The sequence below is a fragment of the Medicago truncatula genome, chromosome 1 (assembly GCF_003473485.1).
Source record: "Medicago truncatula cultivar Jemalong A17 chromosome 1, MtrunA17r5.0-ANR, whole genome shotgun sequence".
In the NCBI taxonomy this organism is placed as follows: domain Eukaryota; kingdom Viridiplantae; phylum Streptophyta; class Magnoliopsida; order Fabales; family Fabaceae; genus Medicago; species Medicago truncatula.
The window spans coordinates 30897921-30967857 of record NC_053042.1 but is presented as its reverse complement, the minus strand read 5'-3'; the positions used below and the strand labels follow the sequence as shown (position 1 = coordinate 30967857).

Sequence of the window (69937 nt, the reverse complement as noted above, 5' to 3'; positions counted from 1 at the left end):
TGCATCATATTTTCTAGCCTTTTGATGTGAATACACAGTGATGGTACATTCAGCCTTTTCAATTTGATTGTGAATATGCAGTGATGATATTGATACATTCAGCCTTTTCAGTTTGATTGTGAATGGTGATATGGTAACATTTGGATAATGAAACATATAGGAGAACCAGGTTTTGTTGACTTTGAGAATCATGTCTCAAAGGGTAGAAAAATTAATTCTAGATATATGTATAATGTATGTATAGTATTAGGTACACAGCAATCTCAATATGTATGTCTAGTATTAGGTACATAATAATCTCAATTTTGGATATATACTTCTTGATGTATATTGTTAAAATTGTTGAATTCTGGAGACATGCTTTCAAAATTTAGTTAAGTTTAACTAGAACTAAACTCGTAGAAGCTACTAAAACCTTCGTAAAAAAGTAAATTTTATTTAAACATTTTCTGTTTTTAAAGTGATTGTATGAACTGTGTAGGTGACACCTACTGCACAACCTCCTCATGCATCCTCCTCATGAATCATTTTCTGTTTTTAAAACGGAGATCAAAATTACGGAATTAGAAATAGGAAAACCAAAATTACAGTTTTGCAAAAACATAGAGGACCAAAACCTCATTTGAGTTCCTTCAAAAAAAACCTCATTTGAGTCAAACAAATTATAACTTTTTAATTTAAATTTCACCCTTAATTAAAAATACCATTTAATATAATTAGAATGTATTATATTTAATTAAAATGATTAAATTTTTGAAGTTTATGTAAGTTCTATTTTTCTTGCCATTTTCATTTTTCACTCATCTTAAATATATAAATGTTAAACATTTCCGATAAGTTTTTCCTAATTAATCTCGCCTTTTTTTGGTGGATCTGAGTAATTTTTATGAAAAAAAAGAGTTTGCAAGGAATCAAACCAGGTACCATATACTTACTCTTTACAACTATAACCACTATGCCCTTCGATTTTATTTTGAAATATTGTTGCTTCCAAAAATGAAATACATGACTAAAACATTTTTTTAAAGCCCCAACCGCCCTAGTAGTTTCTTCTCTCATAAAGTTATTTTTTATTATTAGTTGTACCTTTGTTGATAGTAATTTTTTTTTTTTTTTTGTGTATGCTTGCTACGTTTTACGATATTAAAGTTTCATCTTTAAAATTGTAGATAATTTGACTGATCCTGATGATAATTTTATCATTAGAAACTTCACCTTTTTCTATAATTTGGTCGGCCTCTTTGTTTTCCCTATAATAAATTATTTGAAGTTGTTTATTCTGACTTTTTATTTTCAAAATTCGCTACAGTAGACTATAACATTACTTTGTTTTGGCAAAGTAATGACTTTGATTCCATATTCATTTTTGTTTATGCAAACTAAATGTTGTTAATTTGCTTCTTTGAGATTGTGCATGTCGATCACTTTCAATTGTCACTTAGTTTGATTGTTTTTGAGTTTAAATGTAACTCTACACGTAATAATATAGCCAATTTGATATTTTATATATGAAACTCTCCAAAACCCGTGCATCGCAAGGGTTAAAGTCTAGTTTATAATAATAAATATATAGTGACTATTTCATTTCACTCCATCATCATTTAATTTAGGGGTAGAAAGCTGTAAGCCTCAAAACATATGAAACTAGAAATCACGCGGGAACTGGATACCAGCCACATCCGCTTTAAAACCTACATGAGTATAATCATGATCGAATTCAAATTTTCTAGAATTAACCAATAGAATGAGTATGTGACAAAAAGAAAACCAATAGACCGAAACACAATTTAGCAGTCCCCCGTATGCTTCGCTCAGTTGGTAAGAACAATGCATAATATATGCAAGGTTCGGGTTCAAACCTCAGACACCACATACAAAATTTAGCAAACCCATCAACTTCTTGGTTACTCTAAAAAAATGAGATATCGGGAATTCATCCTTCTTGTACCAAATTCCTCTAATCTCATCCACCAAGTTAAAACAACTATGAGAAGAAGATCCACCTTGACTAATGAGAAGACAACAAATTGAGAGTCAATTTTTATATCTATATTTCATGCAAAAATAACGGCATGGAGGATAGCCTAAAGTTAAGCCACATTGATACAACAAGCTCCAAATTTGTAATATATCCGAACATTCTCCTCTATCATATTTCATCAATCCACAAACTAGTATAAATCTATTATTTGAAAAATTGTGTTCTTGACGTTAAAACATTTTCAAACACCTTGATGTTAATTTCCACAATACATTTTAGAATCATACATGTAGACATCGATGAATTAATTTATGACATTTAATATAAGTTTGAAAAATATGTGCTATGAAACTTGACTTTTATATAAATAAAAGACTACCAAAATCTAACGCAAATAGTTGGTGGTGCGAGCAGAACGTGTGAGTAAATTCTAAACATCAAGTTTGATTCCAATAACACAATAAACTTTATTTTTTGACAGATCACAAAAAAAAAAAAAGGTATTTTGGCAAAAAATAAATTAATTTCATCAGAGGGGGGATATTAGTAGACTAACGTGGTGAAAAAAGTAACCTATAACAAATCCGTTATCATTTTTGGACTTCGGTCCATTTATCTTTTCCCGACGGAAAATAAAAAAAATAAAAAAAATGTGAATTATCATCTCCGGTGATGTTGAATCTCCGGTCGTTCATTGGCACCGTCGCCGTCATTCTCCAACCGTGTTCTCCGCCGCAGGTTCGTTACTTTTGCGTCGACTTTCACTTCGAATTTTGAAATTGTTTCTTCAATTTGGTAGTGAAAAATCATTCTCCATCGCAAATACTATCTAGGGTTGAATTCTTGTAGTTTTTATGGTTTTTATGTATTCTGAATTATATTGTTATTTTAGGTTTTTCTTTTTCTGAGAGTAAGGAATTGAGAAGAATAGAATGGGTAGGAAAGAAAGAAGGAGAAGGAAATCGGATGATTCTGCATCCGAGTCAACTTCTTCGCAATCCAATGATTCCGATAGAAGCCGGAGAAGCGGTCACCGTAGTGATCGGCAGTCACGTCGGAGACGGAGCCGACATGAATCAGACTCGGATAATTCTACTTCTGATGATAATAGTAGTGATAGGGATGGGAGGAAGAGAAAGTCCTCAAGGAAAATTACTGAAGAGGAAATAGCTCAGTATTTGGCGAAAAAGGCGCAGAGAAAGGTTTGAATTTGAGTTTGCTTCTTTGCCCATATTTGATTAGAGTTTAACCTTGGAAAAGTTTTTACATTGTCGGCGAATCACAATTAATCATATGTGCGACTTTAAAAGTAGTTGTTATGATTGAAGTCAAACTTCTTTTTTTAATGATCTTGAGGTGTATATGAATGAAACCGGTTGTGTTTTCATGAATTGAATTGGTTTAAAGGGTGTGCTTGGTGTTGAATTGTTCTTTGGTTGTGTTTAGGCGTTGAAAGTTGCTAAGAAATTGAAAGCTCATACTGTGTCTGGATATTCAAATGACTCGAATCCATTTGGTGATTCCAATCTTAATGAGAAGTAAGTCCCTCTCTTCTCCCTAATTTTTTTCTGTCTTGTGTAGTAATACTTCAACTTAGTTCATGTTGTTTACCCGAAGAAATAAAATTTTCAGATATGTATTGGTAACTCATGCAGTATGCATGCCTATACTATGTAGTTCAAAGAAACTTTATTTTTGTGGAGAGGGTAGTGGTAGGCACTACCGCACTAGGTAGTTATGGAGTTTAAATGTGAGTATATGTGTAAATATAAATATAGTACTTCTGAAAAACAAGTTAATTAATGGTTGAGATTCCTCCCTATTGTTGGTTGCTGAATAAGTTTATTTCGGTGGACTGTTGACCAAGAAAAAAATTGAATAACCTTGGAATGAGTATTAATCATTGAAATTTTTGATGATTGGTTACTACTAAGCTTTTAGTTTTTTCGTTTGGAGGGTGGGATTAATATTTAGCTTTAGCAGCAGTTGTTCTTAGATAATGTCCTTTTCATTTTTTTCTGTTTTATTTGGTTCCGCTAAGCTTGCAAATTTATTGACATTGTTATTTTCTAGAAGCGGTGACAAGCTTGTCTGTATAGAAATTAATGTATTATTGTATTAGTAGTTGAGTGATGCTTACCTTCGTCATCTTATTTACGAACATGCTATTTGTAGGTTTGTTTGGCGTAAGAAGATTGAGCGTGATGTTGTTCAAGGTGTGCCTATTGATGAGTTTTCAGTTAAAGCTGAGAAAAAGAGACAGAGAGAAAGGATGGTATGCAATTTTCTCCAAAAAATGTTTTTGGATGTTAGGGACATATGCATATAGACTGTTGACTACATTATGATTTTACAACATTTTGGATGTTGCCAACTTGCCACTACTAACTAGTTGTTTTGTTGGCGTGACTGGAATATTCACTTGCTTCTTGTAGCAATATCCTTCATACACCCCAGCCCCCGGGTTATTGATTATGATGATGTTGTCAAACTAAACAATCAAACTTCCCATCTACCATTTGACTAATTTCTTGTTAAAATTATAATGCAGGCGGAAATTGAAAAGGTGAAAAAACGAAGAGAAGAGAGGGCACTTGAGAAAGCACGACATGAGGAAGAAATGGTAAGTCCATTCTTATAACTTATTATTGGTTGTCTTTTTTTATGCTAGAAGCGAAATTACATTCTGGGTACCACCTGCCTGTCTTGGCTATATTCTTTTATGATTTGCCAGTTATTCCCAAACCTTGGTGCATAAACTATTTTTTTATTTTGAATTTATACACATTGTCTCTCACAGGCATTGTTAGCTAGAGAACGTGCTCGAGCTGAGTTCCAGGACTGGGAAAAAAGAGAAGTGGAGGTATGGCTGCTTGAATGGCTTCCATTTGTTGTTATATGAAATAAAATGGTATTGGTTATCTGATGATTAAAACAATTTTGTATGCAGTTTCATTTTGATCAAAGCAAGTTTAGGTCTGAAATTAGATTGCGTGAAGGACGTGCCAAGCCAATTGATATCCTTACCAAACATCTTGATGGCTCTGATGATTTGGATATAGAAATAAATGAACCATACATGGTCTTCAAGGTTAATATTTGGCTTCATGATACCAATATTATAAGAATAAAGAACATGCACTGACAGTGTAAACCTAACTTTAGAGTGTCATCCAATCAAATTGCATCCTTTAGCCATGTCATAAAGAATTAATTATACATAAATAAAAAATAATACCATTTCAACTTTTCTACTCAGATCATGGTTTCTATTCCTCCCATGTCTTCGACCCACGACTGCATCAATCCATCTTCTCCATGCAATATCCTTTTATCTAATACTTTTTAACTTTAATATGATTCTATCATCTTCAATTGATCCTTTTGCATGAGCTTCTTATTTCTAATAATTTGTTCATACAATATTGGGTGAATGCATCTGCTTTTTCTGGAAAGTTTAAGTACTCCTCTAACATCAACAACCATGAAGGCAGCGTATGGCAACTGCTTTTGTCAGCATCGATACAAACATTTCCTTCATCGCACCAAAATCCACAACTGCCATGACCACAATTTCTGTCACTCAGCGATGCTATCGCTCATACTAAACGCTCTCTGCGGTAACACCGTTGTCGTCACAGTGCTGCTGTACTACCACCTCACCCGTTTTCTTCACTGCTTTCCAACTGCAGTGATGGACCGAGTGAGTTAACGATAGAAAGTTGCAGCAGATGGTGTTCAATCTGGTTTGTAGAGAGAGGGGGAATGGAAACCGAAAACTATTATTTAATAAATGACATGGCAAAATTATGAAATTTGATTGGATGACAGTGTAAAACAACTTTACACTGTCAGTGCACTACCTTTAAACTCATGTTTCTTTTCCTTTAACTGTTGTAAATTATAACTATAATGTAACACAGTTCTCAAAAACTTATCAAACCCTTTCATTAGCATGACTAAATATTTCTAGTTTTAAACGTCAATATTGGTGGACAAGTTACAGAATGATTTGATATTTATGGACTATGGTGCAGGGTTTGACAGTGAACGAAATGGAAGAGCTCCGTGATGATATCAAAATGCATTTGGACTTTGACAGGGCCACGCCAACCCATGTAGAATATTGGGAGGTATTTTCCTTTTTCCATGGCTTGTTTAGTTACATCATACCTCAATAGTAAGATTATGGAAATTGTCTAAAGATTAAGAGGAAATATCATGCATTTGTTCTTATATATTGTTGTATACTCTTGGAATTTGGGCTTTAGGCCTAATTCAACCCTACAAAACCAACTTCTAAGGTGAGGACTGCTTAGGCCTTATTTGCTCTAATCTATAGTCGATGTCTCAGGTGGGAACATCTAATACGTGGATTAATGTGGGTGGAATACATGGATCTCAACACGCCCATGTCTGGACATCTATAGCGTGAACATTTGCGCATGGTATAACTAAGATCGAGGCCCAATAACAAACCTGTGATCTAGGATGGACTCTAATACCATCTTAGAATTAGAGCTTTAGGCCCAACTCAACCTCGCAAAACCGGTTTATTCAACAAAGAAAAACCTCACAAAGCTGGCTTGTAAGGTGAGGGTTGTCCAAGGCCAAGCCTTGTAAGTTGTAAGCACTAGTCTCTAGTTGATGTTGAACTCTCAAATCTCGACACCCGCCTCAGGCTTAGGATTAGACACCTGAAGCATGGGCTAAGGCAGGTGGAATAATAGGGATCTCAACATATACAATCATGCTAAATAATTGATATAGTTTTGAATTTAAGCACTTTGGGAATAGCATTGGATAATACCTTTTAATCATTTAGTTTTAATTTTTAAAAGTGCACCAGTACAATATCATCTATGCATTTCTTAGTGCCATTAAATTGAAAAAACTATTTGTGATGCTATGACCTCATACAAAGTATTTAAAATTGGTTTTTGCATGAAAAAATTATTCCTTTTTTTATTTGATGCGGTGAAGCGAAGTCTAATGTAGATATTGGAGAAATCAAAAGGACTTGTTCATGATTTTCATTGATTTTGAAAAGGCATACAGTGGTTTTCTTTAAAAGGTTAAAATTGTTTAGATTGTTTATGCTAGAGTACTCTGAGATATATGTGAGGGGGTCACGGTTAATGCTACGAAACCATATGGGGCTACAAAAGATTTTCTCGTAACTAAAGATTTATCAGTTTATCTTGGTTTTAGGTCTTTTACCGCTTGTCGTTTTATCCTTGTTTTGCATATCCTATGATTTGGTCATGGTAAAAAAAGTCAAGAAAATAAATAAATGGAAAGATAGAGACATGAATACAAAACCATGGAAATGTATGGTTTTAACTTAAGTATAAGTAAAACATAGTATGTGTACCAACACTTAGTAGTAGGCTCACAGAGATCAGAGACAGAAATTGGAAAACATATCTTACCTCAAATATCATGATTTGGGTACCTTAGGTTCATCATAAAAAATAATGGGGAGATAGGGAGATGTAAACTGTAGGATACAACTAGGAGGGCGAGTTAATCGGAGAGTTGGTTTGGGTGTGTGATTTGTGATAGAGAAAATAAATAAATGGAAAGATAGAGACATGAATACAAACCATGGAAATGTATGGTTTTACCTTAAGTATAAGTAAAACATAGTATGTGTACCAACACTTAGTAGTAGGCTCACAGAGATCAGAGACAGAAATTGAAAAACATATCTTACCTCAAATATCATGATTTGGGTACCTTAGGTTCATCATAAAAAATAATGGGGAGATAGGGAGATGTAAACTGTAGGATACAACTAGGAGGGCGAGTTAATTGGAGAGTTGGTTTGGGTGTGTGATTTGTGATAGAGAAATGTTACTCAAGTTTTTTTTTTTTTTTTTGCCCTGTAAAGCATAAGACCAGCCGTGCTATATAGGGTTGAATGTTGGGTGATAAACAGCGAATAAGAAGTACGGTCAATGTTGTGGAGGAGGTGCAAATATTAGAGTGGACAAATGATCATTTATGTATGTTTTGTCTCTCATGCAACTATGTATGTGTTATTATGCAACTATTGTGGTCGTCATTATGCATCTTATGCACTGAAGCCCCAATGAATTAGTTGTCTTCTTAATATTCTCCTCTTTTGTTTCAGTTAACTTATATGGCCATTGTGGGTTGCTTCCTTAACATGTAATGTTATGCATCTTGGCACTTAATTAGTCATTTCATAATTCATGTTCAGAGTTGAAAATCTCTTGGTCAATATCTTCATGCAGGCACTCCTTCTGGTGAGTGATTGGGAGTTAGCTGAAGCTAGAAAAAAAGATGCAATTGATCGAGCTAGGGTGCGTGGAGAAGAACCTCCAGCTGAGGTGCTTGCTGAACAGAGAGGTCTGCATAACAGTGTTGAACCAGATGTGAAGAAGCTTTTGCAGGGGAAGACACATGCAGAATTGGAAGCTTTGCAGGCGCATATTGAGTCAGAAATGCGTACTGGTGCAGCAAAGCTTGTTGAGTACTGGGAGACTGTTTTAAAGTACCTCCGCATATATAAAGCCAAGGTAATCTCTCTAACATTTTTTTTTTGTATTTTATGTTACATGCCATAACTTAATGGATTGTTCGCTCCATTATTTGCTGCAATACAGGCTTGTTTAAAGGAAATCCATGCCAAAATGTTACGCAAGCATTTGCTACGCCTTAAGAAACCATTAGAGGGTGAAGATAAATTGGAAGATGCTCATGTTATGAAATCTGAGGAGGATATTGAGGATTATGTTAAATGTATAACTTTCTTGTCATTATTTAATTATTTGTAAAATATTGACTCTTTTGGACACTTCCTATATCCAAAACTTCATTTTGATTTTCCTGATATTTTTTGTGCAGTCCAATATGCAAATAGATCACTTTCTCCCGAACCCATTAAAGCAGAGGGTCAAGAAGGTGAAGAAGTAGAAGATGAGGCTGGGTCCTTGTCACCAGAACTGTTTCATGGTGATGAAAATGAGGAAGCTATTGACCCTGAAGAGGACAGAGCTCTACTGGTAAATCTTATTTCACACTTAATCTAATGATCTTATTTCACACTTAAGTATATAGGCTAACTTGTCCACAATGGTACATTCACAGGAACAAAAACGTTTGGCTGTAAAGGAAGAGCAGCAGAGACGAATTCAGGAAGCAATGGCATCCAAGCCTGCTCCATCTGAAGATAATTTTGAGATGAAAGCCATGAATGCTATGGGAGCTATTGAAGAAGGAGATGTAATGTTTGGCTCTGGTGCAGAAGTAAATCTGGATTCACAGGTATCTTGTCTTGGTCATTTGTATGATTTTCACACTTGGTAATAGGATCAAATGCTTGTTATTTTCCATTATTCTAGTTTTAATGTTAATTATTATTAGATGGAAAATATATAGTTGAGAAAAAAAATTAGTTCGGAGTACAAAGTTCAGAGATTTTGGAATACTATTATAAAGGAGGTGGGGGATTACCGACTTAAAATCTGAAAGTTTTCTGCATCACGTTAAATATTGTGTTATCATATCAACATGCTTGCTAACTATAAGTATACTTCTGATGATATATTGTTATTTTAGGGTGAAATAAAATGCTTGCTAACTATATGCTCTTTAAAGTTTCTTATGTAAGTGATAAATGTTGGCGCAGGTCTATTGGTGGCATGACAAATACAGGCCCAGGAAACCAAAGTATTTCAACCGTGTTCATACTGGATATGAGTGGAACAAATATAATCAGACTCACTATGATCATGACAATCCACCTCCAAAGGTTGTACAAGGGTATAAATTTAATATATTCTACCCAGACCTTGTAGACAAGACAAAAGCTCCAACTTACACTATTGAGAAGGACGGCAGCAATGGCGAGACTTGCATCATAAGATTCCATGCAGGGCCACCATACGAAGACATTGTAAGTCTATCGTTCATGATGGTTTTAAGTCTTTCTTTCTTTTCAACCAAATTACTTATTTCATGTATTTGACAGGCTTTCCGCATTGTAAACAAAGAATGGGAATATTCTCACAAGAAAGGTTTTAAGTGCACATTTGAACGTGGAATTCTACATGTATACTTCAATTTCAAACGCCACCGCTACCGCAGATAATTTCTGGCACTCTGCTCACTTTGTGGTGAGATTCTCCTGCAAGCTTGATGAAAGCTACAAGACTACCACTTTGCGGAGGTGCTGCTAGTCTGCTAATGCCTAATAGTTTCTTTTAAGATATTTGGAAGAACTATTGTTACTTCTGGCATTTGTTTACTATTCACAGTACATAGACATGAAATTCAAGTTGGAAGAATCAGTGGTGGTATACAAAACCATCATGAACATGTGTAGAACAATTGTGAGTCACTGTTTTTGCTTGGAAAAAATTGACTTGGTGCAACAACACAAAAAATGAAAACACCTTTTTAATTGTTTATATTTTTGTGCATCTCCTGTATTGAAATATTGAATACAAATAATCAATTTTTTAGCAATGTTTATACTCTTTCGCTGTTTCTTATTTGTCAGTCTAGAAACAGGTAAATTCTAGATTCATTCACATCAAGAGTGAATTAAGAGCCATCTGGTAGGGCTGCTCTTCTAGGGCGGATATTATCTTCTCATAATTTGCTTAACATAGCACTCTGAATATTAAACCATTGCATTAGCCTTCAACAATCTTCACGGCAGTCCTGCAGAATCCAAAATCATTGAAATTAACTACAAGAGTGTTTTAGTATAAGAATTACTAACTTTTCTGAAACCATTACTTACCCAAATGGACTTTGTTTTATGGCAAGCAGTTCAATATCCATCTGCAGTCCGAAAGTTACAAAGGTGAAAATGTTTATTGAATGAAATGAAGTTTAATGTATACTAGTACTAGTATATAAGATACAGAATTAGGCAAAGCCATAATAATAAATGTAGGTCACAAACCTTTTCCTGCCAACATGAGTTCAGATGTACATAACAGGCAAAAAAAGAACTAATTTTATGCAGTCATAAACGAAGAGAAACTACAAAACATTCATCACAAACATTCAAGAATGAATAATTCTTTTGATGGAGTCTTTTCTTTCTGATAGAATCAGCTATGTGAATCCTGCCTTCAGTTAAACTGATTGAACCTTGGTGTCCAAAAGAGACAAATTCACCTTGCTAACTCAGAAATGGAAATGGAAATTAAGCCTAAGGAATTTGATCAATTAGAGTGGTTGTGGTGTTAATGGAACTCAGAAATTGAATTATTCAATCTAGATTAATATTCAATTTATGTAGACACATAAGCATATAGCATGAGTCTTGTGATATGGAGCTAAAATGGTAGATGTAGCATCAAATTACAGGAAAAGATCATAGTAATTCACCTCAATTGTTGCATTTGGAGGGATTTCTTGGACTCCCCTGCTTCCATAGGCAAGTTCAGGAGGAACAATTAACAACCGCTGCAGAAAATTAACTAAATTACTGTTTATAAAGCATCTGATCCAACTTAAAAAACTAAACAATTTTTACCCATTTTACTCAAAAACATGCGGATGCATAATAGTGTGCTAAAATAATTTAGTGAGATGCCAAAAATCCCTCCCAATTTCCTTGTAAATTTTGCATCTTTAAAGGTCTAACTGTCTAGGGACTGAATAATTTTTTTTGATAAAATGCTTGAATTAACTAGACAAAGATGAAGTAAAATCTTGAGTAAGTTAAATTCCAATTCAATGTAGTTGTTCATTAGTATCGCGAGTGAAGCTTCCGTTTACTGATATTTATGATTTCAATGAAATTTGTAACAGAACACGGAGATCTGCTTGCTGTGAGAGTCACTTCTCACCTGGCCTCCAACTCGCATGCCCTCTACTCCTACATCCAAACCTTTTAAGACATTTCCTCTCGCAGATTCGCCTACATCAAATCCGTAGGGCTGCAATAATTTAAGCATGTTCTCATTAATCAATCAACAAGAAAATTTTGCATAAAAAATACACCTTAGAAGATTTATACATCGTGTTATTCAAGAAAGTATTATCTTCTAGTGTTTTTATGTAACAATGAAGAACATGCCTAGTTTATACATCGAAAAACCTGTTAACTCAGAACAATCAATTAAAGGATAATTAGATTTTAGCCGAGTTACTTGGATCATACCGTTCCTCCTCCAACACCCATTCCTTGCCTACTAGTCATGAAGGTGATTCCCCTCCATTTAGCAACATAGTGAATCTACAATATGGTAATCTGATTATTTCTAAATTCTGATTTAAAAGTTAGTCGCTAATAATAAATTGCATTTGGAAATGAAACTCCGAGCTATATGAGTCAGGTCTGTATCTAAACATGCAAAAGCACTAATGAGCGAAACATATTTAACTGAATCACAACCGTACTGCGACACGCGATCCTTTCACAGCTTCAGCTCCATCGCCAACCTTCAAATCATAGTACCTGAACATATCAGAGTTTTATCACACACTGCCCCCTAACTAGCTTTATATATCTTAAAAAATGAAATCAACATGAAAAGCGGGTGAAAGTTTCAACATTACATAATGCAAAAAAACCTAACTAAATACTAGTGTACTAATGAAACAATAGTGATAGGTTCTGTTTCTTCTCTAGGTTGAGATAAATGTATTTCTAGGTAAGACTATTCTTCTATAATCATATCTATTTCAAGGAATATAAGTTTAACACAATTTTAAGTTTAGAAGTCATTACTCATTAGTCATTTGAGTCAGTTACCACTTACCAAAGCAATTTCAGATGTAATCACTAATCAATATATACTTACTTGAGACCATTGGGCAAAGTTTTGAAATCACTTTCAGGAATTTTGGCTCCTCTTAGCTGCAGAAAACCAAAAACAAGAAAAGCATAATTAAAATTAGAAGTCATATTTTCAGAACAGAAATGTTATTTGAACATCAATTTAACAACATTTTAAATGGGCGACGCAGTTCACACATGTGGTTAACGCAACCTAATGAGTATATCATGATTGGATAACTCATTCAGCATCAACCGAACTTTATTAACCACAATGTTAGGTATTTCAACTACAAGTAGATGTTTAATCAATTGCGACGCCTATTATATCTATTAATCAAATCTAAAACTTCATAAACCACACGTGAACTGCATTAACCATATTTAAAATGTTGTCGAAGTTAGGCATCCCAAATTGATATTCAAATAACATTTCTATTTTCAGAATCATCATTTTTCTTTTTTATATATGATGTGGACAGTGGACACATACAGCTCTTCTACTAGTGCTAACAGCTTCAGCCACATCACATGCATAAACTCCAGCAACTGATCACATAAAATAAATAACATTCAATAAACGTAAGAATCTTATAATTCTAACATATTAAATATCATATATAAAGAGAATCATCTAATATAACTAACTAACTAACTAACTAACATGTTGTGAGGAGAGAAGTGAGTAATGCTCTCCTTCCTTCAATTTGTAAAGACATAGAGATTGGTTCTACAACAGTTTTATGGGAGGAAGAATGTGAACAGCTGCATGATGGTATTAACCTATTTGAACTTTTTTTGTAAAGTCTTTTGTGTGTTCCTGTGGAGTTAGATAATTCAATTGTTTATATTAGAAAAAGAGAGTAAAAGTTAAGAAATTGTTGAGTTGAGAGAAGTTACTTACTTGTCAAGAGATTGGATGTGAGAGTGCAATGAAGAAGTGAAGGATGGTGATGATGGTTGAGAAGAGAGAGTTCCATGATATTGGTTTGTTCTTTGTTAATTAATAATCTAGAGTTTATAATTAGCTTTTCATACATATTTATTTTTCTTTACTTTGGTTTGAGAGGAAAGAGAATATAGAGAGAGAGGATAACGTAGTTGATTCTATCCACAATTTTTATTTTTTGAAGCATTTAAGAAATCATAGAACTTTACTCACTCCAGGACTTTAAGTTTTGGGTTGGATATGTCACGAACAAAACCATCAATATTATGTTTTATAATCTTAATAGGTTCTGTATTTTAAAATAATAATAAAAATTTATTAGGATAATGGGAAATTGGACACATGTCAAAGTTTTTAAATTGTGCATATTATGTATTTGGACATTCTCGTTTCATGGATGAGGTTTAAGTGCATTTTAAAATGGTATTAGAGTCAAATTATGCAGATCATATGAAAATTGAATCCAGACGCACGTTAGACGTGGGTAGATTTTGTAGTTAAATTGAATTTTCATATTGTCAATATTTGTGAATTGTGTAACAATGTATATACGTGCTTGGATGATCTCATATTATGAACTACAGTAATTTTGAGAGTGAAATTCAATCACATTTAACAATTTCCGCACCACTTTTGCAAACAGGTGATTAATGTGCTCAATCTAAAAGACGCACTATACATGTATCTAAGTTTGATCTCTGATAATGAAGTAATTTGCGTTCATGTTTTACTTATATTTGATCGTTCACATATTAATTTAGAGTCTCTTTCATCGGGATATCGTCTAAAAAAAAATTTATGAGTTCCATTTTCTAGTTTTATGAGTCAAAGCATGTCTTTTATTTATTTTATTTTTTTACAGGAAAATTAGTCTCTTAAACTTGGTAGAATTCCGTTATGTGGGTTCATCTGTGCATTTTATTTAATCAAATTTATAGAAAGTGTCTTTAAATAAAACAAGTATAAAAGTCGTGTGAATATTTCTTGATGCAAATATTATTTTTCCTTTTTCTATTCATTAAGACTTAAGAGGATATCATGACATAAATCTTTCCACTAAGAGGATTTAAACACACAGACATCAAAATATATATTATTTACTTACGTAAAAAATACACATTGTTTAATTTATTTTTCTTTTACTTTTTTCACTCATGTGTGTGTTTAAATCTTTTTTATTTGAGCTTGTGGCTAAATAAATATTGCTCACTCTAGATAGTCTAGAGTAAAAAATCTTAATTAGAATGAGTAAGAAAATAAATTCCAATGTTGCCTAAATTCACATCCATAATATGTTTCTGACCTTATGAACCATGTCCTGATGACGTAAATAGTGACGATGCTAAAAAAAAAAAAGTTGACAATGCTAAAAAATTATAAAAAGAGAGGAAATGGTTGACATTATAATTAAGATTGTTAATTCATTCAATTAAACTAGCTCTAAAAGCTCTCCTTCAAGTAAGCCAAATCCAACAAACAAAAAAAAACTAGTTTGTACATGTTTGGTCTCATGGTTTTTACTCTCACACTGTAATTGTATGTTTAATTTCTGGTTTAGGACTAATTCTAGACCATATAGCACCTTTCACTCATTCTAAAATCTAAAATTTGTAACAGACAGTTATGTAACTAAGGAAAACAACACAAGAAATAAAGTCATCAGATATATCTTGTTGCATAAATATACAAATCAAAGTCTAAATCAAATTTAAAATTAGATGACATAATCTGATAATCATTTATTTGCCACAATACATTATATATCATTCCTTATACATCACCATCAAATTCTCTTACATTTATAATATAGATAGTATCATCAATAACTACATAGAGATAATGACTTGTTCTCATGATTATGTTTTGACTTTTTACTAAGGAATAGATGATATGACATTTTGACTAAGCACTAGAGCAAAACCTTGGAGTAGCTGGAGCAGAATTCATACCAAAGCACTTAATTTCATTACTGCTTTTACCTTCTGGTTTCACTCTAACCTTTTCACTGCCATCCACCCAATTTTTCAGCTTTTTAATCAACTTTCCCTTTTTGGAACTAGAAGGGTCACCATGAAAAGTAGAAGAACCAATGCAAGACACATTTTGATGATCCAAAAAGGAACAATGCAATTCATGTTTCATTAACTCTTGCCTTAAACAAACATTAATCTTCCTCAAGTAAATAAGTTCTTCAATTTCATTTTCATGTTCCTTCTTAACTTGCTCCAATTCATTCAGAACCTTGTTGTAATCTTCCTCCATAACATCCTTTGATTCAATCTGCAAATAATATTTCAAAGGTTTTTTATGTAACTCTTCTTTACATCCATATTCTTCTGATGTCTCAAGCTTCTTCACAAGTTCATTCTTCTCATCTTGAAAATCATCCAAAATCCTTTTCATCTCTCTAATTTCATCTTCTAACTTATGAATCATACTAGCCCTTTTTTTCAATTCATCATAGTTTCTCAAGATTTCTTCTTCTCCTTCTTTGATCATCAAAGTTTGCTCCTTAATCAAATGAGATTGAGCCTTTGATTTCTTAAGTAGCTTCTGAACTTTCTTATGAAGCAACCTATTCTCTGATTTCCAATATTCAAGCTTTTCAATAATCTTAAGGTATTGGATTACAAAATTCTCTAACCTCATAGTTTCTTTTTCTATGAATGAAATCTCTCTATCGAAGAACTCGACGCGAGATGTTTCGAGTGATAACATGTTTTTCATTTCTCTAAGCATAGATTCTTTTTCTTTCATTTCACAATATTTGTCAAACTGTAAAGTTAAGGCTAATTCTCTCATTTGCATACCTTCAATCTTGCTTCTTAAGCAAGTAATCTCTTGTTCCAAACCAAAGCTCCCAGAAACAACACTACTATCTATAGAGTTAGTATATTCTTCTTTTCCTTCATCTTCCATAGAAGAAAAGTTATCAAAACTTTCTTCATGTTGAGTTACATCATGAGAATTTATTTCAGGGGTATGAGAGTCACTTTCTGAAAAGGAAGAGACTTTTGATAAGCTTTTCTTTGTTATGATCCATGCATAGATCAAACCAGCAAAAGAAACAGCTATAGGAACACCAGCTTTGAGGATAATAGGCTTTAGATTTTCTGCTTTAAGTGTTGAGTTTTCCATCTAAAAAGAATATGAGAAATTTCAGCTATTTGGTTAGATTTTTGTGTTTATGATCAGAATTCAAGTTAAAATTGAACAAGGTGTTTGTTTCTTATGCTATAAAAGGTTTAAAGATGTTGCATTGAAAAAGTTTGTATACAAAGTTTTCCTTTCTTTAGAGGAACATTGATATGTGACTTTTTGACTACTCTAAAAGTCTTTCCACGCTACCATCCTCATGTTCTAAGGAATCTGATTCCTTTCTGTATTAATCAATTGAACTAGGAAATTTATATTTGTCATGATGGGCTTCTTTGCTTCCATGGGGTACGTGTGATCATATTAGTCATACAATATATTCTCTAAATAATCAAGTATGGTCTCAATTTAAAGTAAAAGTAATCAACCTTGCACTTATTTAAAAAAATATTTGTCTAGTCTAATTGATCTTTCTGATTTTATAAAAAAAAATGTGTATTTTCTAAAGTTCCATTGATAATATTTATTGCTAAAGAATGATTTTTTTTTTTTTTTTATACTTCTATTATTTTTTTCCTTTGTGAATGCCCCACTTTTTAAAATGCAGTAAAATAAATCACTTTTCACATACACAAAGAAGTCTCATCTTCAGGATGTGACTTGAATGTAAATTTGTTTAATTATTTGACAAAATATAAGTAAAAGGAATACACAAATCCAATGGTTTTTTTTGTTGTCTAAATTTGTTACTAAAGACAATTGTCTTTTTGAATCCCACATGAAAACCATTTTAAAAAATAATTACTAATCATTAATTAATTGATTTTTTTTAAATGTATAATATATTTTTAACAAAAAAAAGTGATGGTTGGGTAGAGCCATCCGTTATAACATTCTGGCACATAGTGTTTCCTGAACATGTGTCAGACCATTTGTATCAATTTGGCACCTTAGACGGCTTCTCCAAAAGTAACCGCTCAGCTTTTAAACTTATATGACTATCTTGTGTGTGGGTGATTTGGCTTGAAATGAATGTTCGGGTCTTTCACCAAAAAGAATCTTCGTTTAATCAATTGCTAGATAGAGTTAAATTTCAATCATATTGGTAGCTGAAAGCGAATTTTTCTAGTTTTGTTTTCTCCTACCATTCGTGGTGGTTGAATCCTTTACATTACTTGGAAATTTATTTGTAACAGGGTAGCTTTCTTTTTTGACCCTGTTTTTTGTTCGTCGTTTGGTTTTACAGTAATTGATACTCTTTCAGTTGGGGTTTTGACACTTCTTATACTGAAATCTTCATGCTTAAAATGTTTTCAATTATGACCGACCTGGTTACTTGTCGTAGACACGTTTTTTGGGTGCTCTATCCCGAACGTCCATTTCAGTTGTTATCTAGGTACTATTTGAATGACATTGAATCTTCTTCACATATTAGAATTTTGGCACAATCTATCACCTTCATATGCGGCTAATATCTTTTGTTTGGCACCACTTCAAACTCTTCCTTGTAGACTATGATGAATGGGAACAAAGCACGTGAATTGCTTGATATTTATTTACCATAGTCTCACCATTTTCTATGAAGTTATCGACCTTGAATTGAAAACTGGACACCCCTCTCAACAAAACAGATTTTTCAGTCGAAATATCACCGAAAAACATGTCCCGGTACTTAAAATTGTATCTTCAGCATTCTGAAAATTGCATGTCTCGGTGAGTGTTGAAGTCAATAAACTATTTTTCATCTTAATGCTCTTAGAATTGCATATGCCGATAATTAAAAAAACTTATTTGGTATTTCCCTAAAAAAAAACTTACTTAGTATTCTAAAAATTAAAAGGGACCTGACCTACGCTTGTTAAGGAATTGTAAAAAGAAATATTTTAAAATTGTGGAATTTATTTTTTGAGAGTTGAAAAAGTGTTATTTTTAATACAAAATTTGACATTTCTTTTTTACTTTTAGTTTTTTAATTAGTATCTCGGAGTACCGGTTAACAAGACTTTAAAATAAAAATCGGAAAGAGACGAAAGATAAAATGAGTAATTTTTATTAGGTTGGAAATTTAGGAGATCAAGCGTTAATTTTTACTAGGTTGGAGGTTTAGAGACCTGATATGGAGTCCATGAAAAGAAAACTTTTAAAAAACTTAACATTCAGCTTCAAAGTAGGCCAAGTTTTTTTCTTCTTCATGTAAGTGGTAAAAGTTAACCCATAAGAAATTTGTATTGTAAAAATTGCTCTATAAGCATTCATGGATTGCTCACAGACACCTCAAACTATCGAAAATACATTCAACGGCAATTAATTATTGTTTGTTGGGGGTCAATATTTAATAACCATTTCAAGCATGTGTGCCTCGAGGGATACCTAGCTTTGTAAACAAGAGACAACACAATCAACATGACCGCCAAACATGTGCTCCTGTCACCGTCCGGTCTAGGTTGGGTCTATGTGGTGTATTATTTTATGAAACAAAACCTTTAATTATTTTTTTTGGAATTTTCGGTTTTTTCCACGTCAGTGTGCGCTCACCACACAACAATGTGTGTCAGCACATGCTCACGTTCTCCCTCCACTTATTGGCGCGTTCTAACACATTATACGTTCACTTTAATTATCGTCTTTATCAAGTTAATTGTTTCCCAATGGACATGTAATATAAGTTGTTCTTTCTTTTTCCATTTTGGTTTTCACACTATATGGGTGATTAGGTCTCATATCAACTTACATCAAAACTCAGCATTTTCATCTTTTCCCTCTTATGCTCGAAACACTTCCAAACCCTCTTAAAAAAACACTTTCAAACAACTTCTCCCTCTTTCTTTTTGTCCCTTCTAAAGTTAGAGTGATCTTAGTATCATATTTGAGTGATCATAGCGCCATATTAGAGTGGTCTTTTTGTCTCTCTTTCTTTAGTGACATACACTTTAGCTGTTGGTTTCATTGAGTTGTTTGTTTCCCAACGGTAATGCGATCTAAGTCATCCTTTTTTGCTTCCATTTTGGTTTTCGTGCACTATATAAAAGGTGTTTGAGTCTCATTTCAACTTACACCAAGACTCGAAGCATTTATCGAGACTTTAACCATTAAACACCGTCGAAATCAACTAAGAAGTTCATAACTTTACTATTTCTCACATTACCTACCAACTTATCAAGTCTAAATCTTGACCGAGCCTCCGTGATATCATCAACTATGGTGGAACAAATTTACATATGGCTCTAACAATATCCTTGAATGATCAAACTAAAGTTGAATTCTGCCTCTAATCAAGTTCTTGTAATTCTTTAATTACGACTCATTCATTTATGCTAAATGAGCAAGACTATTCAAGAAATTTCTACTTAAGCATCTACAACAACATCTGTCCTTCCGAGGTGATACAGGTCTATACAACCAAAATTTTCAAGAGAACTCCATCCACCTTATTCAATTGCCTATACACTACACAGTCACATGAATCCATCTTCTTCTTTCTTTTTTTACAAAAAATAACAGTTCCTCCCAAGAAAAGAATTTAGGCGAACAAACTCTTATTGAAAAATCTTGTAGTTACTCCATCAACACCTAGAGGTTTAAATATGTTAGGCCAAACGCTAAAGAGGTTTAGATATGGGCTGAGTGTTATGAAGTCTATAGAGAATTCAATCTCACTACCAAGCGGAAATTCTTCAGGAAAACTCTATAATTCTTCCTTACTCACTTCTATATATCAAGACCAATTATCCTTGACAATGTCTCTTCAATAACTTGTTAGATCCTAAACTTGAGGTTAGATAATATGGTACCTAACCAGGTTTTCCTCATAAAGATAAAAATGATTACCCAGCATCTCAACTTTCACTACCTAGTTATAATAGACTAAGATGGCATGCTGGAAGGACATCCAATTCACACTCAAATCCTATAAAAAATCTAGACTAAAGCTATTGTTCTTCATACAAGACTAGCTAATGGTTGTGTCGCAGCTGCCAAGACTTTTGACCTACTTGACCATATTAAACGCACAATTTACTATCTTTGAAACAATTTCAAAAGTGGAACCAACTATTGCAGCACTCCTTTCTTTATGTGACTACAAAATATTGTCTCATAATTTGTCTCTTCGAAAGTTTAATTGGTCTTAGTACCATATTCCAGTAGTCTTAATGTCATACTTGAGGGTGTATTTTTAAGATGAGTCTCGGTGCATTAGAATTATGATACAGTTGTGGTTGGATTGTTTTATCCTGAGACACTGTGATTTTTGGATAATTTTGAACTGTGTTATAAAATGTCTTAAAGAGAGCGATCTAATACGCGACGAATCATAATAAATTTTTCAGTGATCGAAAAATATGTTTAAATAATTTTTTTAATTATGGTTACAACAAATCACGAAGACCACCAATTTAGAGAAGAGTACAAAAGCATGAATGAATTAAGAATCTAATTGTCAATTCCAGCCAAAATTAGGAAACACGTTCCTATGATTTAAGAGCCAATGGAAATCAGTGCACGTAAATGACCTAACCCAAACTCATGGACAAAGTAATGAGCTCGTGAGTGCCTCAAAATAAGACTTGTTAACGAGTACCTTCGAGATACTTTTTAAAGATCCTAAATTTAAAAAATATTTTTTAAAAAAGTTAAATGTTATCAATTTCAATGCATTGATTACACAATTTTTCTTAAAAATTTATTATTAATGATTCTTAAAGAGTGTTCTGAAACACTCGTTAATATTTTCAAAAATAAAAAATTAGCGCCATGCTTAATGATCAATATTCAAAAGAAAATGTGATGTATTAAAAGTCAACAACGGTGAACTCGTCCAAATGATTCTTCCAAGCCATATTCTTCAATTAATTATTAGCCAAAACCATTTTGATTTAGTAGCTGCTTGACAATGAGTTTTCTTTCGTGTTAATTTTTTAGGGTTCGGACCTACAACTTGTTTCCATCAACATCGATAATTAAACTCAAGTTATAATGAACGATTTGTTTTAAGGAAGTTCATTAACTACGTAAGCTCTCCTTGATAATGAGCTCTATTGCTGCAAGTGTCGGGGAACATTTTTATTTCAGACTTTTAGTAACAACAGTGATGCTATATGGTGCGAGAACAAACCCCATGAATTGCACGAACACTCTCTTTGTGCCCCACCCAATTTCCTTTTTTAATTTTTATAGGTTTTTAATATTAAAACTAAAATAAATAAATAACATACGTGGAAGAGAAAATCACGCTTGCCGACAACGAACATCTCACCACCGTTTTCAACAGTAAAGCTTATTGCAGCCGTCCACTTGTTTTTTGATTGTCACTGTTGTTGTCTCCGTTGTAGCATTTGTCATCGTTGTTCCTCGTTGTGTTCCCGTTGTGGTTCTCCAACACAACTACCACTACAAATCAACGCTGCTATCACAGTACTACTACCTCCCGCAAAACAATAAATTCTTCACTCCAAATCTAGCAAATGATTATTATTCTTCATCCTACATTAAGTGCTTCAGTACAACTTAACAAAAAGTTGAGCAAGTTATAAAAAAGAAAACAATTTTCACAAAACAAAACCAAACAGAGAGAGGGAGAAAGCTGCTCAACATAGTAATGGTGTGGGACTGTGACAAGAGAAACCGGATAAAGAGGGTGTGTCGAATTCATCATCGAAAAATAAAAAATTGATTGGTTAGGATGACTGGACACGGCGGCGTAATTGCAATAAGGGAGAAAGGTGGTTCGGTGATAGTGTGTTTGCTCACGCATTGTACTGAGTCGAGTTCCTTCACAGTTGTGGTAACTGGTAAGAGTAAGATAAAAAAGTCTAAAGTTAATTTTGGCATTTAGTATCAATTAAAATTTAAGAAAGTGGAGTAGTGGACCCAGAAGTTTGCCAAGTCATTCGCGGGAGTAAGCACGATATCTGGCTCGTGCACTTCAGCATTTTCCTAGTAACAATGCGATGACAATTTGGCTTTTCTAGTACTCTCATGTGTCGGGGACTTTTAGTAAACATTTTTAGTCATTAGCAACAAATTATCATAAGATGTGTAAGCCATTTCAAAACTAGCTTACCACACCAATGTTTCGGAGAAACTATCACAGGTAAACATAAAAAAAAATACACATGAATATATATATATATATATATATATATATATATATATATATATATATATCCACTTCTACCCAAAAAAAAGTAGCCTATAAATATGAAAAAGAGTGTTATTCCAAAAATTGTGACAAATAAAATCATCATACATCCAGATATCATTTCTCTAATTTATTTGATTTTTGCTTTTCTTGGATGAGTTGTGTATAAAAAGGTTATGTAAGGGAGGGTGTTACATAAGTGTTTGGGAAGTGTCCATGTACAAGGACTTGAATTCAAAAGAAATGTGACCTTTCAAATTTTCAAATGAAGTTTCAAAAGGTGGCATGCGGCATGTTGACATCGTAGCATGTTTTTTTTTGAGGGAGACATCGTAGCATGTTGACATCTATGATGAGACAACATATATTTGATGTATGTGTATAAGACATATTTACATAAGTATAAATAATAATATATTCATCATATTTTTGTGAAATATTCATTTATATCTTAATATAGTTTTCACTGGGTGAAGTACTTGATATTTGATAATAGTGATCTGGGCAGAAAATTCCAAAAATTCACCAACCTGTTCCTTGTCACTTAGTTACATTTCTAAGGAAGTTGATTTGGGACCACAAAAGAGAATCCTTAATAAACCACATGTTATCTAATAGTGCTCAATGAGTCACCCCCTCACCAGCTTATTTTTGTTTCATATGTTTTCTTTAACGACTAATCTCTATGTTTTATCTATGTCTCTAGTCAAAATATAAATATTTTTACAATTATTCTTTGATTCTTTGTTCCAATAATTTATCTTCCCAATTTTTTTATAAAGGAATTTAACTTCTCAAATTTAAAATTTTCGATAACCGCTCTTACGATTACAGTAGCTGCTCCCATTTATTGGTGCATTTCATTTGAATTCAATTTGTTTTTAAAGTAAATAAAGTATAGAGGATGTGATGATATTATATCTTTATAATTTAGATTAGAAGTGAGAAACTAACTAATCATCCAAGTCGTCATCTTTTAAAGCTTTTTCTTGGTTAGAGGTCATCTTTAAAATTTAACAAAAGACTTGATCAAACTATAATCCCCCATCTACGTCTATCTTGCAAAATTTTCCATTTCCAATTTCAACTATGTTTGGATGGAAGAAGTTCCCAAATTCCATCGTGGTTAAGGGATGGATCCATGAATTTTAGTAAGTGTGGTCAATGATTTCATAAAAGAAAAATTCATTTTAAAAATACAAGTTATTTTTATCAATGTGCTAATTACAACATTTTTTTTTTATACAAAGTTACTTCCTTTAGTTTTTTAATCAATGTTCTTAAAACACTCATTCAAGGATGACCCTACACAATAGAAAGTGTAGGCATTGACCCTCACTATGTTGAGATTTTTGTTTCAATACTATATACATTTTACATAAAATATATACAATTTGAATAATTGATTAATGTTGTCCACACATCTAAAACTATTAAGCACCAAGCTAAATAAGCAATCCCATTGTAGAGTGATATTTATTGGTGCTTAAAGAGAATGGTGTATATAGAATGACTTTCTCCCTCTTCATTTTTTGTGTAAATTTCATTTAATATTTTCTAATGGAATAAATGAGTGTTTTAGAAATGTAATATAGAGCTATTAGTGGGACCTATTAATAAATTTTGTTGTGGTTCTGAGTTGAAGGAATTGAGTGCTTATTAAATATTGATATTAAAAAATTAAAAAATAAATTATGTGTACATGTGGAATCCACTTAAGCACCCAAATAGGAAAGCTCCATCGTGGATGATCTTAGTGTTATCTATGTAAAAATGATATTTATTTGTTAAAATTATCTTTAATATTACATGTGAAAATTGCAACTACTTAAATAATTTTGTGTTATGTTATCAACAAACCGATGCAAAATCTCTTAGAGATATATTAAAATGTCATGCGTGTTTTTTAACATAATTTGTTAAAAAGATTAATGGTGCAAACATAGCGTAATATAAAGAATAAAATCGAAAATAAAATAATTAAAGACCCAATCCGGAAAAAGAGTCAAACTTCACAAAAAATGAGTATACTTTTCCTAAATAATATATATGAACATCGCAATTATATGAAAAATTCTATAAACATGACTTTTTAAGTCAATTAATTTAGCCTCTGTTTGGTTTGGCTTTTGCAAAGCCAGAATCAATTCTGGAGCATTTCAAAAGCAATTCTGCAATATTTAACATATTTGGTTTGGCTTTTCAAAATAGTTTTTATCCTCCAAAAGCAATTCTAGTTGAAGCTACAATTCCTAGCTTCTTACTTTCCTAGAATCAATTCTACACCCTCAATTCTATTAATTCCATCCCTGCCCTCATTAATTTTTCTAACCCTTCTCCAACCGAATTTTTTCTTTCTGCAGTCTTATTAAAATAAATGTTGGTGAAGAGAATAACATTTATTTTCTGCAGTCTTAACTCTCAATTCTATTAATACTCTAGTATTGTACTTTAAATTATTATATCAATATTTTAGTACTATAATACACATTATGTTAGTTTTGTAATAATATTTTAATACTCTATTGCACTTTAAATTCTATTATCTATTTGTAATTTTTATTTTCATGATGTTAGTATTGTAATACCTTATATTTTAGGACTATATTGCACTTAATTATCTTAATTTAGTAATTTCTATTTATTTGTATTTAACTATGTCTATTTTGGTAATTATACATTCAAAAGTAATTTTGATCAAAACTATTCAAACAACAATCATTCTGTTTAATCAATTCTGCATTATTGCATCCAAACATAAATCAATTCTGTCAGAATCAATTCTGTCAAAATCAATTCTTTCAGAATCAATTCTGTCAGAATCAATTCTACACACCTCAGAACCAAACACACACTTAGACTATTTGTGTTGAACATTTTAACTCAAACGCTATAACCGTGTTGGTGGTCAGGTTCCTACGTCATTATTAATGATTTGAGTTCAAATCTATTCAACCTATACGCTCTATTTTTCGCATTTTGGTTTCGGTTTCGTAAATGGGGCTGCTGGATTGTGTAACCAGTGTGTGATTGTTTATCATGGACCGGGATGTGAGTTATATACCTTTTGGGGTTGCTTCATATTTGTTTTTTTGTCATCGGGTCAGACTTTATGTCCCTTTTTATATATACTTTTAATTTTATTTTATTTGAATCTACGCATAGGACGCTGCAATCCATCTGCACTCTATTTGCTTAAAATAAAATAAAAATGTGTTGAACATTTTACATTTGATGAATTCAAAATGAACCAACTCAATTTTATCATAGTTATGTTCACATTGGAGAAAAATCTCTCGTAGCACTGAATGAATAAATAATTGAATACAAGGTGACCATATGTAGGGGAAGAGAAATAAGTCAGCAAAATAGAAATTTAACAAACTTCTTTAGCATGGGTTTGTAACTTCATCTTCAATGGTTGTTAATTTTATCCATAAATTTTATTTTGTTTTTATATTGAACCATATTTAATATTTATGATATTTTTGTATTTATCTTTTTTAAGAAATAAATATCAGTAGTTTAATGACAATTTTTGTAAACGCTAGTTATTTTTGTTGTTGTTATTAGTTATGTACTTTACTAGAAATAAACATTAGTTGTGCACGTGTGTTGGCTAATCTAACATTTTTAGTGAACACTTGTGTTTGATAGAATGGATTTACTTAGAGATTTGTGGTACTTTACTAAAAATAGACTTGCCTAATGTTAGGTTCTCTTGTGATTAAGAAGGTTTTGGCCTAATCCCCTTCTTTTGTATTGTTTCTCTCTTTTCTTTTCTTTTCTTTTTACTATATTTGGGTTGATGTAGCTTTGTTTTTTTTTTGACAGGATGGGTTTATTGTAGCCTTACAGATCATCCTTTTCGGCAAAAATAAAATAATTAGGTACTTTGTTTTTTTGTAGTGGTCGGGGTTTGAACCCCAGATCCTGCATATCTTATGCATTGTTCCAACCAGCTGAGCTAAGCTCACGAGAGAAAAAAATTAGATATTTTAGAAAAACTTATATATTTTCCTTTTATGAAAGTATTATAAACTAATTTTTGTCCCTATTATCTATTTTAGATCCCCTATTATGTGGGCAAGTATAAACCATAGTTTTACTCACATTCACTACTTGCTCAACATTTTTTATACCTCAATCTCATCGTGATAAATGCACTTCCATTGTCTATGTTGAATAATTTGTTTTTAAAAATTAATTAGATCTTAAACTCGTGTGATTTTAAAAGTTAAATATTACTTTGGGTGAGCATGAGCTGGCCGAGTTGCCTATGTTATCGGCTGATATTATGGTTTTTTCAAAACTTCAAGCTAGCATGCAGTGGCAGAAGTCAAGGGTAAATTGGCTGAAGGAGGGTGATGCAAACACAAAAAAAATTCATGGTGTCATGTCTTATAGAAAGAGGTCGAATTCCATTATTTCTTTGTCGGCTGATGGTGTTCAAATTGAAGGTCTGGATGCGGTGCGCCAAATGGTGTTTCAACATTTTCATAGGTGGTTTGGTGTTTAAATCTTTGTCTGATACGGAAGGGGCTGCTCTTATTAAACCTTTTCTATTAGATGAGATTAAAGCAGCAATATGGGATTGTGATAACTATAAGTGTCACGGACCAGATGGAATTAATTTGGGTTTTTATAAAGATTTTTGGGAAGTTCTGAAGATTGATTTGCTGAATTTTTTTGGAGAATTTTTTTGTCATGGCAAGTTAACGAAAGGTCTTAATTCTACTTTTATAGCCTTGATCCCAAAGGTCGAGAGTCCTCAACGAGTGGCAGATTTCCGTCCAATATATTTGGTTAGTAGTGTTTATAAAATCCTTTCCAAAGTGTTGGCTAATAGATTGAGAATGGTTGTTGGTAAAGTGGTGACTGCTTCTCAGTCTGCCTTTATTAAAGGGAGACAAATTCTGGATGCTATTTTGATTGCTAACGAGTTAGTTGATGATGCGAAAAAAATAAGAAAGAGCTACTTATGTTTAAGGTGGGTTTTGAGAAGGCCTACGACTCTGTTGATTGGGGGTATCTTGACGAGGTGATGGGTAAAATGAATTTTCCACCTTTGTGGTAATCGTGGATAATGGAGCGTGTTTCGACGGCAACGACATCGGTGCTGGTTAATGGGTGCCCGACTGATGAGTTCAGGTTTGAGAGAGGTCTCCGACAAGGGGATCCGCTTTCTCCTTTTTTGTTTCTATTAGCGGCGGAGGGCTTAAATGTAATGATGTCAGCGTTGGTCGCGAATGGTTTATTTACACCTTATGGAGTTGGGGCGCAGGTGACGATGGAGGTTTCCCATCTCCAGTTCGCAGACGATACTTTGTTGATTGGTGCTAAATCATGGGCTAATGTTAGGGCCTTGAAGGCGGTTCTGTTGTTGTTTGAATCGATTTCAGGGTTGAAAGTTAATTTTCACAAAAGCATGTTGTTTGGGGTTGGTGTTGATGTTTCTTGGCTTCATGAGGCGGCTAGTGTGATGAATTGTAAAAACGGTCGTCTTCCTTTCTTGTATTTGGGGTTGCCCATTAGTGGGGATCCTCGGAGGTTACAATTTTGGTATCCCTTGGTTGAGAGGATCCGTAGTCGGTTAACTGGTTGGAAGTGTAAAAATTTATGTTTGGGAGGTCGGTTGATCCTGCTTAAGTCCATTCTATCTTCCATTCCAGTTTATTTTCTTTCATTCTTCAAAGCTCCCTCAGGTATCATTTCTACCCTTGATTCTTTATTTACTAATTTTTTTTTTGGGGGGTGGTGAGGATGTTAGGAAACTGTCTTGGCTTAAATGGGATATTATTTGCTTGAAAAAGGAGAATGGAGGTTTGGGTGTGAAGAGGTTGAAGGAGTTTAATATCTCTTTAATGGGGATGGGTGTGGAGGGTGTTGGAGGAGAGGGAGAATTTGTGGAGTTTAGTGCTTCAGGCAAAGTATGGTGGGGAGGGTGGGAGGGTGCGGTTTTCCGAGGGGGTTGGGTCGATTTGGTGGCGACTTCTAAACCAAATCCGAGTAGGTGTTGGATTGGTAGACGCTTCATGGTTATTTGATAACATTGTTAGGCAGGTCGGGGATGGTAGCACAACTTTGTTTTGGGTGGATCCGTGGCTAGGTGATATTCCGTTAGCAACGTCTTATGTAAGACTTTGAGTTATCGAAAAATAAACTAGCTACGGTGTCGGAGATGTTTGCTTTAGATTGGGGAGTGGGTGGTGAGGTGTGGAAGTGGAGGCGGAGGTTATTTGCGTGGGAGGAGGCTTTGGTGGAGGAGTGTGTGGAGCGGTTGTCTGTTCTTGTTTTGCAGGTTGACATGGCTGATAGGTGGGTGTGGAAACTACACCCTTCCAACAAATACACCGTGCAATCTGCTTATTCTTACTTAACAACGGTTGATAATAATATTACTGAGGATTTTCATCATTTTTTGTGGAAGAAAGCGATTCCGTTAAAGGTTAATATTTTTGTCTGGCGTCTCTTTCTGAATAGACTTGGTGCAAAGGATAATTTGCAGAAGAGAAATGTTCTGGATGTCTCACAAGTATCTTGTGTGGCTTCATGTGAGACTATAGAGGATAGAGACTATTTGTTTTTCAATGTGATCACTATGGTCGTTTGTGGCTTCTGATATCTCATTGGCTTGGTATCGATACAGTTCTTCATGGCGACTTATATGCTCATTCAAATCAGTTTTGTACTCTTGGAGGGTTCTCAAAAAATTCAAGGACAACATTCTCTGTTATTTGGATTTCGGTCTTATTGTTATCTAGAAAGACCGTAACAATAGAATTTTTGACAATCATTTTGATAATCTTAGAGGACTTCTTGAGAAGGTTAAACTCCAAACATATTGGTGGTTGAAAGCGAACTACATTATTTCAATCTTGACTTCAAGATCTACTCCTCCCCGCCGAAAGGTAGGGATGTTCAGGTAGTAGGCGACGCAACCGCACTATCTTGGCCGTAAAACGAGATTGGGGTTTGTGTTCTCTAATCCATTTTTGGTCTCTCTTAATGATACTTGTGTAGTTGGTTCCATGTTTTCAACATCTGTGGTGGTTTATCATCGTCACTACTAGTCTGTAATTTGGGTCTAGTTCTCAGTTGTGTTTGGTGTTGCGGTGGGTACGACATGTGCCTTCGATTTTAATTGTCTGACCAACTCCAAAGGTTTGAGAAATCTGTTGAGATTTGAAGGTTCCAAAAAGATTTTGCGTCGAGTGCTATGATTTCCTAGTAATTATTTTTGTTTAACAAGGAACTATTTGGGGATTACAAGAGTGGTTAATGCTTGTTGTCGTTGTTGTAGGGAGTTGATGGTATGTGATCTGTTTTTTCGTGTTGACGGTCGGTTTGTTTGCCAAATTATGGACATGATTAGTGCTCGTAAACGTCCACACACTGTGATTGGTGTTTGTTTGTTAGAACTGATTAGGGTTAGATCCATCGTGCTGTTCTTATTGGTTGTATTAGTCATTAGGTTTGAACCACTTGGATTGTGTAACAACCCGATTTTTAAATAGCGAAGGTGTAACTTTTTTTTAACAACTCATACGCCTTAAGCTAAAATAATTTGTGATCATCTTTAATATAAAATCAGAGTAAACATCTTTTTTCTTTTGAAAACGTTTTACAAAATGACGATCTAAATTAAATACTATATTTTATAAAAACAACTCCGAGATAAGATTTTCAAATTATACACTTCACAAAACATATGGTGTTCATTTCTCATGAAAATGACATTTACATCGGTACATATTCCAAAGTAGAGAAACCAAAATATATAGGACTCTACAAGTATACTTCTAAACTGATTTTGAACTCTAACTGGAATGACTAGGTACACAACCCACCAAAGGCATTGAGTTTGACTGCCAAACTGCTACTCATCCAATGCTTCAGCGATTCCCGCTTAACAGACTCCCTATTTGGATATGGGGAAAAACCCGATTCAAAGATTAAAGTAGAGGGTCACGATCTAAAAACAACATAATTACATAAATACAACAGACATATCATACTATCATGGTAAATGCCATAAAGATAAACATTTCGCATACAAAAGGCAATGATGCACAATTAGTCTAGAAATACAAACTCTACATGAGTGTGACTCCTGTACGAGGCCGTCATTGTGACCCCTATCCAATGTTGTCCCATGCAAATAATACTAAAATATAATCCACCCCGCAGAGGTTTGTAGGTCAACGCCTACTAAAATAATATTGTCCATCATGGAAGCAACATCGTAATCCCTATACGAGCTATCACCGACTCAAAAATTCCTGTGGGAATAAGGTGAGTCCCTATTCGAGGCTACCACACCCCGTGGATCCTATTTGAGGCCACCACGTAACTATGATATGTATGGGCATACTATTGCATCTTCAACATATGCGAATGCATAATGCATATTTCTTATAAATATGCAACGACTTACATAATCCAACATATGTAAACATAACGTCATGCTTCAACATACATATATTTTTAACAATCATATGTGGCAGCATTTCACAATTAAGCAGACATTTCATATATTTACTCATAAGCCATATGAAAACAAAGCACGTCAATAGATCATCGTAATCACATTGACAACATGGAAATCCCCACTAGGCGAACACATTCACTCAACATATCATATTCATGTATACACAAAATAACACATATATCATCTAGGCATTTAAGTAACTATAGTGTTTCAAGAGAGTGCCTTCACATGAGAAAAACATTCCTTATAGCGTATCGCTCTATACTCGTATTCTCGCAAGCATCTACAACCAAAATGTCTCTTACTCTATGAGCTAAATATCCTAACATATACAATACCTTAGGTAAACATCGGCCCTTAAGCTCTCTGCTCATTCTAGGTGAAATTCAACAACACTCGAAAGTATGATCAAAATTAGGGCAATTTTTTTTCCAAAAACGATTTTCGTCTTAAATTTTTTTCAAACCACTTTAAGTTCTCTAATGACCTTAAAGTCGACAAAAAGAAATTCTTTTTGCTCAAAGACTTTACTTTGCAAATTTTACTTGCTCAAACATTTTGTTCTCAAGACAAATTCAAAATAGAAAAGTTCTTAAAATATTTTGAGACGTTTCGACGATATTGAATAAATAACACTTTTTCTTAAAATTCCAACAAAAATACTTTTCTTAAATACTTTAAGTCTTCAACAGACCTTAAAGAAATTACAACAATTTACATAAACTCTTATTCTACAAAAACGTTTTCTGAAACATTTTTCTTTTGACACACTTTCTAAAAAATGTTAAGTTAAAATATTTTTAACGAAATTTTGACAAGGTCTCCTTCGTGTTTACGTCATTCACCTTACAAAAATCCATAATAATATACTTTTAAAAAACTATATTAGATAAAAAAAAATCCAATTGTATATAAATTAACATTTAAAAACAAATAAATATTTACACATATTAAATTTTAAATAATTGCAATAAATTTTTATAATAGAAATGACACATATCCCCATCGATCATTCTTATAATATAATAATAATTATTTAAAAACTAGTAAAAAAAAAAATCATAATTTACAAAGAAAAATACTTTCAATCAAAACACGTTGTGGAGTTTCTGCCTAAATTAAATCATGATATATTTTAATCACTATATCATGATATATATAAAAACATTATTAAAAGATTCAAAACAAGTTTTGTCTAATGTTAATTGCTTTAGTCTTTTCTCTCTTCTTACCATCGTTTATAAAAAAACATTGCTTCCAAGTTCCAAGCCTTGTTCATCATTAAACAACTCTACTATTTTAAAAAGTCTAGCGCTATATTTATGTAATTTTCAAGACTTCATTGTTATTACCCAAAAGAAAATATATACGTACTATGTACGTGGTCCATGCTAGTCTTTGTCCACTCTCATGCATTCAATTATGAAAAATGTTTTCTTTATGAAAAATGTTTGTTGACATTTTAATAGGTGTATACACTTTAAAAGAGAAAATAACAGAGAGATTAATACAACATATGTATGATATGCCAATAATGTGATGAGAATATTCATATCATATAAAAGAAGGAAAAAAAAGTGTTGAATGAATGTTGAAAAATTGATATATCTAAGTATCATTGATGTACATTTTTTTTTTTGAGAGGTCGATTGTTGTACATTTATAACAATAAAAACATGTACCATAAATTTCCCTTTAGATTATTATTAGTTCTGGTTCATGTATAGATAAGGAATCGTCGATGGTATAGCCAAAGTCCAACGAAGTACCACTCTCACCACACCAGGGTCCTCGTGTGGGGTAGGGTAGGGTAGGGTACTTCCAGATACCCGTCGTAACAAGAACCAAAGAGCACATACACATCAAACCAAGTTACCCATTACCAACTTTCTACTCAGGTCCCTGGTTTAAGTCAATATATCTAAGTTTTTTTAACAAATTTTTTTTATATATTTTTTTTAACAAATCAAAATTATATATATATAACCCCAAATCAATAATCCCACTAGTAACAAGGACCATTTTCCGTTAAGGACCCTTCATTGAAGGAAGAAAAAATGAGTCCCGGTTAAAGAACAGACAACTATATAAGGACCCTCTCTCCTGGATAACTAACGGGCCTCACGTTTAAAAAAGTAATAAAATGTGTATTACTTGGTCCCACTTGCATAAAAGAGTAATAAAATGTGTACTACTTGGTCCCACTTGTAAAAAGGAGTAATATGTAAATTATTTTTGTTTAATGATGTAAAGATAGTGAGACATATTTAAGTACTTTTCATTGGAGTCCTTATTAGTGTATTGTTATTGGAGTCATTGAGTCCTTAATGGGTACTTTTATTAAAAAATTATAAATAAGTGATATGTCACGTGAGGTCCATTTAAAGAGTCCTTGTTAAGGAACTACCATTGTGGATGCTCTTAGTCTTCAACCACCAAAAAGATATCATTTTTACTTTATCTGACGGTTGCATAAATGACCTTTCTTTAAATTTAAAAAGCTTATTATTTCTTTCTCTCCACAAAACCCACACAGAAGCGAGTCATAGTAACCGTAAGAAATTACAGAGAGCAAGATAACCTCTGCAGCGTAAGGAAACTGAATAAAATGATCCAAAATATGTTGTGGTTCGACAGAGTAAAAGCCAATCCAAGACCGAACTAGTTGTCAAAGAGAACTTAATAATTTGCATTGAAGGAACAAATGCTGAGCTGATTCAACTTAACCCCATCCACTTACACAATAGTGATTTTCTTGAGAAATAATGTCGCGTTTAACCAAATTATCCTTTGTCAGCAACCTATTGCGCAAGAGACGCCAAGCCCAAATAGATACCTTCAAAGGAACCTGTTTATGCCAAACAAAATCCAAAAACTCATCAAAAGTATGATCTTCCTTACTTGTGAGCATTTGGTAGACTCTACGAACAATATAACGAGTGAATAGGCAAACAAAACCTGAAATTGTAACTTTCGTAAAAAAAAAACTCCGACATTTAAGAAACTTCAAAAACTTCCCTAAAATTGTCAAACGTTAATCAATTACTCCCCTCAACTTGTTTTGGTTGTTACACCCTATGACGTGGCAGTTACTGCACATGTGGCACCTCCACGTTATGCCACATCACAGGGGTGTAATTGACTTTTTTTTTGTCTAAAATTTGTATCATTATAAAAATTTGGCAAATACCCCCCTCAAATTTAACACTTATGTGCAAATACCCCCCTCAAATTTAAAACTTATGTTCAAATTACACCATGAATTATAAAACTTAACTAAGCCTGGAGGGATATCATATTCTTTCAAAATATTCTCTAACATGTTCTTTTCATGTGACTCATATTTTTCTTTTTTGAATCGGCAAAATATTATTAACCAATAAGCCCGTGCAAGAAGCACTAATAAGCTTGGGTGGAAAAAAAACATACAAGGGAAAATCGATTGCCGCACAAGCACCGGCTCAAACAAAAATCCCTTAAAAACCACCCCTAAACAAAAGATCAACCAAAAGAATAATGACGCAGGCATATACATATGACATACCACAAGTAAATACAAGTTATAGCTATAGCTAGTTATTAAAGATAAAAATGAAATTGCTAGAGAGTAAGACATCTCCAATCCAATTTTCAAATTCTCTACAAGGGAACTAAGTTATGGTAATGGAAACTGCTATATACCAGAGAAAACTTTTCAACAAGTTAAAATCTAACCCTAACCAAACCATAAAAAAATGAAGTTATTAAATCAGTAGCCAATTGATATAAGATCACTAAGATCCAACAACAATGCTTTATTAATATTACAACAATAAGCTGATAAAAAGGCAGTGGAATAAGGAAAAAGCAATTGGACACTCAAAATGTCATTTTAAAGGTTTGTATATAAACTTGAAACTAAAGAGTTTGTGATAGATGTCACATTGTTGAGATGCATTTAATAACTGCAAGATGATTATTCAATGATTGTAATGTTAATTGTTTATATATTGAGACACATTTTCAATTACAATAATATCTATACTATTTTCAATTACAACAATATCTATACTATACATGAAACTTAGAAGCATCACTCACGGTCATAACAAGAGTTGTGTACATAGTGCAGTCACGTCTCCTTAGGTTAGGATTCAGGCTGTAATTTCACATAAGTTTTAAATTTGAGTTAAAGATAAGGGAGGTATTTGCCTATTTTTATAATAACACAAATTTTAGACAAAAAAATAAGCAAAAAAACGTGACAATTACCCCTGCAATGTGGCATAATGTGGAGGTGTCACATGTACGATTAACTGCCACGTTATAGGATATAACAACCAAAACAACCAGACAATCTAGATTTAATACAAGGCAAAACCGGATCTCAAAAAGACAACCGTCTAGCATCACCACCAATCGGAAGACCCAAATAGAAAAAGGGCACCCCTCCCAGTTTTACAATTAAGTACTGCTGCTGCTTCATATAACCACGAGTCATTAATATTAATTCCCACCAACATACTCTTGTGGAACTTAATCTTCCGTTGAGTTATTAATATACTTAATCTTCCGTTGAGTTATTAATATTTATTTTGTTATTAACTTAGTGGTCAACATATACACAAATAAAAACACATATAACCGGAGAAGAATACTATGATTCAAATTCAAATCGAAATTTCACATAAAATATCATCACATTGACACCTATATTATATCAACAAAGATATATTCAACCTCATTTATAAAATACCATTCAAATAAAAAACCTTATTTATAAAATAAAAGTAAAACAAGTACATGTATTGATCTATATTTTCCTTTCTTACAAAATATAAAAAAAAATGCACATGTTTTTTGTCTAAATACGATCAAATTCATATATTTACTTTTCTTTAGGGGTGTTTTTTTTATTTTTTTTTTATTGAAGAGGAAGTACATAGCAAATTATAAAAAAGAGTACACATACCAACCATGTTATTTCATCATTATTTTTTTGACCCAACATATAATATGCTTCAAAAAAGACTCAACCATGTAAAAACATTATAAAATCATGCTCAAAAACACTGAATGATTGAAACCAACCATCAAAGGTATATACTGTATTAGTCAAAAAAAAAAAAAACAAACATAGACATAGACATAAATAAATACCCCTTCGACACAACAATGATATTTGAATGAACAGAGACTTGTCATAAAGCAAAGCTCGTAAGATTTTATTTGAGTCAAACAAAATTTGTGTCTGAAATCAGAATGACCCAAACCATGGAGGCGCTACGATTATCACAGCCACAACCTCACCTCCTCCTCCGTAACCACCGCCACAGAATGCAGTACACTACTCTTCACCCTAACCCTCGTTTCAAACCATTCGTAACAACTACCGCCGCCGCTGTCTCCAAACCTGTTGAAATGGTTTCTGTTCCTTTTGTTGAGTCTCCGGCGGCGGCTGTGGCTTCTCCGAGGTTGAAGGTTTCGCCGGATTCACTTCAGTATCCACCTGGTTACGTCGGAGCGGTTCCTGACAGGTCACGTGGTAGTGATGAAGATGATTGTGGAGTAAGTGCTATGGGTTATTTGACTAGTATACTTACTTCTAAGGTTTATGATGTTGCTGTTGAATCACCTCTTGAATTGGCGCCAAAGCTTTCTGAAAGACTTGGTGTTAATGTTTGGCTTAAACGTGAAGATCTTCAACCTGTAAGTACTATCATCAACTCATTCTTATGTTCTTCTTCTTCGTTTTATTAAATGTGATTTTAGCCGCTTCAGGGTATGTTTGGATTGACTTATTTTTGAGCTTATGAAAAATAGTTTATGCAAATAAATTAGCTTTTATGTTAATTCATAAGTTTTTACTAACGACAATTGTATCTTCATAAGCTGTTTTTTCATAAACTACCTTGACAAGCTTATGAATAAGACATAAAAGCTTATTTATTTGTTTTGCATAAGCTCAAAAATAATTCAATCCAAACGTGTCCTTAGCAACAGCTTTTGAATTTGTTGGGACTGGATACAAACAAAAATACTTGCAGACTAAACAACAAAGAATGCTGTAATTTCAGAGGCTAAAATCATATTTAAAATTGTTATTATTATTATTTTTTTTTTTTTTGGGTGTTGTAATTGTGTTGATCATTTTGCTTGAGGATATGTCGTTTATGAAATGTGGATTGTGAAGTCATTATTGTGATGATGAAATTGTGGATTGTGTGATAGGTATTTTCATTCAAGATCCGTGGAGCTTATAATATGATGGCTAAACTTCCAAAGGATGTTTTGGAGAAAGGGGTTATATGCTCTTCAGCTGGAAATCATGCTCAAGGAGTTGCCATGTCTGCCAAGAGATTGAATTGCAGCGCCGTTATTGCAATGCCAGTTACCACTCCTGATATCAAGGTATTCATTTATTTACTTTTTCATAACTTGTTTGTTTCTAACCACGTGTTTGATGAGTTTTAGTTAAGATCAGATAGATCAAAACCACTCAAGTTTGATCCCTGGCTGAGACAATCATTTGTTAGATTTTACTTACCTCATGACCGAAATTCGGACTACTGAGCCCCATTTTCCTTAAGAATCGGAGAGTTAAAACCAGAAAATACTTTGTTTGTTTCTTGTTATATCTCGTGGAGGAAATTAATGTGGTCAATTGAGATGTGCTTTTGTTATTTTTTTACCTTTGCAGTGGAAATCTGTGGAGAGATGGGGTGCTACTGTGGTCCTTATTGGAGATTCCTACGATGAAGCACAAGCATATGCTAAGAAGCGTGCTATAGAGGATGGTCGTACATTCATACCTCCTTTTGATCATCCCGATGTCATTATGGGTCAGGGAACTGTCGGGATGGAAATTGTGCGCCAGATGAAGCGTCCAGTTCATGCAATCTTTGTGCCTGTGGGAGGTGGTGGTCTCATTGCTGGTATTGCCGCTTACGTGAAGAGGATAAATCCAGAGGTTTGTTTGCATGGTGTTGTCTTGATAGGCTTTTCCATTGCATGTGCCTTTGTTCACTTGGAAGAGTTGAGTGATTAACTAAATATTGATATTTTTGATGTTCACAGGTGAAGATAATTGGGGTGGAACCCACTGATGCAAATGCATTGGCTTTGTCACTTCATCATGGCCAAAGAGTGGTTTTGGACCAGGTTGGAGGATTTGCAGATGGTGTGGCTGTAAAAGAGGTTGGTGAAGAAACTTTCCGCTTGTGCAAGGAGTTGGTAGATGGCGTTGTTCTTGTAAGCCGTGATGCAATTTGTGCATCGATAAAGGTGAGATGCCCTTTCCCTTGTGAAAGTTTGCATTCAGAATCTCTGGTGTTGTAAGCAGTTTCCACATGTACACACATCACCGTTATCTATGGCAACTACTTCTCTAGTTTTATGAAATGTAAAATTGAGAATTTCATAATGTCTTGTCAAATGAATTTAAATCTATATAGTATATACTCATTGTTTTGATGCTGGATTAAATTTTCATTTCCATCTATCTTTCTTGACAGTTTACAGCTGATCATAAGTTTAAGTGTAGAGTAATCAAATTTGTTTAGAAATCAATTTGCTTGACTGACCATGTGAGTCTGCAAACAATAACAAATTTGGAATTGATTGATGGAAGAGTATTTCTCATATAATCATTCGAACTAGAACTTTCCAAAATCTGAACCTTTTTTAGTTGTGCAATCAAAGAATTATGTAATGCTTCATTGGTTTATATATACTTGGTGATGTTTTTGTCCTCTCTGTATTATGGCTAGATTTGGTGAAGGGGGTTGGAGAGAGAGCTGGGAGTGGTAGGAAGAACCTATTACATTGCTATTTAACTGTTAACTGCAGATTTTTTTTTTATCTGGTGTCATTACATCACAACAGGATGGGCTAGTCCATACAAAGTGCCAATTTCGGTGGGCTAGTCCATACAAAGTTTTTTTCTGGCTTTAAATGGACCCTTGCCAGTGGCCGGTGGGATTGGACCCCTCGGAATAGTCGGTCCTTGGGCCGGATACCGAGTTTTCAAAAAGAAAAAAAATGGATGCATGTGGTACAATTATATGAATTTAGGTGTTACTTTTACTCTGTACTTTTAAAGGATGTCTGCTCCATTGTAGAAGCTCTATTTGAGTACACAGGCTGCTGAGTTGGTAAGCTGTCATTCGTCCGAATGGAGCTGTTTTGTTTGTATCCGTGAGAATTGGGAATTATTTTCTGCATATACCTTCGAATGTTTTGTACATTAAAAAGAAATTGGAAAGCACTGCAGATTATTTAGGACTTGACATTGGTAAAGCTTGTTGCAGGACATGTTTGAGGAAAAAAGGAGCATTTTAGAACCAGCAGGCGCTCTTGCTCTTGCTGGAGCTGAGGCATACTGCAAGTATTATGGACTCAAAGGGGAAAATGTTATAGCAATAACCTCCGGAGCAAACATGAATTTTGATAAACTCAGGATAGTAACTGAACTTGCTAACGTCGGTCGTAAACAAGAAGCTCTGCTGTTAACTGTCATGCCGGAGGAGCCTGGCAGCTTCAAACAGTTTTGTGAATTGGTATATTTTTATACGACTTCACTGTTATTTTTCCCAAAACAGAGTTGTTTCATACTTGAACTGAATTTTTTCTGACCTGGCAGGTGGGGCAGATGAATATCACAGAATTCAAATACAGATATAGTTCCAAGGAGAAAGCTGTTGTCCTTTACAGGTAAGATCATAGGAAAACATAAGATGCCTCGACTTTCCTGTTCATTATCAATTTTTGATATATCATTATGTTTCACTTTCATTAGGATAAAGATTTGTTGACAACTAAGTGTCATGCCAAGGCCAATAATATTTTACTAATCATTGTGTTGGTGTGCAGTGTTGGTGTTCACACGCCCTTAGAACTAAAAGAAATGCAGGAGAGAATGGAAACTTCTAAGCTTGTAACTCACAACCTCTCAGACGTTGACTTGGTGAAAGATCATTTGCGTCACATGGTAAATTGGCTTGAAGAATCACCTTCATTTTGAGTTTTATAAATTTCCTTTTCCCTTCAGTATTCCCAACCGCCAAACAAAGTCACGTACTAAATTCACTATCCTTGCTATTTATAAAGCCCATAATATGAGACAGAGAGAGAGAGTAACAACGCTTGATGAAGAGCTGCCTATTAGATTTAATGGTCTTGTCTTGCGATAAGCCGATAATGTTCACTAAACACGTCACAATAACTGATCCTGTTTTTGTATTTGACTAAGTTTAACTTTGTTTTGAAAACATTTTTCAGATGGGAGCCCGACCGGATATTCAGAACGAGGTTCTTTGTCGTTTTACCTTTCCAGAAAGACCTGGTGCTTTGACGAAATTTTTAGACTCCTTTAGTCCACGATGGAATATCTCTTTATTCCATTACCGTGCGCAGGTGGGAATTTGCAACATTCTATTATTCCTCAAGTCAAATACTGCATTTTTTTTTTTTTTTTTTTTTTTTTTGTACTTATTTTTCCATTGACCAGTACAATCTAATGGATTTTTGTACTTGCTGCTTCGGACAGGGTGAAACTGGAGCAAATGTATTAGTTGGAATTCAGGTTCCAAGCAGCGAGATGGAGGAATTCAACGATCGTGCCACCGGACTTGGGTATGACTATAATGTGCTGTCTGATGACCTTTTCTTCAAGCTTTTAATGCATTGATCGATTATTTTAGGAACTTGTCATTAAAAATTACTGGCGGATCATGCCCATTTATATATTATGTTTTATAATATCGGTTATGTTTAAATTTTGAATTTGGAAAATTGTGTTGAGGGAAATTTTGTACATAAAAATGCCTGATTAAAATTGGTAGTTTTGGAATTTTCTTTAATTATGGTGTAGATTTAAATTTAAGTTTAAATTTTAAAATGATTTAAGTAGCATGTTCAATGTTTTAAAATTTGAATTTTCTATCAAAAAAATAAATAAATTTTGAATTTGGAATTTTTTGGTTGTTTAGAGTAAATTTATACAATAATAAAGTTTTTTGTTTTTGGAAAAATTATACGATAATAGAGTTTTTGGCCAACAATGTCACATTTTGACCGGAGGAACTACCACTTTTTACATTGTGGGACTTCATTACATGTTTTTGAAATAAGAAATGATGTTTGTAGAACTATTTTGTGACAATTTTTAAGACAACTTCCTCTCTTGTTCTTACATTGTGTTCTTACTTTCTCACTCTCTATTGTTTGTTTCATAAAAGAAGAGGGAATAAATGTTTGTAAAAATATCATTTCTCTTTTGAAATTTATAGGGTACGTTTCGATAGTTTAAAATCAAAGCAAAAATAAATGGAGTGGAACAAAATAAAATCTTCACATTGGTCTAGAAAGCCAACATAATGAAATTAATTACTTTTTTACTCCATGTTTACCTTTTTTTTATTATGAAAAATAGGAAAAATTCTTTCTCATGAAATGATTCTTGCATGCAAACCTCAACTCCAATACCGAAGTTTTCTTATACTTTGGAAGAACGTCATTGGTTTTTTTTTTATTTTTATCAAAATTGCACAATTGAATCTGAAAGTGATTTATGAAATGCAAATGAGGGACAGACATAGTAGCTAAATAAAAAGTAGACACTATGTCATGAAACAAATGCAAAGTAATAGGAGAATTAGGGTTCGTTTATTAAAGATTTTAAAAGAAATATTTTGATGTTTTAATTATGTTTGTGTAAATTTTTAAAATTCATTTTGTTATGCCAAATAATTCTTATATCGAAAATGAAAAGCTATTTTAATTAGCTTTTGAAGAAAATTAATTTATTATAAGAGAGAAAATACAAAACCGATTTTTTTTTTTTTTTTTTTTTTTTTATAAATTATGGGTGCGTTTATTTTGCCTTCAAAAAAAATTTCTCTCTTCCTCAAAAAAAAAATTCGCTTAAAAAAATCTTAGATGCTTTCTAGAAAAGATAAAGTTAATTTTCATTTGTTTACTATCATAAAATAATTTTTTTAAAATTTGAAGCTCTTAAACTTTTTTTTAAGCTCTTACCCTTGACTTTTTCTAAAAAAAAATCCAAAACAAACGACACCTATGTTGATAACCATTTTAAAACAAATACAAAATTGTTTATATATATATATATATATATATATATATATATTTCCTTTTTTTTTTAAAGAATAATCTTTAATTATTTATATCTAAATTACTTTTATTCTAATCTATAACAAATAGATCCCTATACAATTGATTGTGTCATGGGATGAAAACATTTAAACTTGGTGTATTAGGAAGCGAAAAGATATGTCGATTTTCCTAGATGTCACTTGGTTGAAAATAAGCTCTTCAACCTTGTGAATCTGAGTTTGATACAACACATTGGAAAAAAAAATCATTGTTTATTCGATCATTCATATAACAAGAGGGGTTGTTTTTTTTTGTCAAAAAACAAGAGGGATTAGTTTTTTTTTTTAGGAAACAAGAGGGATTAGTTATTAAATATATATTTGGTAAATGATTCCATCTTATAATTTTAATTTAGTGAATGATTCCATCTCATATTCTTCAAGTTTGGAAACGAGTAATAAAGAAATTTGAAGGAATATGAACGCTCCATTTTAACAAAAACCCAACAACCCTTAAAAAAAACAAAAACAAAACGAATGTTATTATATAGAGAAATGATATTTGTATCTAACAAATTTTTCCTTTCATACTCATATCATGTATTTATCCTCTCTCTCTTTTTCTTTCTATTATTTTGACCAATAAAAAAATAGATAAATAAGATTGTCACAAAAATCGTCATCAAATAATTATCCAAATATCATTACTCTATTATATATAATCCATTCGATCTCATTTCCGTTTGTACTATCCATTCTAAAATACTCATAAGTTATATTAATATTTTAGTCATAATATTCTTTTTTGGTTTTCATAGGTTCTCTCAATTGGAGGTACTCTTGTATGAGACATTGTTGGACAATAAATACGGACAACTCTTTCAATCAGTATTTACATCTTAACTCATTAGACAAGTTCCTTCTACTAGACCAAATTTCTGTTGGTCGTAATAGAACCCGAGTATTTTATTCTTCAAGTAATCATTGTACATTAAAATAGTTATAATAGCAAACCAAAACTTATGTTAAAGTTATTTTAAACTAGTATATATATTTTGGCTTGTTAATATTCACAATTGTTAATATATTTTAAACTTGTATATACATTGAACGATGATGTATTTCCATTTCATACATGAAAACTTGGTGAAAAATAAATTGGTTTCTTCTAAACCTTAGATTGTCCCAGCATTAATGAAGCTCTCATCAATGAAGCTCTTTTTGTCCATGCTTCATCTCATCCTAGTTGCTGTTGTGGGAATTTTTCTATACTGATTCCTAAAGAGAGAAGATATTGTGGACTTGAGATCTCAAGCGGTGCAGGTTGAGGTGAATAGTACTCACATTGCTTTCAATCATTCTTTTTTTTTTTTATTTTTTTTTTTATCGAATTTCAATATGACGCAGTCGGAAGCGTAGGTTATCTAGGGCTAAATCTAGATTGAAAGAAACAAGTTTGCAAGCGAAAAACTTGTAAAAATATATGGTTTCGAAATCCATCAGAAATTAAAAAAAAAAACTCTCTAAAATACTATTGGAGGAATAAAAACGGCTAAAGTCTTTAACCTTTTTAGTCTTCAACTAAAAACTTGAATTTAGTTAACTGTTTCTATTCAGGAATAAGATTATTTTTTAATTACTTTTTGATAAATTTTTCAATTTATATTTCAGTTCAATTGTATATTGTACTTTTACTTAATTCTCTCTTCTTATTTTTCATGAGCCTCTTTTTTAAATCTTGATAATTGAGCGATTAATTAGGAGATCTATTCATAATTATACTAATGTTAATGACTCATCTGTGTTGAACATAATGAAACTGAAATTCTCAACATCTCCAAACCTTGGCTCAATAGTACTGTTCCATTGAATGAAACTTATGTAGCTCATCCAAGATTGAAGCAACAAAGAAAGTTCAGCATCTTAGATAGAACAGAAGTTGGTCTATTACATGCTCGAGCTGCTATTAGAGAAGCCAGCAATATGAATCAAACACAAGATCCAGATTATGTTCCAATAGGTCCAATGTATTGGAATGCTAAGGCATTTCACATGTACATTTTTTTTTAAGGACATTTCACATGTACATAAATAATTCACAATTTATTTTCATTTAATTTCTATCAACTTTTATATTTTTTAAGTGAATAGGCAATGTCGTCATTGAAATTGTAACCATCCATCAAATCCACCTTTCACTTTTACGAATTAGCAATTCCGTCATTGCAAATGTAACACGTGAATAAATTTATCATTACATTAAGTTTAGCCATTAAACAACATAACATGGCACGTTAGATGAAAATGTCTTAATCTAATGACTGAATTTAATGAATGGACTATTTTTTTTATAGACATATTATTACAATTTCAGGGACAAATTTGCTTATTCACTATACTTTTAACTTATCAAGCATCAATATTTTCCTGGTCTTCACATTAGGTAGTTAGAATCCATAGGAGCTATTTAGAAATGCAAAAACAGTTCAAACTATTCGTTTACATAGAAGGGGAGCCTCCGGTTTTTCACTCCTGATCTTGAAAAAACATACGAGGAATGCTAACAACACTCACTTTTCAACACTCTCTCTAATACTCACTCTATTATTGGATGAAATCAATGTATGTCCCACCATTTTGTGTGAGTTCAATTTTCAAAATATACATCCACAATGATTTAAATCAATAAGAGAGTGAGTATTATAGAGAGTGTTGAAAAGAGAGTGTTGCTAGCATATCTCAAAGCGTATACTCCATGGAAGGAAACTTCATCCATGTTATTAAGTTGAATGACAAATTTAGAACTGGAGATTCTTAGAAAGCACACGTCTATTTCATTCTACTCAGTACGTAAAGTTACCTCCGACAAAAACAAAAAACAAATATAGATCAATAACTCAGTTGATTTGAACTAAGAGTTATAGAGTGAGTTTAGAACTATTAGGATCAAACCTAATTAAACGAGTTAATGTTGTAGTATGACTCAAAATTTGGGTTTCTGCCAAAATCGCGACCCGATTTTGGCTGAGTGTAGAGACTCATGTCTGGACATTTTTTGGCGCCCGATCTCGCGCAGCAGCAGAAAATCAGAAACGTATTTTTGGGCTTGATTTTGTTCCAATTTTTTAGGGATGCTTTTATTATAAATAAAGACCTTGTATCAGATGAAAAAGTGAGTATACTACAAGAAACATTACCTTTTGTCAGGGGCAAAATCCCTGAGAAAAGGATAGAATCCCTGGAAAAATAGACGTTTGTGAGGGAATTTACCAAGGGCGGAAGCACTGGCAAAACCGCTCGTCGCTAACATTTTGCCAGGGGTTACACCCTTGGGAAAAAAACGAGGGGCTAAACCCCTTGCATATCCCCTTTATTTTTGTGCTCTTTCTGTCACAGATAAGCTTGAGTCACTTCGCATGGAGTTACAGTGTCGAAATAAAAAGCTGATGGTATTATTCTATTACATCACTACCTCTAAAACTGATTATGTTACATGGTAGTTGTTATTTATGATCTGTCGAGATTGAGCAACCTTGTTGCATTTAAGTTTTTCATGTTCAATGTTGTATCTCGTCTTATAAGAACGAGTTCCTTTTTTATCATATGAATGTGACTTCCACCTGGTAGTGTAGTCCGATTCTTTTTAAGAAACATTTTGATTTTGTTATTTGAAAGCAGTAGGATTTATGCTTCATCATTTTCAGGAAGAATGCCAACGTGTATCTAATGCGGGGAAATACTTCAGCCTGGACAATTTGGAGGTAAACAAATTTTACAAATGGATTCAAATTCTGTTATATAATATCACTTATGTGCATATAATATCTATTAACGGTTCATGCACTTCTGCATGTGATTTCAAACGTAGTGTGGGTTGTAAAATTGCTTTAGACGTTTCTACATTACTACAATTATATGTTTTTATGTATATGCATTGAATTTCAGCAAGCATCAACAAAGAACAATGATGTAATTGAAACATTTAAACTAGAGATTGAGAAGGTAAACTTAATTTCTCATAATATTTCATTTGTTCTAATCACATTTGCTTGAATCATATATATCTACTTTGATGGGTGTAATTCTAAATTTATTTTCCTTTTTCATCATTGCGGTTAAAATCAGATGGCAAAATCAATGAAGGAAATCAAGAAGGAGAATCAATTCTTGAAGAGAAAATCAGAGAAATCTGATACTGCGCATACAGAGTTAGTTGATCAGGTGCATAGCTTATTTCCGGTTTTGTTCCTTAAAATAATTCCTTCTCATTTTGCTCCTTTCTAATTATGATTCAATAGTTTCTTCTTGTTTGAGCAGCTCGAGCGCTTGAAGATAATAAGGGAAATCGTGGAAAAAGTTGAGCAGCCTGAGAACTCGAAGAGAAAGCGGACAGAATAGTTAAATTGGTCACTTCTGGCAGAGAGGAAACAGAGTTTGGCTGAGAACAAGAGTAATAATAACAGTAAAAACTCATTTCCAATAAGAAGAATAGAAATGTGTATTTTTCTAATACCTTGTTTGCAACTATGTAGTTTTGAGATTATATTGCAATATTAATGTCATTTATCTACATTGAATGTTTTAAACGGACAATCCTTGTCCTTTTCAGTTTTCATGAACTTTACAACATCCTTACCTTGGGAGCTTCCAATGATTGTGAAAAACATGTACTCAATGATTTTGCGTATGTGTATGCTTGGTGTTTTGGGGTTAAGATATCAAACTTTATGAAGTCCAAAGTTTTTAATGCGTGTAATGTAAGTAATAAATTGTCACTGCACAAATTTCTAATGCTTTCAGACCATGGGTTTAAAATAAAATTTTTGTATTGAAACTTGTATATTTAATATTAAATATAAAATTTTTGAATAAATAATTGTTGTTTTTTTAAGAAAAAGTTGCTACTATTAGTTGTTTTAACATGTTTTGGACCGGTGAGAAGACCAATCACACGCTGACATGTGGCCTAACTTACACCGCCTTAAGGCTTCGCGCCTGAGGAAACACGCCAGCTTTGATGCACTGCATCACATACAAGCACGTTCTCGCGCAAGGGTCACACTACATGTGTCCTATAACCGTCTCTAATCACACGCTGCATAACCCCATAACCCAGAGACGGTTATTCCCATCGCGCGCCTATATAAGGGTCAAATTGCTTCACCCTCAAGGTATGATTCATTTTTCACAATACTTTCTACACACTCTTTCTCGGTTCCATTACTGACTTGAGCGTTGGAGTGCTAACGTGCCTGCAGGCACCTTTCGTTCCACCGCAAAGATTCATCACCGCTGTACCGGAAACCGTTACTGTCATACCATAGCACTTTCCGCCACCGTTGCCACTCATTCATTCTAGCCGGACAGATCAATTGGCGCTAGAAGGAGGGGATCGTTCGCAACCGTCGCGGTCTAACGATTCTCCACCGTAACCGTTTTATGTTACACATTCCTCCACCGCAACAGTTGACAGTTATTGCTCCCTTCTCCGAAGTAATGGTTGGAACTTGTAGGAGAGCCACTGCGAGTCGCTCCTCCACCGACCAAGAATCACGTTGTGTGATTCAAATCCTCCAAGATCGAACGACTCTGATTCTCAAACCGATGTATCCTAACGGAAAATGACTACAACACTATCCCCGACGCTACGGTCAACGCTCGTCCTTACGCATCAATGAACGAAACACTCCTTCATTCATTTCCTCCACCGCTTCTTCTGGTTACTACACCGCCATAATCGAACGAAATCTTGACGAATATGGTGAACTTGCTCCAACAGCAAAATGATAGGCTTGAACGCGTGGAAAAGAATCAAGAGAAGATTCTAACGGAAAGGCGTTTCGATTTCGGCGAACCGCCAAAAAAGCGGCAAGAAGCCTCCTTATGAATCAGACAAAATAAATTGGGGTATTATATTTATGTCAAAAATTGGATTTCAATATAATTTCTGCAAAAAAAAAAAAAAAAAAAAAAATACGTATGATGTCGCAAAATAAATGACCATTTTGGTTTTCAAGGTAATATTAATTTAAAAAAAATCAATTTTACCTTTTAATTAATATATTTTCATCACTCTCATGTCAATATATTATACACTCAAAATTAATTAATTAATTAATTAATATATTCTACTATGCATTTATAATTATAAAATTACAGCAATATATAATAAATAATAATTTAGTGAAATGTCACCATTTCTAATTTATTTATACACTTTTCTTAATAATCATTGCGGTCTTTATTATAAAAAAATATTCCAAACAAAATTTCGGTCACATCTATAAGAAAATTTCACACCTTTTAAACTCCAGCTATTGTTTAAAAGAATTTGTTATCCCTCATTTAATATTTGTCTTTTTAATATTAAAGAGTGTACTTAATGTTTAACTCTTCTATAAAAATATGTATAAAAATGTTCAGAAAATTACAATAATTATGAATTTTGATATTTTTTTATTTTTCTCTTATAATAAAAAGTAAAAATGGGAAATTCATTGTGGAGTAATCAACGGCAACATTTTCACGCAGGGACAAATGGGAAAAGACGAAAATATAGAGGGCAAATGAAATTTGACAAGTCATTTTGACAAGGGCAGAAGCGGAAATTGAAGAAGTTGCATGCAAATACGAAACTCGTATATTAAGGACGCAGTGTGAGGACGCTTGGCATAGACATCGTTGATATGCCAGTTTGCCACCTTTTTCCCACTCCATTATTTTAATTTAATTAAACACTTTTTTTTACTAAATAATTTTAATGATATATAACTTTTTCTATAAATAATAGCTAATATATTTTTTAAATGAATGAATATTTAATTAATTTAATTCCTTTGACTGTTTAAAATTGGTAAAATTATAAAATGTTTTTGAATTCAACGAACATTCACTATAAAATTAGTCCATTGGAGACAAGTTCAACCACTATGGTTATACATTTTATGTAAGATCAAACTGATCACTAATCTTCTCCTTCTACCAAAAAAAAATTGATTACTAATCACACTAAACTATAGATTAATGAGAGATTGAGAGTATTAATAATATACCAACCCAACCCCAACAAACACCTAAGTTCTTTGTTTTGGTTCTTGTCTTTATTAGTCTTACTCTAACGTTGTAGAAAAAGCAAAAGAAGAAAAAAGACAAAACAAGGCAACGGAACATGCATGAATTTTGGTGCTAATTAACATCTAAAAGTGCATTTCATTTCATGCATGATTCTACCACCTTGTGTTAAAGTTGGCATTTCTTGTCCATATTCTTAAAGGGGTACTTTTCTTATATCAAAATGTGTAATGGTGAAAGAAATTGTTGTGTATTGAGAAGTGGTTCAAAAACATCTTCATCAATGAAGCTCTTTTTGTCTATGGTTCCTCTCATCCTTGTTGCAGTTGTGGGAATTGTTTCTATACTGAGTCCTAAAGAAAGAGGAGAGATTGTGGACTTGAGATCTCAAGCGGTGCAGTTTGAGATGAATAGTTCTCACATTGCTTTCAATCATTCTTCTTCAACACCATTTCCTGTTCATCCCATACACACACTTCAACAATCTGTAAGTACTCTTTTTCCTCACTATTTCTGTGATTGGTTTTCAACTTCTTTTTATTCTCTTTACTAAATAATCTAACTTAACATGCACTTTTAACTATGCAACTTTTCTAACACAAAAACTAAGCAACTTTTGATAAAATTTCTTAATATGTGTATCTTAAAGCAATGCTTAATTAGCATAACCGTTTTAATATTAGTTTAACTCCACTTGCATCTTCAACTAATAATGATTTGAGAAGAGATTTCTAGAGCTAAACTCTTTAATTTCTACCTCAAAAAGAGTTAACCTTTTTAGTCTTTAACTACCTTAATTAACATAACCTTTTTAACTAATAATGATTTGACTAATGTTAATGACTCATCTGTGTTGAACAGAATGAAACTGAAGTTCTCAACATCTCCAAACCTTGGCTCAACAGTACTGTTCCATTGAATGAAACTTATGTAGCTCATCCAAGATTGAAGCAACAAAGAAAGTTCAGCATCTTAGATAGAACAGAAGCCGGTCTGTTACATGCTCGAGCTGCTATTAGAGAAGCCAGCTATAGTACTCAAACACAAGATCCAGATTATGTTCCAATAGGTCCAATGTATTGGAATGCTAAGGCATTTCACAGGTACATAAATAATTCACAATTTACTTTCATTTTCTATCAACTTCTATATTTTTAAAGTGAATAGGAAAGGTCGTTATTCAAATTGTAACCATCCGTCAAATCCACCTTTCACTTTTACGAATTAGCAATTCCGTCATTGCAAATGTAACACGTGAATAAAAAAATTCATTACGTTAAGTTTAGCCATTAAACAACTTAATGTGACACATTAAATGAAGATGTCATAATCTATATGTAGACTTTACACCACTACCACGTCTATCTCTAAGGACGAAATTGCTTGTTATAATTTTGCTTGGTAAAAGCCTATGAGTTACCTTGATTTTAACATTTGGGAAAGCAAAAGTAGTTCGGAGCCTTTTACAGTTTTACCAAACAAAATTATAACAGTCAATTTCGTCCATAGAGACGTACCAGCGAGGGGGAGTCTATGTGAGTTGCCGACATCTTCATTTAACGTCTTATGTGATATTGTCTAGCGCCTGAATTTAACGAAGGGACTATTTCTATTGACGTATTACAATTTCAAGGACGAAATTGCTTATTCGCTCTATATTTTTAACTTACCAAGCATCAAATTTCCCCAACTCCACATTAGACAGTTACAAATGTGCCCTTATTATCATATTAATCAGACCTCTTTAAAAAATTGCTATGATTGACAGGAGCTACTTAGAAATGGAGAAACAGTTCAAAGTATTCGTCTACGAAGAAGGGGAGCCTCCGGTTTTTCACAATGGACCTTGCAAAAGCATATACTCCATGGAAGGGAACTTCATTCATGCTATTGAATTGAATGACCAATTTAGAACTAGAGATCCTCAGAAAGCACACGTCTATTTCCTTCCGTTCAGTGTGGTAATGTTGGTCCGATTCGTTTATTTAAGGGACTCTCGTGACTTTGGACCTATAAGAAAAACTGTCACGGATTATATCAATGTCATTGCTGGAAAATATCCATATTGGAATAGAAGCCTTGGAGCTGATCATTTCATGCTAGCTTGCCATGACTGGGTGAGTGCCTCACTACTAATCGATAAAGTTTTAATTATGTTATTGGTATGAGCTACGAAGTATCCACCAATTTTTGTCGATGACAAATCTTCATTGGGGAACCTGGTTGGCAACCTTTAGTTGAGTCTCCCCTCGTAACCACATTTTTTCCATTCACAGGGCTAGAACCCGAAACCTTGCTTAAGAGACCAGGGTTCAAATTCATTTGGATGAATGTAATGTTGGTAAATAACAAGAACAAACATTTTGACAAATGAATAATGTTATACTAATTTTTCAAATATTTTTCTTGTGTTTAATTTCAGGGACCAGAGACTTCATTCTCCGTACCATACCTACACAAGAACTCCATCCGCGTGCTATGCAATGCCAACACCTCAGAAAGATTCAACCCTGCAAAAGATGTTTCATTCCCTGAAATCAATCTCCAAACAGGTTCAATCAACGGTTTTCTCGGTGGACTGTCAGCATCTAAACGTCCGATTTTAGCTTTCTTTGCAGGAGGACTTCATGGTCATATTAGAGCCATTCTTCTTGAGCATTGGGAAAACAACAAAGATCAAGATATGATGATTCAAAAGTATCTTCCAAAGGGTGTTTCTTACTATGAAATGCTGAGAAAGAGCAAGTTCTGTCTCTGTCCTAGTGGTTATGAGGTGGCTAGTCCAAGGATAGTTGAGGCAATTTACACAGGCTGTGTTCCTGTACTTATTTCAGATCATTATGTTCCTCCATTTAGTGATGTCTTAAATTGGAAGTCTTTTTCTGTTGAGATTTCGGTTGAAGATATTCCCAAATTGAAGGATATTTTGATGAGAATTTCTCCAACACAGTATATAAGGATGCAGAGAAGAGTTGTACAGATAAGGAGACATTTTGAGGTACATTCTCCACCAAAGAGGTTTGATGTGTTTCATATGATACTCCATTCTGTGTGGCTTAGAAGATTGAACTTCAGAGTTCATGATGATCAATAAATAAATTATCATGTGTCCTAACTTGTGACCATGTTTGACAATTTGCTTCATACAGTTGGTGTCACATTGCCAATGTAATATGGAATGATTCTATCTATTTTTGTCATGTATATCATGTATGATGAAATTCTAGCGCACTTGTTTTAATATGTTCTGTATGATGTTACAACGTTTCGATGTTACGATTAATGTTTCAACATCCGGCGATAAACAGTAATAAAAACAAGAAAATAAAAGACAGGTAATTAAAGAACACAATGAGTTTGTTGACCCAGTTCGGTGACAAACACACCTACTCTGGGGGCTACCAAGCCAGTAAGGAAATCCACTAGTGTAGTCCTTATTCAATAGCTCTCAGCAAACTCCTCGTTTACACTATATGACCTAGGACCTACCCGTATAGACTTTCAACCTAGGAACTCCTAGATCTGAGATCCCATCTCACTATCTTAATGGTCAGTCACTGCCCCAGTGACCATCAGACCTAAACCAAAACAAAATAGAAGTTACCTTCCAATACAAACAACTAGCACCTTGTTTCACAACTTCGGTGTAGTACAAAGAGTAATCAATACTCACACACAGTCCTAACAAGTATCACAGACGATACAAGAAAGAACACACAATAGATTCTAAACTTGAATCACAAACGATACAAGAGCAGAATACATGAAGACTCAAACCCTAAAAATCTAAACTATTTAGTATGACGGCTTGAATCAACAATTAGGTCTTGAAGTCTTCCTTATTATATACTGAAGCAGCTTGGGCTAAATAATTTGTTGGGCTTTAGTAACAATGCAGATCGGTTCAGCTTAATCTGCAAAACAAGAATCATAAACAAATATGGAAAGTTCTAAAATGTCGGAACATTTATAGGATGGTTCCAAACAATATTAAATATTTTCTAAAATATAAAATACACTTTAGAAATATTCAACAGCTGATTCTTAGAAGATATGCGCGTTGCTTGATCAATAAGTTAAGGAAATATTGTTTCCTTAAACAATAAAGAGCGCGTACAAATAGGCGAGAACTCAGGCACACTGAACCGTGCCAGGATGTTGGAGCATCGTATCCAACATCTTCCAGAGACGCCTAAACACATGTTGAAACTTTAGTTCCAACTTACAAAACAAAATATTTTTTTTTAGCAACAATCAATACAAATACCCAACATATGAAAACTAGTATTATGGAAATTGTGCAGTTAGTCCTTAAAATTGTTGCACCAAACACTGATATTTGCTGCAGGCAGACATCAAAGGAAGTTATGGTTTATGTTCAATCTCAAACTATTCAAACACTCCTATTTTATTAAAAGCATATCCATGTTACTTAATATACATATATAGTTACTTCTGGTTTACCACTTGACATGAAGCTTATACACAATTTGTTGAAATTTGATGGATATTTATAGTGTTCTGATAAAAAATAAATAGTAGAGTATCAGAGAAAATACCATACAGTTTTTAAATATATTTAGATTGTTTACTATAAAGTCTAGATAACTGGTAGCTTATAAACATTTTTCAACACTATAATTTAGGAAACTCGTATGAAAGTCTACTTATTCTATTTTTGAAACATCTTCAAGCACTTATAATTAGAGAAGTATTAGAATGACTGTACTGTATTCAAGCTTTTTGATTTAATGTTAATAGTATTCTGTACTTCATTATATCCCTCTTCAAATAACTTTTTGCCAGACAAATATTAGTACATTAGTTTTTATAGTATTTTCTCATCTACCAAAAGTTAAATACCAAAGTTTGAATTCAAATCATTTACTTTTATCTTAATCTAGTTGAACTATTTAACCCTTATTTTTTCGATAAGTTTAATTAGTATTGTGTTTTCTACCATAGCCTATCATTTCCTATACTAAATACAAAATTCATCTATTTCCTATTAGAGAAAAATGGGTGCTTTTATGGTGTAGTCAGTAAACTGACTTTTTTGAAAAAGTTATTTTATTTTACCAATAGCATAATCCTTACGTCATGTCAACTAGTATTCTGCTGATGGACCAATGTAATTATTCATTTTGTTCTTCATCTCCTTTGCCAAAACACCTAAAACCATTGAAGCATTTATCAAATTAGTAAGGTTGCCTTTACCACACGTAGAGCAATTCCCACCAGGTGCTGAAAACACTATGGACATTCCACTAAACATGAACAAATTCCTTGAACTAGCTTATCTTCTTAAAGATGATATTATTGAGATTCTCAAAACATCAAAACCTGATTGGGTTTTCTACGATTATGGTACTGTTTGGTTAGCACCAATAGCTAAAAGCCTCAACATAGCTTCTGTTCATTACAGCATAACACCAGCTTGCAACATATGCATACAGAATTACAGCATAATTTGGAGAAGATAAATTTTGGAGAGAAAGAGATTTGATTAAGCAGATGAATTTTGGAGAGAAACGGTTTTAGAGTTCGAGAATGTGAATTTTGGAGAAGATGAATTTTGATTAATCAAGACAGTATATGCTCAATGATTGGTTAGAGTTAACTTCACCAAAAAAGTCATTATCATGACTTTACCATAAAATTTTCCTAGAAAAAAATACCTTTGAATGTACGGAATGTAGTTCAATAGATTTTAAAAAAACTGAACCAAGTGTCAACAAAGAAAGTGAGCCAAATGTCACCACCAATAATCATTTCATAACATCGTGTTCCATGTCCCCAAAATGGTTTCCACGTGTCCACCCACCGACCTTTCCTGCCAGGTGGTGCTTTTTCTATACACACGTAGTCACGTGTCACTCACCCCTTCATTTCATAATCAGTCATCACATTCTCGAATAATATATAACCTTGAGCACTAGCACAATTCGTATATTTATATATGGGAAGTTGTCACTTATATATAGGTTCTATACTCTACAACAAAACTTAGTAAACAAGCTCATTTCATTTCAATCTTATCTTACTAGAAAAGAAACACACAACAAAAACTAAAGCTACATTAATTCTTCTTCTTCAAATGGCATCAAAACAACCAAGACACGTTGAAGAAATCAGTGTAACAAAAGAACAACATGATCAAGAGAAGCCCGGTGTAATTGGTTCAGTGATGAAGGCTGTTCATGACACCTACGAGAATGCAAGAGAAGCTGTAGTTGGCAAAAGGGACCCAACAACAGAAGTCCATGTTTTCGACAATGACGATCGACTTACACGTGGTGAAGTTAGAGACATATCAGCCAACCAATCACGTGGTGTGTACGATTCTGCAGCTCAGAAGGCGAAGGAAACGAAAGACGCAACAGCTCAGAAGGCGAAGGAAACAAAAGATGCAACGATGCAGAAAACTAATGAGTATGCAGGTTATGCCGGAGAGAAAGCAAGGGAAGCCAAGGACAAAGCTGGGGAGTACAAAGACTATGCTGCGGAAAAGGCAAAGGAAGGAAAAGATGCTACCATGAATAAGATGGGTGAGTATAAGGATTATACGGCTGAGAAGGCGAAAGAAGGGAAAGATGCCACCATGAATAAGATGGGTGAGTATAAGGATTATACAGCTGAGAAGGCGAAGGAAGGGAAGGATAATACAGCGTGGAAGATTGGTGAGATGAAGGACTCTGCTGTTGATGCGGCGAAACGGGCTATGGGTTACTTGGGTGACAAGAAAGAGGAAGCTAAACAGAAAACTGCAGAGACAGCAGAAGCTGCTAAACAGAAAACTGCAGAGACAGCAGAAGCTGCTAAACAGAAAACTGCAGAGACAGCAGAAGCTGCTAAACAAAAGACAGTAGAGGCAAAAGACAAGACCAAGGTAACAAATTTGAATTTATGGTAGTATATGTTTTTGATGTTTGAGATATTTATTGATTAGTGGTTGTGGAATTTTTGCATGGATAATGCAGGAAATGTTGAGTGAAGCAGATAAAGAAGCAGGGAGGAAAATGGAAAGTGGAAATTATGGACGTAAAGGATTTGGAGAGGAAACTTGGAGGCGTGGAAATGAGGGGGTGATCAGAACGGAGGATACTCGAACAGGAGCGGTGGCGGAGAGGCTGAAAGCGGCGGATCAGATGACCGGTCAGACATTCAATGATGTGGGACCTTTGGATGATGAAGGGGTTACTCGTGTTGGACTCCTTGATATTAAAAAGAAGTGATTTGTAGTACATCAAGTTATATTCATGATGTGATGAATCATGAAACTTGTTTGTTTACCTTTTGGTTGCTTTGTTAAGTTTATATGGAAACAATACTATTTGGTTTACTTTTCTCTTCATATATGTATCTAGTGTTTTTTATATGGATTGTATGAAACATCTACAAAAATAAAAGATGTCTTTGGATTTAAGATTGAAGTATAGATTATGTTTAATTAAAAATCCAATGACGAGAACATGCATTAACAATGGTGTGCCTTTTTGTGTGGCCCTAGCACAAGTGAACTAAAGGTTGCAGGGCTATTCTATTCTGGTTACTAAGATAATCTACTCACTTTGTTTGTACTCTACCTGAGATATTCTTTGAGTATATTAAATAAAGAATTATTCTTTCAAAATTTAGAAGTTTTTAATTTTCAATGTTTTGATTACACAAATTTTTATAACCAGTGTATTGGGGGTATTCAAGTTAATTACAATATATGAAATGAAATATCTTCGGTGGTATTTTAAGAGCACTTGAAATATGTTCAGATGAAAAATTCAACTATCTAAATTTTATCTCTTCAAACCTCTTAAATGTTCCTATTTTATAACCTTAAATTTGAAAGTTAATGGACTTTTCTTTGATTGTTCAAAGCTCATTAAGTTGTGATCGAGAACCTACTATTGGTTGTCTGTTTTGCATACGACCGCATGGAATAAGGTGTAACTCGTTCGTATTTGGTACGTGGAGATGAGAGGCACTTTTAGAGATGCTGATCATCTGAACTGGACATGTGAATTCAGAGCATAGGTAACTTAAAACATACAGTATTTTAGAGTATAACTAACTTAAAAACATAACAGTATTAAGTGAAGATGAGTTGAGTTGGCTGGCCTGACTTTAAAAATCAAACAAGTGTTGAGTGACGATAAATCGGTCTGGTTTGAACAGTTGAATCAGTGTTGAATGAGGACGATTTGAGTTGGCATGACTTGATCAGTCAAACCAATGAGGTTGAGATCTTGCTAGTTGGTCAACTAAAGTATTACAAGTCACATGAAATGGTTCATCCATGAAGTCAACAATTCACCAAGCGTCAAGCCTCTTAAGACATAGACGTTTGTTTTTTATTTGGTCGATGTATATTCACGCACAATCCAGAAGTTACTGCTTTGTAACTGAGTTATAAATATTAATTTAATTCAAACTATTCGACATGTCATCATGTCTTGTCCCATTAGTATTATACATCACTTTAATATTTCTTCACATCTATAATAATTAGTCAAAGGATCCCCGCCATACTCATTACTATTTTTAGAGGAGTGATATTTGAATGGTTGATAACTTTCATGACAACCATAATTTATAAAGAAAAAGTAGGTATTTGCATGGAAACCAAAACAATAGAGAGATAAAATAAAAATAATGTGAATGTGAGAGAGAAAGTTGTCACAAAAGTTGTCATTAAATTAATGTTCAAATATCATTTCTCTCTTTCTAGTTCTAGATTTTTAAAAACTAGTCGCAAAGAAAGAAAAAAAACTAAGGGTCCGTTTGGTTCGAAATTTTTGGAGGGATGTGTTAAATTTTGTGTTTGGTTCAATTTTTACGAGGAGAGTGGAGCAAATTTCCTCCTAAACGAAGAAGCTATGAACATAAAATTGGATTCAAGAGAAGAAGAAAGTTGCAAAAAATTGTTAAAAAAAAAAATCAAATGAAAGAAATATCTGAAAATAATTATAATATCCGAGGAAATGAGTAGTTGGGAAAGTTTTGCAATTGAAATGCCCCTCGCAAAAATGAAAATGCCCCTCGGAACTGTGAAAAACTCGTCGGAAAAATTTAGGTTTAGCCTTTATAAATTCAGCCCCAACACTATTTTTCCTTCCTCTCTCTCATTTTTCACTCCCCTTCTTCCAGTTGCCGTCATTCACTGGTTAGTACTACTTCTTTTTTTTTATATAATCATTTTATGAGCAAAAATGTTAATTGTTTAATCTTTGTATCATATTTTTGAGCTTATGTTACTATTTGAAGTTCATATATCTCAATGTGGTTCACTATTTTGCTGAGCTTGCAAAGAGTAGTTTGTTTAGATAGCTAATAGTGTAATTAATGTAGTTAATTTTGCTTCCCATGAATGAGTTTGCTTGACTCAAGTAGCAAAGACAATTGGATCTGTTATTTGAATTGGGATGCCCAAAACCTACTACTGTGATCTATCCATCTTTTTAAAATCAAAGTTATGACTCTAAATAATAGAACTGTTTTTTTTATTTTTCTCTTATTTTATGTTTACCCATTTGAACTTGTTATTATTGTTTTGTTGAAATGTTATTATCATTGTATTGCACAATAGATAAACATGTCATCAGGAGGAACTAACCCACCCAATGATATGGGGAAGAAGGATGTTGCATCCACTACTACTGGACGTACTCGCAAGTATACTCGCAAGTGGCGCACTCATCTGGCTCCTCAACATGTTTTAGACCAGCTTATGCCTATGCCGCCGACTAAAGATACACAGACTGGGAAAGATGTTGCATCCACTACTACTAGGCCTACTCGCCAGGAAATTCGAGTAGACAAGTCTATACCTATGCCGACGGCTGCACATATACAGACTCCATCTCCTCATACATATGCTCCGCCTCCACCTACGCATACTTCATCACCTGTGTATCCACAACATGCCTATGCACCACCAAAACATACACCATCGGGATACACACTACCACCTATTTATCCACCACCAATATATCCACATCATGCATATGCTCCATCGGCGAATACACCACCTACAAATCCGTTGTCGGGTGGACCTTCACACATACGGCCACCCAGTGGTAAGGGGAAGGGTGTCGGATCCACTACCACTAGTCATTCTCTCAAGGTAACTTGTGTAGTTTCTAGTTCTCCAGACCAATGTATACCTGTGCCGACGACTGCACATACACAGATTCCATCTTCTCATACATATGCTCCGCCTCCACCTACCCATACTTCATCAGCTGTGTATCAACAAAATGCATATGCACCACCGAAACTTACACCATCGGGATACACGCTACCACCTACATATTCACATCATGCATACGCTCCATCGGTGAATCCACCACCTACAAATCCATTGTCGGGTGGACCTTTACACAAGCGGCCACCCAGTGGTAAGGGGAAGAGTGTCGGATCCACTACCGCTAGTCATTCTCACAAGGTAACTCCTGTAGTTTCTAGTTCTCCAGACCAATTTATACCTGTGCCGATGACTGCGCATACACAGATTCCATCTCCTCATACCTATGTTCCACCTCCACCTACCAGTTCTCAATCTCCATCTACCCAATTTCCATTACATGTATATCCAGTAAATGCATATGCACCACCGGCATATACACCATCGACATACGCACTGCCAACATATTCACTATCAAGCGAACCTTCAAAGAAGCGTCCACCTAGTGATAAGGGGGAGGATATCGCATCCACTACTAACGGTCGTTCTCGCAAGGTAACTCGAGTAGTTTCTGGTTCTCCTTTAGACCAGTTTATACCTATGCCGATGACTGCACATACACGGACTCCATCTTCTCATACCTATACTCTGCCTCCACCTACCCGTTCTCAGTCTCCGTCTACCCAATTTCCATTACCTGTATATCCACCGCATGCATATGCACCACCGGCGTATACACCGCCGACATATCCACTATCAAGTGGACCTTCAGACAAGGTACCACAATTTAGTTCCATGCCCAACCCAGGATTTCAAGGAACACAAGGAACTCCATTAAAGTCTAGTTATCCTAAGCCATCGCAGCCTCCGCCTTATCAGGCTGGTCAAGATGGCATTCATAATGATGTGGAGCCGGAGGCTGAGGGGGTTGACATGTTTGATATTGTAAGACAGATTATTCAAACTTCCACAAAAAGGTAAGTCTGTGAATTACTATTTATTTTGATTGTTGTTAATTATACTGTGTATTGATTTATTAACGTGGTATTGTTAAGGCTTTTGCCTTCAAAGCCGAAGACGAAGAGCATTTCAGAAAATATGCAATCCCATTATAAAAAGCCACAGACAAAATGTAGGGATGGCAACTTAAATGATGACGATAGGGCAAAAATTCTCAAGGCTTTTAGTGTAAGTTGAAATAATTATCTTAACATGTGATTTTTTTTATACTCATTTCTGATATAACATAGCCTATTATATTTTATGTTATATAAAAAATACAGGAGAAGTGTACATGGCATGACAAGCAGAGTGATCATATTCAGAATAACTTTCATGTGAGAGCCTCGCGTGACTTGTCTGATATGTTGAGGGAAGTTCGTCTTAAGGGTCAGTGCCCACATTGGATAGGCGAGACTGTATGGCAAAGTTTATTGGAGCATTGGAGTTCCGCTAGTTCTCAGTCGACCTATGCCAAAGAAAAGAGAAACATGGCATCAAAGAAAGGTGAAAGCCTACAGAAAAGAGGTTCCATCAACACAACGCAACACGTAACTCGAATGGTAAACTCCTTAACTAGTTCTTCTTTATTAATGTTGGGTAATCATAATTAAAGTTTCTTTATCATTTTATGTTTGCTTTATAGACTAAGAAGTCCAAGAGGAGTTCAAACTTGAACGGGCTTCATAAGGATACTCAGATCATGAAGGAAACTGGTGATTATGTAGATGACCATTCTAGAAAGAATCAGGTAATATTATATTTTTATAAATATATGTTGTAATTTGTTTTCAATTTTTTATTTTATCTTTGTTATTTGACCACTTCGTATGGTTATGCATTATAGGAGAAGTGTGAGGCGAGGAAGTTTCAGACTAGATCTCAAAATAATTCAACTTCTCCATCTATGCATTGTAATCCTGCTAAGGATGTTGTTGCCCCCCTTTCCACTTGTTCGGGTGTAGTTGGAGATAAGAAAAGGAGTCGCTTATATGATGATGGAACCATTTCCGTTAACCACAAGAAAGGTGCCACGAGCCTTAATATTCCTCTGGATAATGCAAGAGCATCATTAGCCAGTAGTGGTAGGGAGTTGGCACCTAATTTGGTTGAGGTGCTACAGAGAATAGTGACTTCTAGTGAAAATCCTGTTCGTAAACTAAGGAAACTAAAAGAGATTATGAATTCGCAGGGGGAATTGCTGAAGAAACAGACAGAGGGGCTAGAAGAGCTAAAAAAACGTCTGCAAGAAATGAAAGAGGAGCGAGAAGCATTTGAAGAACGTGTGCGAAAATTATTCGAGCAAGAGCATGGGCGTCGCCGCCGCCCCCAACCTTCGGATCATGACTCTACTTTGGGGGGAAATCAAGATGTTGATGTTGGTGCCCGTGATGAATGATCATGCTTCTAGACATTATTAGTCTGTCTTGTTTATGTTTTTTTGGCACAATTTGTTTATGTTCATTTTGTTTCGACTTTTATCATGTATGAACCCCCTTCCATCTGAAAAATGATGGCATAAACAGATTGCAGTAACAAAATACAGATGCCAAAATTATATCAAACCTGAAATGGGGGAAGAGGATCTTCCATTAAAATGTTCACAGATAACTGGTGTTTCATTGTTTATAGAAGAAACCTGTCATCTAATTATTGTCATTATCGTATAATCGTAAATTCTCCACTCTAAAATCATCTCAGGTGTCAAATTGGCAGGTAAGTATGTCAATACTATCACTTTTGGCAACTATTGATATGATCATGCAAGTCAACCGCACTTTACCAGAAAGGGATCTTTTAAACCTCGATTCCTTTGAAAAGAGGTCAGTTATTGTCGTCACTTATATAATTTCAGTGCAATAAAAATTCTAAATTCTAAACTAAGTGTTGAATGTTAACTAACACTCAATGTTTCCAAAAATTATCATTATGGTCATCCATATAAAGTATAACATTCAAAACAATATGTAACCGTTTCTGCAGTTGAGAAGTGACAAAACTGTAGTATTTGGTATACTACATCAAGTTTAAAACCAGCAAAACATGTGATAAAAACATATAAAGGCTACCAAGGAATATGAACATAGGCGACATCGATATACACTGGAGAGAAAATATAGCTTCTTCCATCAGTTAGTCTTTGCTGTTAATTAAACAGAAATATGAACTTAGGCGACATCGATATTAAAGATTTATTTTTATTATTAGACTGAATTTGTGTAATAAATGAGTTTTTTATGTAATAGGTTCTCCTACTTCTCATAAACAAAACTATATATAAACTTATAAAAAAAAAAAAAAAAAATTGTACAAGTGAAGGATGATAACGAAACTCTTCAACTTAGATTCGAATGTCATGTTCCAAAGCTACTTTAAACTTCTATTCTCTGATTAAGTAATACCTTAAAAGAATGAGTTTGCAGAATAATGGCATAGTTTATCAAACAAGCTTTGAGTTGGGCTTTGTGTTTGCTACAAGTATACAACTTTGTGCTGCTAATTTTGTAGTTTGTGTCACAAGCAATGCATAATATATGGAGTGTGTTCAAACAAAGTGAAAGTCTTGTTATTCGGATTCTAACCATGCTTTCATCTGATCTTGGACTCTTGTTATTTAGAATAAATTATACAATTTAGTCCTTGAATAATATTACTTGTGTCACTTTGATCTTAGAGTAATCACCCTAAACTTACTGACCCTAATCTGCAATTCTACTTGTTAAGTGTGGGGCGACTAATGCAAAATGCTTTCACTATTCAAATGAAGTAGAATAGAATGCAAGTGTTTGATGCAAAACAAAGAATTGTGATTCAAGCTCATTTAATAATTCCAATTTAATTATAAGAAATTTATATATATAAATCCCAATTTAGTCACTCATTTAATACATTATTTTCCAAAATTGGAACTTTTAAAATTAATAGCTATATGGTGTTGAAAATTGAAATCGATTATAAGAAGAGGGGAAAAAATTATGAGTTTTTTTATCTAGCTTCTTTAACCGGTTTAGTAGCTAGTGAAAGTGAATGTTGAAATTGAAAACTACCTGTGATAATGATGAGTATTTAATCATTTCATAATTATAATCATTGATAATTTATAATTTATTAATTTTTTTTATTGAAAGATGAAATGACAAATAACTAATTAAATTCACACAAGTGGAGAGACGGGTTTGAAACCTGGTTACAATATTCCGCTTAACATTTTCAACATTTTTATCAGTTGAGTTATTTCTTTACTCCAACCAATATTTCATTGTTTCATAATTAAATATAGCCAATGATAAATTATAATTTATTGATTTAAAATTTGAACCATAAAATTCACGAATCCATCCCGATTAACTATATGATTAGTTACTTAGAGAATCCACAATCGAGCTCCCTCTTGCAATGTTTAAATGGGTTCCGTGTGTATACATCACACATTTTATAATTGATACTAATGACTAAACTTTTCAACTTAATACCTCTGTTTTTTTGTCCTTTTTACAAGAAACTTTGACCAATTTTAAATGTGTTATGTGTTAAACTTCATATGTGACCTTATTTATTAGGAGAGAATATTAAAAGTAAGTTGATGTAATCAAAAATAATTAATATAGGTGTATTCTTGGTTTGCTCCAAAAAAAAAAGTGTATTCTTGGAATAAATTTAAATTTATAGGAGTATTAAATTAAAATATTTATTTTTAAAATGTTTCCTTGGGCTTGATGATTTATGTAGTTTGTTTCTTATAAAAAGGATCGAATGAGTATTTTACCGTTAACCGGTAAGGGGTGCCAACATAGTTGGAATATCTATTGCTTTAGCACACTATTTTCTAATTAAAACAATAATTATATTTCAAGTTTTGATATTTAATTAAAGAAAAGAAAAACCCAATTAAGAAATTGTTAGAGTGGAGAAGCTAAACATGACATGTCATGATCGGAAGGCCTTTATGACTGATTGGCTGTTTTTAATTCAATAATAATCATGGAATTTTAATTTATTTTTTTTGGTCAAGAAATTTTAATGTATTTATTGACATTCTATTTTGTAATTATGCATAAGTTAATGCACCATATTTTTATTACGGTAATGCCCTTATTTTTGTTCCAACTGAAATCCTTCTTTGTTTTTTCTGAATTTTTTTTTCCTGATGTTTTTTCTGAATTTAAGGCATGGTGAAATGTCATAGAATATTGACATGTGGGCTTTTATTTAGGAGGTCTTGGAAGAGACCTTAATAGACGATATGCTTTGAATTTATTTTTACAATTTTTTTAAAGGAAACTTTTTTAGAGGAAACTTATTTGTTCTTTTTTTTTTTTTAGAAAAGGAAACTTATTTGTTCTTCGCATCCATATAATTCAGATCATATATCACTTTTTTTAGATTGGCTCTTAAAATTATCTTTAAAAATATTTATTTTGTGGGATTTGATTGGATTCATGTGAAAAAAAATTACCTATGAAAATTACAATTACTAATCTAAAACAAATTACAATCAATTCCGTCAAAAAAAATCCTATATTAAATTTATAGCAACATATTCCAATTCCAATTGAATACAAAAAAAAAAAAGTCCAAACAGTATATCAAAGCCAATATTTCTTTTCCTTTTGGTGCAATATCAAGTCAATATTTCCAATCTCAAACGTGCAAATTTTCACTATTATTAAAAAACAAAAAACGTACAAATTGAATGGGTTAATCTTCTTCAATATTTGTTCAAAAACTAAAAACTTTGTTCAATTCTTTATTAAGAACAAAACCTTATTCAATTACATAATACACTCACTAATTTGCTATTAGTCCTCTTTTGATTTTGATTTTGATTGCTACGTTACTTCTTTGCCTCTGCAACAAATAAATAGACATCACTGAATAAACCAAACACACTCACACACACATACGCACAACGTTAGTTTTTGTTTTTGTTTTTCTCATCACCATGACAATGTCCACAAGAAACTTCATAGTTTATCTAGTATCATGTTCCTGTCTTGCTATTCTCTCTGCGTTATTTCTCATCCATAATAACCAAAAACCATCTTTCTCCTTGTTATCATCATCATCAAACTCTAACCGTTATGGTTCTGGAACAGATAGAATTTGGCCTGTAAATTTTTCTTACTCTTATTTTTCATGTGTTATTGAAGGCATGAATGTATATATGTTTATGTTTATGGTTTGTGTGTTTATTATGTGCAGGAATTGGAACCTAGTTGGAAACTTGTTTTGGCCACAGTTATTGGTTTTTTTGGATCAGCATGTGGAACCGTTGGTGGTGTTGGTGGTGGTGGCATTTTTGTTCCTATGCTTAATCTTCTTCTTGGTTTTGATACCAAATCTGCTGCTGCTCTTTCAAAATGTAATAATAATAGTAATAAAAATGTTTTTTTTTATTAGTAGAAATCGAACTCGGTGTTTCAGGGTTTATAAAGTTCACACACACCAATACTCATCGGTATCAGTGTGTCTAACTAGTAGGAATCGAACTCGGTACTCCAGGATTTACAACATTCACACAAACTGACCTTCACTGGTATCAATGTTTCTTATTAGTAGGAATCAAACTCGGTATTCTAGGTTTACAATATTCACACACACAACCCTCGATGAACTTGGTACTCTAGGGTTTAAAACACTCACACACTGGCACCGGTGGTATCAAAGTTTATTCTTTTTGACTATGTGATGTTTTTAAGAAATATATCATTGATTGAAATTTGTGACAAGTTTTTTCTATTTTGGTGTTGTGGAATTGGTTTTAGGTATGATAATGGGGGCATCAGCATCATCAGTTTGGTATAATTTGAGAGTGGCTCATCCAACAAAACAAGTGCCAATATTAGACTATGATTTGGCTCTTTTGTTTCAGCCAATGCTTATGCTTGGGATTACTGTTGGTGTTACTCTCAGTGTTGTTTTCCCTTTTTGGCTTATCACTGTCCTCATTATCATTCTCTTCATAGGTTGGTCTAATCACTAGAACTGTTTTCTTTTTCAAATGAGTCTATTACACTGTTTTATCCATTTTACTAAAAACAAATATTTTATTTTTGTTTTTGTGCAGGAACTTCTTTAAGGTCATTCTTCAAAGGAATTGAAATGTGGAGGGTAGAGACTCTTCTCAAGGTCAACATTTCTTGACTTGAGTTGACTAATTGATATATATGCTTATAATAAGTCATCAATCATTAACTCAAGTTTTTAGGAAAAATAACTCACTACCTTTTTCTCTAATTTTTGTTTTCTATTTTGCAGAAAGAAACTGCTGAGCAAGCTGCTTTGGTTAATTCTAATGGAGAATTTAAAGCAGGTATACAAAAATGTCCACCATAATGCTTATCTTATCTTTGTATAATTTTAGAGATTAAAGATAACATCACATGCTATATTATTGTTTTGGATGGAGTGGTACTAGTGACTTTTTATATCCTGAAATTTGCAGTTCTAGTTGACACGAAGTTTGAGCCATTGATCCCTAAAGAACAGAAGTCAACTATGGTATGTTCTCTAGCAGATGACAATTTTTTTCATTTTGCTGTATTTAAGATGAAATGATTTTTCTCATCTGAAACCTTTTCAGCAAATTCTCTGTTTCAACCTTAGATGGAAGAGGATTCTGGTGCTTTTGTCTATTTGGTTTTCTTTCCTCCTAATTCAAATCATTAAGGTAAGTTTTCCTCTCACTCACTAAGAATTGTATTAAGTTTTTCCTTTTTAAAATAAACAACTTATTGTTGGTTTGCAGACTCATGTAGAGGACTGCAGTGTATGGTATTGGGTGCTCTTCGGCTTGCAGGTACGATTAAAAAATTACATAACCAAACATATTATGAATTGCAGTAGTGGTCGCAGACTCCCAATCTCATCGTGATTCTTGATATTGCAAAGAATCACGAACAAATGCAACTTTAGTTATTGTGAATACATCAAAAACCTTGATGTGATGGTCCAGACTTTTCTAATTGCCATTCACATGTCCATTTTATGTTTCAGTTTCCAATTGCATTTTTGGTGTTTGGCTTTGAAGCAGTCAAGTTGTACAAGGATCACAGAATGAGGATGGGCACAGGGAGCCTAGAATACATATGTGAGGCTTCAATAGAATGGAGTGCTACATCCCTTGCATTTTGTGCAATGAGTGGTATTGTAGGTGGAATTGTTGGAGGCTTACTTGGTTCTGGAGGTGGATTTATTTTGGGGCCTCTTCTCCTTGAGATAGGTGTCATCCCTCAGGTACACTATTTGTTCCCTTTTCAATTTGCTTACATATGTTTTTGAGCGGATCGCAAAAAAATAGCGGTTTGTGCAAATTCCATTACACTACACAGTACACACTAAATCGGCACTATAGCCGCAATTGTGTTAACCAATGTTATCAATTGCAGATCACGGAAAATAGTGATTTGTGCAAATTCCGTTACACTATAACCGCTATTGTTCAATGATATGCGATTTAATAAAAAATTTGTCACACTGCAGCTATGATCCGTTTTAATTGTGTTGACCAGAGTTTTTAATTGCGAATTGCGAAAATAGTAGTTTGAGCAAATTCTGTTGCATTACAAACATTTTGTACTAAATCGCGTATCATTGAACAACGACTGTTTATTCAAATTCCGCTGTGCTGTAACACTATAGCAGTGCTACAGCTTCTATTTGACAAAAAGAAACTTGACTTATAAGTATGGTGATAATTTAAATTGTAGGTTGCTAGTGCAACAGCAACATTTGTGATGATGTTTTCATCATCTTTGTCTGTTTTTGAGTTCTACATTCTCAAGAGGTTCCCTATGCCTTATGGTAATCTTCATCAACTCTTCAAAGCTTAATTTAATCCATTTTCAATTTAATTGACCAGTACAATATTATCAATACGAATTTATTTGTTTGCAGCATTATACCTCATCACAGTGTCTGTTTTGGCTGGCTTCTGGGGACAGTTCTTTGTTAGAAAACTAGTTGCATTTCTTGGGAGGGCATCTGTCATTGTATTCATCCTCTCTGGTGTTATTTTCGCCAGTGCTCTCACCATGGGTAATAATGGAAACCTACCTCAATTTGCTGATTTATATAAAATGATTTTAGCACAAATATCAATGTTATACATTTTTATTTCAGGTATTGTTGGCACTGAGAAGAGTATTGAAATGATACACAACCATGAGTTCATGGGATTCTTGGGATTTTGTAGCACTTAATTAATTTAGAGTAAAGTAGGAATAGCAGGCAAAAAGAAAATCAAGGGTTCATAGAAGTTGGTTAATGTCTGTTGACCAACATGAAATATCTATATCTCTAGGTAAACTTTTTTATTGGCAAAATATTAGTAAGTTAGTTAGTGGTTACGTTAGTTTTCAGGATTGAAATTTTGGGTATGCTTAACTTTTTTAGATATCTCTTATCTCAACAATCTAGTTACTACTTGGGGCTTATATCTCCAAGTAATTAGTCACAAGGCTAATTTTCCTTCTTATCTAAAAATAATTTTGTGGTTGAGTAGTGATAGCTGATAGCTACTATCTTGCACGTATCATATTGTGGTGTGGCATTTATTTGTTTTTTCTTTCTTTTGTTGGTTGTGGAGTTTGGTTGTTTAACTTTATGTCAGACACAAAATAACTGAATTGATATAAGATTGCTTTCAGTATAGTTGGATCTTATAAAGATCAAGATACCTTTGATATTCTCAAAAAATGGGTGGTCCAACTCCAAATAAGTTAAGAGCTGAAAAAAGTATATATTGTTCAATATGCTTTTGGACTAATGGATCTTACAAATGAACTAAGAAATGGAAAACTTAGGATCTTAAGAATATCCATTTCCCATTTCCTCCAATTTTCTAGTTTGGCAGTAACATGTGGTGCTGGTCAGGGGATCAGGTTACCACAGAGAGATTTCATGGTCCTTGTTGTTTTGCTTGGCTACTTGTCTGTTTGGCTTTTGCTAACAAATTGAATGAACCAAAAATTTTGTATGGATCAAGATTATTCCTTGTATGGGAATTTATGTACGATGTTTCTGTGGTTGCAAACTTGATGTTTGTCCCTTACTAGTACTACTGATGTCGACATTGGTGGTTAGTACTACTTGATTTTTGCCCCTTGTTACTAGTTCTTGTTGGATTTGAATTTTATCGTATCATGTTGATTAATTTTCTCATTTATAGA

The 69937-nt window shown here is 33.5% G+C and overlaps 9 protein-coding genes across 14 annotated transcripts in view; 7 read left to right on the top strand and 2 right to left on the bottom strand.

The window, feature by feature from the left end:
• LOC11420789 (polyadenylate-binding protein 7) overlaps nucleotides 1-110 on the top strand; it is a 3853-nt gene extending 3743 nt beyond the window's left edge. Inside the window, exon 8 of the mRNA XM_003590369.4 lies at nucleotides 1-110. This exon is cut by the window's left edge and continues 392 nt beyond it. The gene's annotated coding sequence lies outside the window, so the exon portion shown is untranslated.
• A 2434-nt stretch (nucleotides 111-2544) lies between these two features.
• LOC11425048 (cactin) lies at nucleotides 2545-10419 on the top strand. Its single transcript, XM_003590368.3, has 14 exons — nucleotides 2545-2719; nucleotides 2874-3183; nucleotides 3428-3519; nucleotides 4157-4256; nucleotides 4533-4604; nucleotides 4782-4844; nucleotides 4932-5072; nucleotides 6019-6114; nucleotides 8242-8526; nucleotides 8614-8749; nucleotides 8855-9012; nucleotides 9098-9274; nucleotides 9639-9905; nucleotides 9981-10419. The coding sequence occupies exons 2-14, from the start codon at nucleotides 2914-2916 to the stop codon at nucleotides 10098-10100; spliced, it is 1977 nt and encodes a 658-aa protein (XP_003590416.1). The 5' UTR covers nucleotides 2545-2719; nucleotides 2874-2913; the 3' UTR covers nucleotides 10101-10419.
• LOC11420788 (peptidyl-prolyl cis-trans isomerase FKBP16-4, chloroplastic) lies at nucleotides 10375-13837 on the bottom strand. Its single transcript, XM_003590367.4, has 10 exons — nucleotides 13654-13837; nucleotides 13414-13569; nucleotides 13243-13298; nucleotides 12775-12830; nucleotides 12371-12428; nucleotides 12132-12206; nucleotides 11818-11907; nucleotides 11354-11431; nucleotides 10758-10798; nucleotides 10375-10675 (listed from the first exon to the last, which is right to left on the bottom strand). Exons 1-10 carry the CDS (start codon nucleotides 13787-13789, stop codon nucleotides 10648-10650), a joined length of 774 nt encoding a protein of 257 aa, XP_003590415.2. The 5' UTR covers nucleotides 13790-13837; the 3' UTR covers nucleotides 10375-10647.
• A 1566-nt stretch (nucleotides 13838-15403) lies between these two features.
• On the bottom strand, nucleotides 15404-17086 carry LOC11429727 (protein CHUP1, chloroplastic). Its single transcript, XM_003590366.4, has one exon. It carries the CDS (start codon nucleotides 16834-16836, stop codon nucleotides 15601-15603), a length of 1236 nt encoding a protein of 411 aa, XP_003590414.2. The 5' UTR covers nucleotides 16837-17086; the 3' UTR covers nucleotides 15404-15600.
• A 19488-nt stretch (nucleotides 17087-36574) lies between these two features.
• LOC11433265 (threonine dehydratase biosynthetic, chloroplastic) lies at nucleotides 36575-43584 on the top strand. 2 transcript variants are annotated; one of them, XM_024777998.2, is made up of 10 exons: nucleotides 36575-37112; nucleotides 37635-37814; nucleotides 38104-38373; nucleotides 38481-38687; nucleotides 39713-39961; nucleotides 40045-40115; nucleotides 40275-40392; nucleotides 40683-40817; nucleotides 40951-41036; nucleotides 43336-43584. In XM_024777998.2, exons 1-10 carry the CDS (start codon nucleotides 36666-36668, stop codon nucleotides 43418-43420), a joined length of 1848 nt encoding a protein of 615 aa, XP_024633766.1. In that variant the 5' UTR covers nucleotides 36575-36665; the 3' UTR covers nucleotides 43421-43584. The 2 variants fall into 2 exon arrangements, with proteins under 2 accessions (XP_024633766.1, XP_003590411.2); XM_003590363.4 differs by lacking the exon at nucleotides 43336-43584 and having other exon boundaries at nucleotides 40951-41263.
• Nucleotides 43585-49582: 5998 nt separating this feature from the next.
• LOC11425046 (probable glycosyltransferase At5g03795) lies at nucleotides 49583-52831 on the top strand. The gene is made up of 4 exons (XM_003590359.4): nucleotides 49583-50075; nucleotides 50450-50691; nucleotides 51357-51705; nucleotides 52011-52831. Exons 1-4 carry the CDS (start codon nucleotides 49812-49814, stop codon nucleotides 52680-52682), a joined length of 1527 nt encoding a protein of 508 aa, XP_003590407.3. The 5' UTR covers nucleotides 49583-49811; the 3' UTR covers nucleotides 52683-52831.
• Nucleotides 52832-55533: 2702 nt separating this feature from the next.
• Nucleotides 55534-57026, top strand: LOC11429548 (late embryogenesis abundant protein At3g53040). The gene is made up of 2 exons (XM_003590357.3): nucleotides 55534-56477; nucleotides 56569-57026. The coding sequence occupies exons 1-2, from the start codon at nucleotides 55686-55688 to the stop codon at nucleotides 56821-56823; spliced, it is 1047 nt and encodes a 348-aa protein (XP_003590405.2). The 5' UTR covers nucleotides 55534-55685; the 3' UTR covers nucleotides 56824-57026.
• A 1359-nt stretch (nucleotides 57027-58385) lies between these two features.
• On the top strand, nucleotides 58386-62371 carry LOC112419885 (extensin). 5 transcript variants are annotated; one of them, XM_024777988.2, is made up of 7 exons: nucleotides 58388-58748; nucleotides 59172-60745; nucleotides 60824-60956; nucleotides 61052-61330; nucleotides 61414-61518; nucleotides 61615-61852; nucleotides 61960-62371. In XM_024777988.2, exons 2-7 carry the CDS (start codon nucleotides 59178-59180, stop codon nucleotides 62043-62045), a joined length of 2409 nt encoding a protein of 802 aa, XP_024633756.1. In that variant the 5' UTR covers nucleotides 58388-58748; nucleotides 59172-59177; the 3' UTR covers nucleotides 62046-62371. The 5 variants fall into 5 exon arrangements, with proteins under 5 accessions (XP_039683317.1, XP_024633756.1, XP_024633755.1 ...); XM_024777987.2 differs by having other exon boundaries at nucleotides 61615-61881; XM_039827383.1 differs by lacking the exon at nucleotides 61615-61852 and having other exon boundaries at nucleotides 58386-58748.
• Nucleotides 62372-65493: 3122 nt separating this feature from the next.
• Nucleotides 65494-69303, top strand: LOC11429547 (sulfite exporter TauE/SafE family protein 4). Its single transcript, XM_039827372.1, has 12 exons — nucleotides 65494-65877; nucleotides 65970-66129; nucleotides 66533-66733; nucleotides 66835-66896; nucleotides 67026-67080; nucleotides 67213-67268; nucleotides 67351-67437; nucleotides 67516-67566; nucleotides 67764-68003; nucleotides 68477-68570; nucleotides 68664-68804; nucleotides 68889-69303. The coding sequence occupies exons 1-12, from the start codon at nucleotides 65710-65712 to the stop codon at nucleotides 68966-68968; spliced, it is 1395 nt and encodes a 464-aa protein (XP_039683306.1). The 5' UTR covers nucleotides 65494-65709; the 3' UTR covers nucleotides 68969-69303.
• The last annotated feature ends 634 nt before the right edge of the window (nucleotides 69304-69937 follow it).

Bases quoted from the DNA above. Each gene is read 5' to 3' on its own strand.
- LOC11429727 (XM_003590366.4), bottom strand. From the start codon at position 16,836: ATGGAAAACTCAACACTTAAAGCAGAAAATCTAAAGCCTATTATCCTC.
- LOC11429548 (XM_003590357.3), top strand. From the start codon at position 55,686: ATGGCATCAAAACAACCAAGACACGTTGAAGAAATCAGTGTAACAAAA. The intron at 56,478-56,568 runs GTAACAAATTTG...TGGATAATGCAG, and splicing joins AGGCAAAAGACAAGACCAAG to GAAATGTTGAGTGAAGCAGA.
- LOC11420788 (XM_003590367.4), bottom strand. From the start codon at position 13,789: ATGTATGAAAAGCTAATTATAAACTCTAGATTATTAATTAACAAAGAA. The intron at 12,429-12,774 runs GTAAGTATATAT...TGATATGTTCAG, and splicing joins ACTTTGCCCAATGGTCTCAA to GTACTATGATTTGAAGGTTG. The intron at 11,908-12,131 runs GTATGATCCAAG...AAATTATTGCAG, and splicing joins TGGGTGTTGGAGGAGGAACG to CCCTACGGATTTGATGTAGG.
- LOC112419885 (XM_024777986.2), top strand. From the start codon at position 59,178: ATGTCATCAGGAGGAACTAACCCACCCAATGATATGGGGAAGAAGGAT. The intron at 60,957-61,051 runs GTAAGTTGAAAT...TAAAAAATACAG, and splicing joins AAATTCTCAAGGCTTTTAGT to GAGAAGTGTACATGGCATGA. The intron at 61,331-61,413 runs GTAAACTCCTTA...TTTGCTTTATAG, and splicing joins CGCAACACGTAACTCGAATG to ACTAAGAAGTCCAAGAGGAG.
- LOC11425046 (XM_003590359.4), top strand. From the start codon at position 49,812: ATGTGTAATGGTGAAAGAAATTGTTGTGTATTGAGAAGTGGTTCAAAA. The intron at 50,076-50,449 runs GTAAGTACTCTT...TGTGTTGAACAG, and splicing joins TACACACACTTCAACAATCT to AATGAAACTGAAGTTCTCAA. The intron at 51,706-52,010 runs GTGAGTGCCTCA...GTTTAATTTCAG, and splicing joins TGCTAGCTTGCCATGACTGG to GGACCAGAGACTTCATTCTC.
- LOC11429547 (XM_039827372.1), top strand. From the start codon at position 65,710: ATGACAATGTCCACAAGAAACTTCATAGTTTATCTAGTATCATGTTCC. The intron at 66,130-66,532 runs GTAATAATAATA...AATTGGTTTTAG, and splicing joins TGCTGCTGCTCTTTCAAAAT to GTATGATAATGGGGGCATCA. The intron at 68,004-68,476 runs GTACACTATTTG...TTTAAATTGTAG, and splicing joins AGATAGGTGTCATCCCTCAG to GTTGCTAGTGCAACAGCAAC.
- LOC11433265 (XM_024777998.2), top strand. From the start codon at position 36,666: ATGACCCAAACCATGGAGGCGCTACGATTATCACAGCCACAACCTCAC. The intron at 37,815-38,103 runs GTATTCATTTAT...TTACCTTTGCAG, and splicing joins TTACCACTCCTGATATCAAG to TGGAAATCTGTGGAGAGATG. The intron at 39,962-40,044 runs GTATATTTTTAT...CTGACCTGGCAG, and splicing joins TCAAACAGTTTTGTGAATTG to GTGGGGCAGATGAATATCAC.
- LOC11425048 (XM_003590368.3), top strand. From the start codon at position 2,914: ATGGGTAGGAAAGAAAGAAGGAGAAGGAAATCGGATGATTCTGCATCC. The intron at 9,013-9,097 runs GTAAATCTTATT...GTACATTCACAG, and splicing joins AAGAGGACAGAGCTCTACTG to GAACAAAAACGTTTGGCTGT. The intron at 9,275-9,638 runs GTATCTTGTCTT...ATGTTGGCGCAG, and splicing joins AAGTAAATCTGGATTCACAG to GTCTATTGGTGGCATGACAA.